This window comes from Chiloscyllium punctatum, chromosome 10 (genome assembly GCF_047496795.1).
Source record: "Chiloscyllium punctatum isolate Juve2018m chromosome 10, sChiPun1.3, whole genome shotgun sequence".
NCBI classification, from domain to species: Eukaryota; Metazoa; Chordata; class Chondrichthyes; order Orectolobiformes; family Hemiscylliidae; genus Chiloscyllium; species Chiloscyllium punctatum.
In genome coordinates, this window is record NC_092748.1 from 114,732,553 (window position 1) to 114,804,641 (window position 72,089).

Here is a 72,089-nt window from a genome sequence, read left to right on the forward strand (position 1 = left end):
AGCAGGCTCGATGGGCCGGATGGCCTACGCCTGCTCCTGGTTCTGATGTTCTTCTGGGGGAACCCCTGGAATAAGCCAAGCCAACGTACCCAGAATACGATGGGGGTCAAGACTGGCATTGTTTACAAAGTGCTTGGGTCTTGATGTTGGATGAGGGCACAATCGGGGGTCAATTTTGCCCCTAATCCCCAGCCCCATCCCCAATCTGTCCACCTCTGTCCCATCTCTGTGGTGGGTTTGTGAAAATGGCCGAATTTTACTTGTCACCTTTTCCCGCCCTTGAGGAGATGGCTGGGAGCCCCCACGTTGTTGAACTTTTGCCGTCCGTGTGGTGAGGGTGCTGTTCGGCGGTGGGGGCGGTGATCTTCTAAGGCTTTGTCCCAGAGATGATGAAAGGAACACTGACATCGTTCAAGAGAGGGATGAGAGGTTGAGAGGGAATCAGAGAAGGAGGGAAACTGCTCACTGGGCTGTCCCGGTTCTGCCATGAGGCCTCACAGTAAAGGCCTAGTCTGGGAGAGCTTGGTGTCACATTGTGTAGGGTTTGACTAATAATCGCTAACAATCCTCGCACAGAGAGAGAGAAAGACGGAGAGGGAGAGGGCAAAGGGATGGAGGAGAAATGGGGGCAGGGATCATAGACAACGGTGAGGGTGCATGCTGATTGTTCCAGTGCAGGAACGTCAGGAGATCCTGATCCTCTTAGGAGTAAAGATGTCGATAGATTTGAGGATTGTCACAGTTCTCTACAAGGATTGGCGCTGTAGCCAAGATGAATTGAGTAATTAATCAATCTCATTAATCTTTCAAAGGGAGTGCATTACGTTTGGCACAGGATAGTCCTGCAGAATACGCAATGTTGACTCTGAGGAAATGAGCTCTGGTGAGGGATGTCCTTCAGACAGGAATCCGTTTAATCCTGAAGATTGGACACAGGATCAGGAGGAGAACATTCAAATTCACCAATCCTTTCCACTGTCCCGTTCCATCAGAGCTCGCCTGTCTCTGAACTCCATCTATTCATGTAGACAGTGAGGACTGCAGATGCTGGAGATCAGAGCTGAAAATGTGTTGCTGGAAAAGCGCAGCAGGTCAGGCAGCATCCGAGGAGCATTGAAGAAGGGCTCATGCCCGAAACGTCGATCCTCCTGCTCCTTGGATGCTGCCTGACCTGCTGCGCTTTTCCAGCAACACATTTTCAGCTCCATTTATTCATGTCCAGGATTCTGTCATCCCGAGGCCCCTTCCCAAAACAATCAAGCTCAACTGGGAACCTTCCAACATGCCCCCAATCTCAACAGATTGTTTGCTTTTCTTGATGGAGGCTTCCAGATGTCAACTCCCCTCCCTGTGAACAGTGCGGCACTCCCTCAGCACTGACCCTCTGACAGTGCGGCACTCCCTCAGCACTGACCCTCCGACAGTGCGGCACTCCCTCAGCACTGACCCTCCGACAGTGCGGCACTCCCTCAGCACTGACCCTCTGACAGTGCGGCACTCCCTCAGCACTGACCCTCTGACAGTGCGGCACTCCCTCAGCACTGACCCTCCGACAGTGCGGCACTCCCTCAGCACTGACCCTCCGACAGTGCGGCACTCCCTCAGCACTGACCCTCTGACAGTGCGGCACTCCCTCAGTACTGACCCTTTGACATGCAGCACTCCCTCAGCACTGTTCCCTCGCATCACTCTGAACACCCAGAACACTTTCAGCTCCAAACCCGAAAACCGCATTCATCACAGAAACACATCATTAAGCAGAACTCCCTCAGCACTGACCCTCCGACAGTGCAGCACTCCCTCAGCACTGACCCTCCGACAGTGCGGCACTCCCTCAGCACTGACCCCTTGACAGTGCAGCACTCCCTCAGCACTCACCCTCCAACAGTGCGGCACTCCCTCAGTACTGACCCTTTGACAGAGTAGCACTCCCTCAGCACTGACCCTCTGACAGTGCGGCACTCCTTCAGCACTGACCCTCCAATAGTGCAGCATTCCCTCAGCACTGACCCTCTGACAGTGCAGCACTCCCTAAGCACTGACCCTCTGACAGTGCGGCACTCCCTCAGTACTGACCCTTGGACAGTGCAGCACTCCGTCAGCACTGACCCTCTGAGAGTGTGACACTCCCTCAGCACTGACCCTCCAATAGTGCAGCACTCCCTCAGCACTGACCCTCTGACAGTGCGGCACTCCCTCAGCACTGACCCTCTGACAGTGTGGCACTCCCTAAGCACTGACCTTCCGACAGTGTGGCACTCCCTCAGCACTGACCCTCCAATAGTGCAGCACTCCCTCAGCACTGACCCTCTGAGAGTGTGGCACTCCCTCAGCACTGACCCTCTGAGAGTGTGGCACTCCCTCAGCACTGACCCTCTGACAGTGTGCACTCCCTCAGCACTGACCCTCTGACAGTGTGCACTCCCTAAGCACTGACCCTCCGACAGTGTGCACTCCCTAAGCACTGACCCTCCGACAGTGTGCACTCCCTCAGCACTGACCCTCCGACAGTGTGGCACTCCCTCAGCACTGACCCTCTGACAGTGTTGCACTCCCTAAGCACTGACCCTCCGACAGTGCGGCACTCCCTCAGCACTGACCCTCTGACAGTGTGGCACTCCCTCAGTACTGACCCTCTGACAGTGCGGCACTCCCTCAGCACTGACCCTCTGACAGTGTGGCACTCCCTAAGCACTGACCCTCCGACAGTGCGGCACTCCCTCAGCACTGACCCTCCGACAGTGTGGCTCTCCCTAAGCACTGACCCTCTGACAGTGCGGCACTCCCTTAGTACTGACCCTCTGACAGTGTGGCACTCCCTCAGTACTGACCCTCTGACAGTGTGGCACTCCCTCAGCACTGATCCTCTGACAATGCAGCACTCCCTCAGCACTGACCCTCCAACAGTGCGGCACTCCCTCAGCACTGACCCTCTGAGAGTGTGGCACTCCCTCAGCACTGACCCTCTGACAGTGTGGCACTCCCTCAGCACTGACCTTCTGAAAGTGCGGCACTCCCTCAGCACTGACCCTCCAACAGTGTGGCACTCCCTCAGCACTGACCCTCTGACAGTGTGGCACTCCCTCAGCACTGACTCTCTGACAGTGTGGCACTCCCTCAGCACTGACTCTCTGACAGTGTGGTACTCCCTCAGCACTGACCCTCTGACAGTCCAGCACTCCCTCAGTATTGACCCTCCGACAGTGCGGCACTCCCTCAGCACTGACCCTCTGACAGTGTGGCACTCCCTCAGCACTGACTCTCTGACAGTGTGGCACTCCCTCAGCACTGACTCTCTGACAGTGTGGTACTCCCTCAGCACTGACCCTCTGACAGTCCAGCACTCCCTCAGTATTGACCCTCCGACAGTGCGGCACTCCCTCAGCACTGACCCTCTGACAGTGTGGCACTCCCTCAGTATTGACCCTCCGACAGTGTGGCACTCCCTCATATGTGGCATGGTTTACATCCATAATCGAGTGAGTTACAGACTGGAATCTAATCAAGGGGTTCAGAGTGGTTTATATATGGAATAACAGAAACCTGGGAGTGAGTTACAGACTGGAATCTAATTGAATAGATTTAGATGGTTTATATATCGAATAACAGAAGTGTTTATCACTGCTGTCATGTCGAAAACACAACAGCTGATTTATGTACAGCAAGCTCCCACAACCAGCAATGTGACAATGAGTGAATCATCTAATGTTAGTGATGTTGGAGGAAGGAGGGTGGGCTTAAACATTTGCCTGAGATTGATGTTCAGGAATGCCTGTGTGACTCACTGGGCACTAGGACCCAGGAACTGGAAGCAGTGCCACTCAGAGGAACATATTTATAGTGGGCTGGTTGGAGCTGCCGAGTTGTCAGATCAACCGCAGGCAGGGAGGTGAGCAGGGCGAGAACGAGAGGGATAAGAACACAAGGAAGTGAAGAAGATTTGAGACAGACGTCATGGCCTATAGCACCACCAGCACCAGCTCCTACAGGAGAACTTTCGGGGGTAGTGTCCTGGGCTCTCCCCATCTCTCCAGGGCATCCTACACCAGTGGGAGACTGGGCGGAGGGGCATCTAACCTCTCCTCCAGCGTTCACATTTCCAAATCCACCATGCTGCCCTCTTACTCCAGCTACCGGGTCAAGGCGCCATCCCGGGGCTATGAGGTGGTGGACTTCAGTCTGGCCGATGCCCTGAACCAGGAGTTTGTCCAGACGCGCACCAACGAGAAGGCCGAGATGCAGCACCTGAACGACCGCTTTGCCAGCTACATCGAGAAGGTACGCTTCCTAGAGCAGCAGAACAAGGTGCTGGTGGCCGAGGTGAACAGGCTGAAGGGCCAGGAACCCGGCAGGATCAACGATATCTACGAGCAGGAGATGAGGGAGCTCCGGCGCCAGATAGACGCACTGACCAACGAGAAGGTCCGAGTGGAGGTGGAGAGGGATAACCTGGCTGATGACCTGCAGAAGCTCAAACAGAGGTAGGATAGTGAAGTTATGGGGCAGGTAGGACTTGAACCCAGTCCAGAGGTAGGGATGCTCCCACCACATTGCGAGATCGCCCCCCCCCCCCCACCCCCCCATTCCCCTTGAGTAGCTGCTCCCAGCTTTATTCATAGCCAGGCACCTCACCTTTTGCCCTAAATCCAGCCACATCGAGTGCCAATCACCCCTTCCCCATATCCCATGTGACAGCACAGTGGCAGACACTCCGAGTTTGAAGATTGTTAGCTTAACACCAGAAAGGGGAGTGTCCTCTCCAGGCTGGCACTGTCAGAGCTGTGCCATCAGAGGCTGTTGCTATTCCACCCAGGCTACCCTCTCAGATAGACACAGAAATGAGCATGGATTGTCATGATTTTGAAGAGAGCTCTCTCTCTCTCTCCATTGTCCAGGGCAATGTTTACCCCTCATTCAGAAGCACAAAAACAGACCATTTGGTTATTGTCTCACCGTCATTTTGCAATTTGTGGGATCTTGCTGTGCACAAATTGCCTGCTGTCTTTCCTACTTCACAGCAGTGGCTACACTTCAGGGGCTGTGTACTAACTTGGGATATCCTCACCTTGAGAGTCATTTGAGAAGTTTCACTGGTGAGATGGAGAAGGTGTGAGCAACATTAATTCCCCATCCCTAATTGCCCTCCAACAGATTACCACTACCTTCTCAAGGGTAATTAAGGTTAGGAAATAAATACTGAGCGAGCCAGCAGTGTCCACATCCTATAGAATGGTTTTGAGGGGAGCTGTCTCTTGTATTGCTGTAGTCCTGGGAGTGTGGGTAGACTCACAATGCCATCAGGGAGGGAACCCCAGGGAATTCAGCCACACTGAAGGAACGGCGATATATTTCCAAGTCAAGATGGTGAGTGGCTTGGAGGGGAACTTGCAGGGGGGGGTGGGGTCCTCATGTATCTGCTGCCCTTGTCCTTCAAGAGGGTAGAGGTCATGGGTGTGGAAGGTGCTGTCTGAGGAGCCTTGACGCATCGCTGCTGTGTCTCTGATCGATGGTAGACACTGCTGTTACTGTGCACTGGATCGGAGTTCCGTTAAAATACAGGCGTTTCTGTACTTGTGCTGACTCCTGTATATTGAGGCTTTGATGAGCCACAGTGTCTTCAGAAGATTGATCGATGAGTTTTTACAATATTTCATCACAACTAACCCTGAGGCGTTGTGGTCTGACCGTGTCAGGTCACGAGCTGAGACTACACCTGGAAATGCATCATTAATCTCTCCAGGAGCACCCACCGATTCCCTCAGGGAATGGGAATCAGTCACTCAGACCGGGTTTGAAATGCATGACATGATCCACATGGTGGGAGGGAAACACGTCCATATTTATTGGAAAATGTCTGGCCCTTGATATGGAGAATGGACATAACTGAAGCCTCAGATCCGAGAGAGCTGCTCTGGGTTAGCGTGAGAGTCCAGTCTGTGAGGATTATGAACCGTTAGGAGCAGGGACTCGGATTCCGAGTGCGGGGGCGGGGGAATGGAAAAGTAGGAATGAGTTTCTTTGGGCCGGGAAAAAGGATGGGAAAGTACAGGGATCACCGAATGGCAAGAGAGAGAGAGAGAGAAAGAGAGAGATTGGGTGAAAGAGAGCGAGAAACTGGATGAGAGAGAGAGAGGGAGAGACTGGCCTAGTGAGAGAGAGATAGAGGGAGAGACTGAGCTAATGAGAGAGAGAGAGGGAGAGACTGGGCTAGTGAGAAAGAGAGAGAGGGAGTGAGACTGGGCGAGTGAGAGAGAGAGAGGGAGAGACTGGGCTAGTGAGAGGGAGATAGAGGGAGAGACTGAGCTAATGAGAGAGAGAGAGGGAGAGACTGGGCTAGTGAGAGAGAGAGAGAGGGAGTGAGACTGGGTGAGTGAGAGAGAGAGAGAGAGAGAGTCTGGTCTAGTGAGAGGGAGAGAGAGAGACTGGACTAGTAAGAGAGAGATGGAGAGAGACTGGGCTAGTGAGAGAGAGAGATGGAGAGAGACTGGGCTAGTGAGAGAGAGAGAGAGAGAGAGAGACTGGGCTAGTGAGAGAGAGAGAGAGAGAGAGAGAGAGAGACTGGGCTAGTGAGAGAGAGAAAGAGAAAGAGAGATATTGGGCCAGTGAGAGAGAGGAGAGACTGGGCTAATGAGAGAGAGAGAGGGAGAGACTGGGCTAGAGTGAGAGAGAGAGAGAGAGAGAGAGACTGGGCTAGTGAGAGAGAGAGAGAGAGAGACTGGGCTAGTGAGAGAGAGAGAGGGAGAGACTGGGCTAGCGAGAAAGAGAACGGGAGAGACTGGGCTAGAGTGAGAGAGAGAGGGAGAGAGAGAGAGAGACTGGGCTAGTGAGAGAGAGAGAGAGGGAGAGACTAGGCTAGTGAGAGAGAGAGAGAGAGAGACTGGGCTAGTGAGAGAGAGAGAGGGAGAGACTGGGCTAGCGAGAAAGAGAACGGGAGAGACTGGGCTAGAGTGAGAGAGAGAGGGAGAGAGAGAGAGAGACTGGGCTAGTGAGAGAGAGAGAGAGGGAGAGACTAGGCTAGTGAGAGAGAGAGAGAGAGGGAGAGACTGGGCTAGTGAGAGAGAGAGAGAGAGAGAGAGGGAGAGACTAGGCTAGTGTGAGAGAGAGAGAGAGAGAGAGAGAGACTGGGCTAGTGAGAGAGAGAGAGAGAGAGGGAGAGACTGGGCTAGTGAGAGAGAGAGAGGGAGAGAGGGAGAGACTGGGTTAGTGAGAGAGAGAGAGAGAGAGAGAGACTGGGCCAGAGTGAGAGAGAGAGAGGGAGAGACTGGGCTAGTGAGAGAGAGAGAGGGAGAGACTGGGCTAGAGTGAGAGAGAGAGAGGGAGAGACTGGGCTAGTGAGAGAGAGAAAGAGAGACTGAGCTTGTGAGAGAGAGAGAGGGAGAGACTGGGCTAGTGAGAGAGAGAGAGGAGAGACTGGGCTAGTGAGAGAGAGAGAGGAGAGACTGGATTTGTGAGAGAGAGAGGGAGTGACTGGACTAGAGTGAGAGAGAGAGAGGTAAAAACAATGACTGCAGATGCTGGAAACCAGATTCTGGATTAGTGGTGCTGGAAGAGCACAGCAATTCAGGCAGCATCCAAGTAGCTTCGAAATCAACGTTTCGGGCAAAAGCCCTTCATCAGGAATAAAGGCAGTGAGCCTGAAGCGTGGAGAGATAAGTTAGAGGATAGAGAGAGAGGGAGAGACTGGGCTAGTGAGAGAGAGAGAGACTGGGCTAGTGAGTGAGAGAGAGAGAGAGAGAGTCTGGGCTCGTGAGAGAGAGAGAGAGAGACTGTGCTATTGAGAGAGAGAGGACAGGGAGACACTGGGCTAGTGAGAGAGAGAGAGAGAGACTGGGCTAGTGAGAGAGAGGGAGAGGGAGAGACTGGGTTAGTGAGAGAGAGAGAGAGAGACTGAGAGTGACTGGGCTAGTGAGAGAGAGAAAGAGAGACTGGGCTAGCGAGAGAGAGAGAGACTGAGAGTGAGCCAGTGAGTGTGTGTGTGTGTGTGTGTGAGAGAGAGACTGAGTGAGCCAGTGAGTGTGTTTGTGTGTGAGAGAGACTGAGAGTGAGCCAGTGAGTGTGAGTCTGTGTGTGTGCATGTAAGAGAGAGAGAGTGAGCGTAAGCCAGTGAGTGTGAGTCTGTGTGTGTGCATGTGAGAGAGAGAGACTGAGAGTGACTGGGCTAGTGAGAGAGAGAAAGAGAGACTGGGCTAGTGAGAGAGAGAGAGAGACTGGGAGTGAGCCAGTGTGTGTGTGTGTGTGAGAGAGACTGAGAGTGAGCCAGTGAGTGTGAGTCTGTGTGTGTGCATGTGAGAGAGAGAGACTGAGCGTAAGCCAGTGAGTGTGAATCTGTGTGTGTGAAAGAGAGAGAGACTGAGAGTGAGCCAGTGAGTGTGAGTGTGAGAGAGACTGAGAGTGAGCCAGTGAGTGTGAGTGTGAGTGTGTGAGAGCGAGAGACTGAGAGTGAGCCAGTGAGTGTGTGTGTGAGAGAGACTGAGAGTGAGCCAGTGAGTGTGAGTGTGAGTGTGTGAGAGCGAGAGACTGAGAGTGAGCCAGTGAGTGTGTGTGAGTGTGTGTGTGAGAGAGACTGAGAGTGAGCCAGTGAGTGTGAGTGTGAGTGTGTGAGAGCGAGAGACTGAGAGTGAGCCTGTGAGTGTGTGTGTGAGAGAGAGACTGAGAGTGAGCCAGTGAGTGTGAGTCTGTGTGTGTGCATGTGAGAGAGAGAGACTGAGCGTAAGCCAGTGAGTGTGAATCTGTGTGTGTGAAAGAGAGAGAGACTGAGAGTGAGCCAGTGAGTGTGTGTGTGTGAGAGACTGAGAGTGAGCCAGTGAGTGTGAGTGTGTGAGAGCGAGAGACTGAGAGTGAGCCAGTGAGTGTGTGTGAGTGTGTGTGTGAGAGAGACTGAGAGTGAGCCAGTGAGTGTGAGTGTGAGTGTGTGAGAGCGAGAGACTGAGAGTGAGCCTGTGAGTGTGTGTGTGAGAGAGAGACTGAGAGTGAGCCAGTGAGAGTCAGTGTGAGTGTGAGTATGTGAGAGACTGAGAGTGAGCCTGTGAGAGTGAGTGTGAGTGTCAGTGTGTGAGAGACTGAGAGTGTGAGTGTGTGAGAGACTGAGAGTGAGCCAGTAAGTGTGAGTGTGTGAGAGACTGAGAGTGAGCCTGTGAGTGTGTGTGTGTGTGTGAGAGAGAGACTGAGAGTGAGCCTGTGAGTGTGAGTGTGTGAGAGAGAGACTGAGAGTGAGCCTGTGAGTGTGAGTGTGTGTGAGAGAGACTGAGAGTGAGCCTGTGAGTGTGTGTGAGAGAGACTGAGAGTGAGCCAGTGAGAGTGAGTGTGAGTGTGAGTATGTGAGAGACTGAGAGTGAGCCTGTGAGTGTGAGTGTGTGTGAGAGAGACTGAGAGTGAGCCAGTGAGAGTGAGTGTGAGTGTGATTGTGTGAGAGACTGAGTGTGAGCCTGTGAGTGTGTTTGATTGGAGATTGCGATCGGATCCAGTTTCTGACTGCAGCTGCTTTTTGCCACTGATCATTCGTTAAAAATAACCAGAGTAAATGTGAAAGATGTTGCTGTCACTGGAACCAAGTCAAACACTTGGCAGTAAGTCTCACTCTGTAATTTAATCAGTCTTTGATGTAGCGGCCGGTTAATTAAATTTCAGCTCGTTCCCACTGGGCACCCTGTTGCAGGTCTGACCTTGGCTGTGTGCATGTTAGACACAATGATCAGGTGGGGTCTCTCCGAAACACAGGGAAGGACCTGTGATTCCTGGGGCCTGAAACGGGCTCTACCGTGGAAGGCGAGAGAGGTCTTGTGGTTCAGTGGTAGGATCCCTACCTCTGAGTCTGGAGGCCTGGGTACAAGTCCACCAGCTCCAGAGGTATGTAATAACACAAGCGGTGAATTAGCTGAACTCCTTCCAATCCAACTCTCTTCGGAATCCCTGAGAAAGCGAGGACTGCAGATCGGAGTCCAAAAGTGTGGCACTGGAAAAGCACAGCTGGTCAGGCAGCATCTGAGGAGCAGGAGAGCCAGCGTTTTGGGCAGGAGCGCTTCATCAGGAATGTGGGGGATGGCCCAAGGGGGCTGAGAGATAAATAGGAGGGGGTGCGGCTGGGGGGAAGGTAAATGGGAATGTGATAGGTAGGTGAAGGTGAGGATAAAAGTGGATAAAGGAGGATAAATCTCCAATCAAACACACTCACTGGCTCATTCTCAATCTCTCTCTCACACACACACACTCCCTAACTCACTCTCAGTCTCTCTCTCACACACACACACTCCCTAACTCACTCTCAGTCTCTCTCACACACACACTCCCTAACTCACTCTCAGTCTCTCTCTCTCTCTCACACACACACACTCCCTAACTCACTCTCAGTCTCTCTCTCACACACACACACTCCCTAACTCACTCTCAGTCTCTCTCTCACACACACACACTCCCTAACTCACTCTCAGTCTCTCTCACACACACACTCCCTAACTCACTCTCAGTCTCTCTCACACACACACACACTCCCTAACTCACTCTCAGTCTCTCTCTCTCACACACACACACTCCCTAACTCGCTCTCAGTCTCTCTAACACACACACACTCCCTAACTCACTCTCAGTCTCTCTCACACACACACTCCCTAACTCACTCTCAGTCTCTCTCACACACACACACTCCCTAACTCACTCTCAGTCTCTCTCTCTCACACACACACACTCCCTAACTCGCTCTCAGTCTCTCACACACACACTCCCTAACTCACTCTCAGTCTCTCTCTCTCTCACACACACACTCCCTAACTCACTCTCAGTCTCTCTCACACACACACACACACTCCCTAACTCACTCTCAGTCTCTCACACACACACTCCCTAACTCACTCTCAGTCTCTCTCACACACACACACACTCCCTAACTCACTCTCAGTCTCTCTCACACACACACACACTCACTAACTCACTCTCAGTCTCTCACACACATACACTCCCTAACTCACTCTCAGTCTCTCACACACATACTCCCTAACTCACTCTCAGTCTCTCACACACACACACACTCACTAACTCACTCTCAGTCTCTCTCTCACACACACACACACTGGCTCTGACAGGTAGGACTGATCCTCTGAATTTAATCCCCTCCATTGTGAGCCAGACCCCCAGTTGCCTGCACCCCTGAGCTCTCGAATTTCCTGTTTTAACCTCTCTGCCTCTTCATTTCTCTCTCTCGACCTCAATTATCCCTCTCGCTCTCTCTCTCTCTTTCCTTCCCTCTCTTGTCCGTCAATGTGTTCCTATAAACCTAGCTCTGTAACTATCAATTTGTCTGAACGTCTTCTCCTGTAGCTTGGTATTAAATTTTGTCTGACAATCAATCGTTGCTTAAAAAACGCCTCGAGATATTTTACTGCCTCTAAATGCACAATGTTGTCGTGATCCAGTAAAAAGTCCTTCCTGGAGATTGCTCCCTAAGGATATTGTGGGTCGACCTATAGCACAGTTCAAGAAGGCAGCTCATCCCCCCCTTCTCAAGGGGCAACTAGGGACGGATAAATACTGGGCCCAACCATGTCCCAAAGGAGAGTTTAAAAACCAATATCTTGTGATTCTGAAACAGCCATGACGATACAATTCCCAGAGTTGGAATGCAACTCCTACCCCATGTATCCAGGGATCCTGGCTCACTGTTGGGATTGTCTCACCTCCCTGAGATCCTCACTCTGTGCCAGCTCTCCCCGCTCCCCCCCACTTCCCAAAGGCAAGACGGTGACAGCTGTGGGAACATCATTGCTTTAATAATCATGAGGCTAAGCTCCAGGGTCACGGATTTGAATCCCACTGCAGCAGCTGGATCACTCTGAAATAAACTCATCATACCAGGAATATGGAGCTAGCGTCAGTAATGATGACCATGGCAACCATCGGCGATTGTTGTGAAAAGCCCTATTTGGGTCATTAATGTCCTTGAGGGAAGGAAATCTCCCAGCCCAACCTGGTCTGGCCTACACGTGACTCCAGACCCACAGCTATGGTCTAGCTGCCTCTGAAATAGCCTCCCAGATGGGAAAACCAGTAGCAGTTGAGATTGACTGGTCTGACTCAGCCGTATACCTCAGGACAGTTTTTTTATTGCTTCTCTGATGCGCTGAGGGGGTGGTGGCTCACCTGTGGCTTCCAAAACTGGAATGGGAGCATTGCCTCCAGTGGAAACGTTGGCAGGGCTGTGGGGGAAGAGAGGGGCTTTACTCCATGCTGTCCCTATCCTGGGAGGGTTTGATGGGGACAGTGTAGAGGGAGCTTTACTCTGTATCTAACCCGTGCTGTCCCTAACCTGGGAGGGTTTGATGGGGACAGTGTAGAGGGAGCTTTACTCTGTATCTAACCCCGTGCTGTCCCTATCCTGGGAGTGTTTGATGGGGACAGTGTAGAGGAAGCTTTACTCTGTATCTAACCCCGTGCTGTCCCTATCCTGGGAGTGTTTGATGGGGACAGAGTAGAGGAGCTTTACTCTGTATCTAACCCCATGCTGTCCCTATCCTGGGAGTGTTTGATGGGGACAGTGTAGAGGGAGCTTGACTCTGTATCTAACCCCGTGCTGTCCCTGTCTTGGGACAGTTTGATGGGGACAGTGTAGAGAGAGCTTTACTCTGTATCTAACCCCGTGCTGTCCCTGTCTTGGGATAGTTTGATGGGGACAGTGTAGAGGGAGCTTGACTCTGTATCTAACCCCATGCTGTCCCTATCTTGGGAGTGTTTGATGGGGAGAGTGTAGAGAGAGCTTTACTCTGTATCTAACCCCATGCTGTCCCTGTCCTGGGACAGTTTAATGGGGACTGTAGTGAACGAACTTTACTTTCAGTTTAACAGAGTAGAGAGAGCACTGCTGCCAATGACAGTCCGTGTATCAGATGTGACTCCTGTAATTGTATCTGAGCAAGATAAAGCACTATCCCGAGGTGACAGCTCAGTGATGAAAGGGAATGTATTTTGTCTGATATCTGTCCACAAACGGATCTTCCTCCCCCCCTCTGCAGCACTTGTCCTTGGGAGAAAATGTGCGATTATTTTAAGTCAGGCCGTTTAAAGCTTTCCATACCATGTTGTTGACCATAAATGGAGAAATGGATGGAGCGAAGGAGGGGGGAGGGGGGAAAATGAGTGTCAAATGATTCCTTCAAGTAACTTGCAAACAATCCACCAGGCTGACTGACTAAGAAACAAAGCTGGAAGGGTAACAGATCCGGAGTTTATATTTCAGTTAATTTGGAGAATACCTACAATGTGAAAGTAGGCCATTTGGCCCATTGATTCCATACTATCCCTCCAAGGGGCTTCCCTCCCTATCTTTGTAACCCTCCACTCCCTACAGCCAACCCACACATCCTTGAACACTGTGGGCACTTTAGCACGGCCAATTCACCTGACCTGCACATCTTTGGATTGTGGGAGGAAACCGGAGCACCCGGAAGAAACCCACGCAGACACGGGGAGAACATGCAAACTCCACACAGTCAGTCGCCCGAGGCTGGAATCGAACCCAGTTCCCTGGTGCTGTGAGGCAGCAGTGCTAACCACTGACCAACCTTGTAAACCTTCAGCAGAAGCATGACTTTGGTATAATAATACTTCCCTTCCCTCTTGAGATCATTGTCCAGTATCAGTCTGGGGTGAGAGGTTAGGGGTTAGGGTCACGGGGGGTGTTGGGGGGTGGAGGAGGGGGGGAAATGACAATTTTGCCAATATTTAGTCAACACCGCAATTGTGTTGGTTGTATCTCAGGGAGAAGTGGAACCAGAAAGCTGTGTGTTTGAGTCACACTTTAGAGACCTGAAGGAGGTGACGCTGAGGGAGTGCTGTACTGGCAGCGAGATATTAAACCGAGGCCCCTTGTCCCTCTGCTGTAAGTTTCCCATTGACACCATTTTGGGGGAGAATCGAGGATTTCACTTTAGACCAGAACAGCACGGTCCCCCGATCAATACCAACCAATACAAACAGCTCCACACTGTGGGATCTTGCTGTGTGAAAAATGGCTGCTACATTCCCTACATTGAGGACACTTGAGGAGAGTGGGAGCACATACAGGGTAGGAGCTCATTAACTGTAATGTGGTTCCGGGGATATCCTCCTCACTCTGTGCAGGATGCTATGTAAATGCAAGTTGTATCACAGGAAGTTGATAAACTTTTGCACCCCCCCCCCCCCAACACTTGAGGTGGGAGTAGGGCCACTCATGGTGGTCTCAATAGTAATTCCCAATGTTGCGTCAGCCCCTAAGCCACTTTCACCCCATGGGGAGGGTCTGGAGGTGACCGTGATGGGTGGGTGGGTTACAAAGACCAGAGGATTCCGCCATTTTGCATTGGGGATTGGGAGTGGGAAGGCTGGGTGGGTGCAGGGATTGGGGGCAGTGGGTGCAGGGGTTTGTGGGGGATATGTATAATTTGACTGTTTGTCCAAATATCAGGCAGGAATTCCCAACTGGATCAGGGTGAGTGTGGGTCGACCAGGCTTCCTCCTCTTGAATGGTAGAGCAGGCTTGAAGGGCCAAACGGCCTACTCGTAGCTTCTCTGTGTCTTGTGAGATGAGTTGAGGCTGAGGTTGCTTTCTCTGGTGCTCAGATGTTTGGAAGAATCGGGTCTGCTCCCGGTCTGGGAGTAACCGGGCCGACAGTATATCACGCTGATGACTGCATGACCCAAAATGGTCCAGGAACTGGTTCCTGGAGAGCAGCTCTGTAAAACAATATCAGGCCTGTCTGCATTACTGCCTCATCTGCTTCCTTAGCAACAGATACAATTACAACAGCTTACGTTTCTGGAACGAGAGCTGGGTTGGGCCTTGCGGCCCCAGAAGCCTCCTCTATCGCCCATTCAGATCATTGCCAACCTCTCCATCTCCACCCCTCACTTTTCCCATCCTCTCCATTCCCTCTTTGCCCACCCTCTCCATTCCCTCCCCTTTTCCCACCCTCTCCATCGCCTCCCCTCATTCCCTTCGGTTCTCTCAGGTAACAAAAACCCCTCGACCACACAATTCCAAACGGACAGGCTGGGACAATGTGAATGGTTGAATTTTGACACTAGGTCATATTAAGAGATAATAGGACAGGCGAGCTAAAACTGGGTCAAAGCAGTCAGAGTCATAGAGATGTACAGCACAGAAACAGACCCTTCGGTCCAACTCATCCATACCAACCAGATATCCCAGTCCAATCTAGTCCCACCTGCCAGCACCCGGCCCATATCCCTCCAAACCCTTCCTATTCATATACCCATCCAAATGCCTCTTAAATGTTGCAATTGTACCAGCCTCCACCACTTCCTCTGGCAGCTCATTCCATACACGCACCACCCTCTGTGTGAAAACTTTGCCCCTTAGATCTCTTTTATATCTTTCCCCTCTCACCCTAAACCTATGCCCTCTAGTTCAGGATTCCCCAACCCCAGGGAAAAGACCTTGTCTATTTACCGTATCCATGACCCTCTTAATTTTGTAAACCTCTATAAGGTCACCCCTCAGCCTGCAACGCTCCAGGGAAAACAGCCCCAGCCTGTTCAGCCTCTCCCTATAGCTCAAACCCTCCAACCCTGGCAACATCCTTGTAAACCTTTTCTGAACCCTTTCAAGTTTCACAACATCTTTCCGATAGGAAGGAGACCAGAATTGTACGCAATACTCCAACAGTGGCCTAACCAATGTCCTGTAGAGCTGTAAGAACGATAAAGATGTGAAGAGGTGGGAGCACCGAGTCCCAGAGATCAGGCACCAACCAGTGAGAGACTCAGCAGCTAATGGTGGAGTTATTAACATCAGGAATGGACACAGGGCCATCAGGAATGGACACAGGGCCATCAGGAATGGACACAGGGCCATCAGGAATAGACACAGGGCCATCAGGAATGGACACAGGGCCATTAGGAATGGACACAGGGCCATCAGGAATGAACACAGGGCCACATAGGGAGGAGATTTCAGTTCAATTCTTCTGTCACCGTTGCTCCCTGCGCCCCTGTTTCCACATTTTCTTTAAAGTGATGCACTAATGAGGCAAGGGCAATCAGAGAAAGTGATTCTCATCCAGTGAGTAGTTAGGGTCTGGAATGTTCTATTTGGGGTGTGGGGGAGGTAGCTTCCATGAGGGAGGTCGAAGAGGGTTTGTTTCGCTCTCTTTGGACTGGCTTCTTCTCTGGGAGGATTGTGAGTCTTCGGAACTCCCTGTTCCAGAGAGGAGAGGGGTCAGAGTCCTTGTGTACATTTAGCAGTGTGCAAGGATATGACAAAAAGGCAGGAGATAGGCACTCAATAATGAAGCAGTGTCGGAATGATGGGCCAAATGGCCTCCTCCAGTATCGGAATGATTCTGTGATTCTGACTCTGTGAATCCGAGTCTCTGTTCTCACACTTCCTAACTCACAAGCAGGTCTCTAACCCCTTCAACTGTTGTGTTCACTGATTACACTGGGGCCCAGTCCCTGTTACACGGCCGTAGTCCTGGACGGTGGGAATCAATTCCCAGTGAACTTATGCATTTCAATCGCAGCTGCTGGGTTGCATATAGACTGTCAGATTGTCCTGCCACATGTCTGAAGGTGACTGAGTTGAGCTCAGAAGCAGACAGGAGCCATCGTTTTATTATTAGCACCACTGAGTACAAAAATAAAGAAGTTGTTTCGAAACATTTACAAGTGCCTGCTGATGGATTATTGTTTAAATCTGGATGCCAAACTTCAGGCAGTAGATGTCCAGATCTTGGTGAGGGAACAGAGGAGATGATTGGGAGGCTCTACAATGGAGAGGGAGGTCAGTAGATGGGGAGCTGGAAAAGTACAGCGGGTCAGACAGCAGCCGAGGAGCAGGAGAGTCAGAATCAAGGGCTTTGTCCTGAAACGTTGACTTTCCTGCCACACGGACGCTGCCTGACCTGCTGTGCTTTTCCAGCTCCACATCCACTGACTCTGGCTTCCAGCATCTGCTGTCTCCAGAATATAAAATGGGAACCGTGCTGAGGGAACTCAGATGTGCAGAGTTGTCTCAGAGTAAAGGGGGCGCCCATTTAAAATGGAGTGGAGGAAGAATTTCTTCTCTCAGAGGATTGGGAGTCTCTGATACGGAGCTCTGTGGGGGCAGAGTCCTTGTGTATATTTAAGGCTGAGATCGATAGATTTTCAATCAGTCGGGGAATCGAGGGTTACAGGGAAAGGGCAGGAATGTCAGATCAGACATGATCCTATTGAAGGATGGAGCAGGCCGGAGGAGCTGAATGGTCTACTCCCGATCCTATTTCTCACGGATGGGGAAGGTGACGCTGATCTTCCTGGAGCAGGGAAGGTGAAGGGGAGATTAAGCAGAGGGGTTTTGATGGATGGAGGAAGTGGATTCCATGAGGGAAGACAATCAGCAGAATGAAGAGAAATCGGAATGCGCTGCTGAGACAGGGCGGTGGAAGCATATTCAACAGGAAAGTTCCAAAGGGATTTGGATAAATAGATGAAGGAGAAGATTTTGCAGAAACCGTGTTTGGGAATGAGCAGGGGAGTGGGACTCTCTTACACACAATGGTTGTGTAAAACTGATGCCTCTTACCCACCTCCTGCTTTGCTCAGTTCCCCCTCTGTTTAGGAGCCAGGGTTGATGTGGGATCAAAATCTCACCTCGGAATTAGACACACGCAGAATTCTGCATCCTGTCTGTCATAGAGTCAGAGATGTACAGCATGGAAACAGACCCTTTGGTCCAACCCGTCCATACCAACCAGATATAGTTCCCTGACTGCAGATATGAGGAAAAGCAGGGAAATTCTCCTCATGTCCGAACAATATTTATCCCATTATCACTTCACTGCGCCATGTGACAGCTCATTCACTCTTTGCAGGAACTTTTCAATGTCTTTTTTATTCATTTGTGGGCATCGCTGGCTGGGCCCAGTATTTATTGCCCGTCCCTAGTTGCCCCTTGAGAAGGTGGGACTGAGCTGCCTTCTTGCACCGCTGCAGTTCATGTGCTGTAGGTTGACCCACAATGCCTTCAGGGAGGGAATTCCAGGATTCTGACCCAGTGACAGTGAAGGAACAGCGATATATTTCCAAGTCAGGATGGTGACTGGCTTGGGGGGGGGGGGTTCTTGCTAGGGTTGGTGTTCCCATGTGTCTGCTGTCCCTGTCCTTCAGGGTGGAAGTGACCATGGGTTTGGAGGGTGCTGTCTGAGGATCTTTCTGCAGTGGGTCTTGTAGATAGCGCACACTGATGCCACTGTGCATCAGTGGTGGAGGGAGTGGGTGTTTGTGGATGTGGTGCCAATCAAGCGGCTGCTTTGTCCTGGATGGTGTTGAGCTTCTTGAGTGTTGTTGGAGCTGTCCCCATCCAGGGCAAGTGGGGAGTATTCCATCACACTCCTGACTTGTGCCTTATAGATGGTTAGCAGGGATGATCCAGGTAATTATAGACCGGTCAGCCTGGTTGTCAGAGGTAGGGAAGCTGCTGGAGAAGATACTAAAGGATAATATCTATTCCCATTTGGAAGAAAATGGGCTTCTCAGTGATAAGCAACATGGATTAGTGCAGGGAAGGTCATGTCTTACCCACTTAATAGAATTCTTTGAGGAAATGACAAAGTTGATTGATGAGGGAAGGGCTGTAGATGTCTTTTACATGGACTTCAGTAAGGCATTTGATAAGGTTCCCCATGGTAGGCTGATGGAGAATGTGAAGTCACATGGGGTCCAGAGTGTACGAGCTAGATGGATAGAGAACTGGCTGGGCAATAGGAGACAGAGAGTAGTCGTAGAAGGGAGCTTCTCAAAATGGAGACCTGTGACCAGTGGTGTTCCACAGGGATCTATGTTGGGGGACACTGTTGTTTGTGATATTAGATTAGATTACTTTACAGTGTGGAAACAGGCCCTTTGGCCCAACAAGTCCACACCGACCCGCCAAAGCGCAACCCACCCATTCCCCTACATTTACCCCTTTACCTAACACTACGGGCAATTTAGCATGGCCAATTCACCTGGCCCGTACATCTTTGGACCGTGGGAGGAAACCAGAGCACCCGAAGGAAACCCACACAGACACGGGGAGAATGTGCAAACTCCACACAGACAGTCGCCTGAGTCAGGAATTGAACCCGGGTCTCTGGCGCTGGGAGGCAGCAGTGCTAACCACTGTGCCACCGTGCCACATAAATAAACCTGGAGGAAGGTAGAGGTGGTCTGATTAGCAATTTTTGCAGATGACACTAAAATTGATGGAGTAGCAGATAGTGAAGGGGATTGTTAGAGAATGCAGCAGAATATAGATAGATTGGAGAGTTAGGCAGAGAAAAGGCAGATGGAGTTCACTCCAGGCAAATGCGAGGTGATGCATTTTGGAAGATCCAATTCAAGAGCGAACTATACAGTAAATGGAAAAGCCATGAGGGGGAACCTGACTGAGGTCTACAAAATCATGAGAGGTATAGACATGGTGGATAACAAGAAGCTTTTTCCCAGAATGGGGGATTCAGTTACGAGGGGTCATGTGTTCAAGGAGAGAGGGGAAAAGTTTAAGGGAAATATGTGTGTAAAGTTCTTTATGCAGAGGGTGGTGGGTGGCTGGAACATGTTGCCAGCGGAGATGGTAGAGGTGGGCATGATGGCGTCATTGAAGATGTATCTAGACAGATACATGAATGGGCAGGGAGCAGAGGGATACAGATCCTTGGAAAATAGGAACCAGGTTTAGAAAGAGGATCTGGATCGGCGCAGGGCCTCTTCCTGTGCTGTAATGTTCTTTGCTCTTTGAATTATTATCTCTCGCAGTATTAAGTCGAACACAGAAGCTCTCACAAACAGTAAGAGGAATATCCGACTAATTTGGTTCAGAGATTTTAATGAAAGGATGAGAAAAAAACAGGGAGAGCTCCCCTTGCCTTTGTTTAAAAACATGCCACAGGAACTTTCAAAACTGGAGAAAGAATCTGACCCTTATGGTGGGGCTGGGGGAGTGGGGGGGGCATCTCTGACAGATCAGCACTCCTTCAGTACTGCTCAGGAATGATCCAGTTCGACGTGTCACAGTCTCGGGAATCGGATCATTTACGACTGAGATAGGAGAGGACGCTGCCCATTGATCCAGGGCTGACTAGCTGAGGAGACTGGAAAAAATGGAGGGTTCCACCAACTGGGCCTATAGTTAGAAAGACGAATCTATGTCAGAGACCTCAAGCAGCTGGGGCGAGAGCAAATTTAGTGCGAGAACAGCTGAGAACAAACGTAAAAATAGCAGCAACGTCAAGGGCATGCAGGACTTAAAATAACAAATTCCAATTGCAAGAGGAGGTTAGCAAATGGATGCTCACCAAAAATAACTGCACATGGCCGCCTCAAGGATCAGGGGTTGGGTAGGACCTCCAGCAAAGAGTAGGATGGGGCCTAGTAGGGTGACCCTATAAAAGGATAAAGTGAGGCCCAGGACAAAGGCAGATGACTAGAGGAGGTTAAGGTAGAGGGTGAGGCCTGGGTCAAGCAGGTCAAGTGAGGCCTGGCATAAAGGAAGGAAAAACTGAAACAAAGGCATAAGTTGAGGCCGACTGTTAAGGTAAGGCCTAATGCAAAAGATAGGGTGAGACCTAGTATGGAAAGGCCTGTAGTACATGAGGGATAGAGTGACCCCAAGGGTAAGGGGTATGCTGAGGCCTAGAGGCTATTTGGCAGTGGAGTGAGGCCTGGGATAAGGGGCAGGGATTTGAGGCCTGGGAGGTTGAGGCCTAGGGCAAGGGAGATGGTGATGCTGTGGACAATCAAGAGGAATAGTGGGGGCAAGGGATAGGGTTGAGTTTTGGATGATGAGGCCAGTTGGAGAAGGGAAGGAGACCTATAGAGTGATACCCAAGGGATAGGTCAAGGATCAGGAAAATATCGAGTGAGATTTAAGACAAGCGGATAAGCTAGATCTCGAACAAGATGAAAAAGGAGCAATTCTTGGTGAAGTAACTCCAACAGGCCGGTATCCCATCACCAAATCACCCTTAATTTACACGGGGAGACTGATCCTTTTTCCTCAGGGCCAGCTCTCAGAGTGAACTGAACCTCTGACCCTCCTGTTTATATCTGTCAGCCAGGGCTCCCTAATTGGGCCAGGTTAACAGCCCCAATCAGGGAACTCACATTCTGTGACAATAGACAATAGACAATAGATGTAGGAGTAGGCCATTCTGCCCTTTGAGCCAGCACCACCATTCATTATGATCATGGTTGATCATCCACAATCAGTATCCTGTTCCTGCCTTATCCCCATAACCCTTGATTCCACTATCTCTAAGAGCTCTATCCAACTCTTTCTTGAAAGTATCCAGAGACTTGGCCTCCACTGCCCTCTGGGGCAGAGCATTCCATACACCCACCACTCTCTGGGTGAAAAGGTTTCTTCTCAACTCTGTCCTAAATGGCCGACCCCTTATTTTTAAACTGTCCACTTGGCTGACCTCATTACAATCACTGCACTTGGTCAGATTATTGTGCTCAGGACAGTGTGGGAGACTCGGTTGAGTTGATCACTCACCCAGATTAACACCAAAGACGGGAGGAAAGCCATTCGAAAGAAACAATGTGTAAAGTCAACATATGATTGAGATGGAGATCAATGAGCTTTACCCTTTCCTCACAGGTTACAAGATGAAATCCAACTGAAGGAGGAAGCTGAAAATAATCTGGCTGCTTTCCGACATGTAAGTCCTGTATTCTGATCACAGAATAATCCCAGAAGGAGGTTAACAAAAAGGAGTTTTTTAGAACTTACTTCAAACTCTTCAGCTTACTGATTGTTAAGTAGTTTCAGCAATGGGGAGAAAAGAGATTTGGACTGTCACAGAATCACCCAGTCAGGTACTGAAGAGACTGCTCTTTTTCTGATTGGCTGCTGGGGGGAGGCAAGGAAGCACCAATGGCAGGGAATGTTGGGACATGGTGGGTAACCATTCCAGGGACCTTGTGGTATTATTGACCCTGGCAACGTTCTGGAATCTGTCAGACGGTGAAGTTTGAATTCAAAGTGAAAAGAAATCTGGGGCCAAGAGATCAATAATGGCCATGATACCATTGTTGTCAAAAACCCATCTGGTTCACACCTTTAGATTAGATTCCCTACAGTGTGGAAACAGGCCCTTCAGCCCAACAAGTCCACACTGACCCTCCGAAGAGTAACCCACCCAGACCCATTTCCCTACAATTACCTCTGACTAATGCAGCTAACACTATGGGCAATTTCCCACGGCCAATCCACCCTGACCTGCACACCTTTGGACTGTGGGAGTAAACCAGAACACCCGGAGGAAACCCACGCAGACACGGGGAGAATGTGCAAACTCCACACAGATAGTCGTGTGAGACTGGAATCGAATCCAGGTCTCTGGCGTGGTAAGGCAACAGTATTAACCACAGAGCCACCATGCTGCCCTTTGTGGCATTGACTGAGGAACAGTCACAACTGAGGTTCCCAGCTAAAAGCTCTCATTCCAATCCCAAACAGGTGGCAAATAAATTCAGTTCATAAATCTGGAATTTTCGTTTACGAGGAAGAATTTGTTATAGTCCTTAGGGCTAAAGGGATTAAAGAATACAGGGAGAAAGCAGGAACAGGGAACTGAGTTGGATGTTCGGACATGATCATATTGATAAAAGTTCACAAATATTTTGTTAGGCCACATTTCGAATATTGTGTTTTGGGAAGGATGTAGAGGATTTGGAGAGGGTGCAGAAGAGGTTTCCCAGGATGCTGCCTGGATTGGAGGGTATTAGCTACAAGGAAAGGGTGGATAAACACGGATTGTCTTCACTAGAGCTTGGAAACTGAGGGGCATCCTGATAGAAGTCTGTAACATTATGAGAGGCCCAGGTAGGGCGGAGAGTCAGAGTCTTTTTCCCAGGGTGGGAATGTCAAATACTTGGGGACGTAGGTTTAAGGTGAGAGGGGAAAGGTTTAAGGGGGATGTGTGAGGCAAGTGTTTTTATACAGAGGGTGGTAGGTGTCTGGAACTTAGGGGAGGTGGGCGAAGCAAATACAATAGCAACGGTCAAGAAACATTATACAGATGCAGGAACAGGCGGGGAATAGAGGGATACGGACCATGTGCAAGAAGCTGGGATTAGTTTGGAATGGCATCATTGTTTGCACAGACGTGGCCTGTTCCTGTGCTGTACTGTTCTATGAATGGCAGAGCAGGTTTGAAGGGCTGAATGGCCTCCTCCTATCCTCTATGTTTGTGTGAATTGAAAGTAAGTACTTCTCTAAAGGGATGCCATGGTGGCTCAGTGGTTAGCACTGCTGCCTCACAGCACTAGGGTCCCAAGTTCAACTCCAGCCTTGGACAACTGTCTGTGTGGAGTTTGCACATTCTCCCCGCGTCTGTGTGGGTTGCCTCTGGGTGGTCTGGTTTCCTCCCACAGTCCAAAGATGTGCAAGTTAGGTGAATTGGCCATGGGCAATTGTCCATAGTGTTAGGTGCATTAGTCAGAGGGGAATGGGTCTGGGTGGGTTACTCTTCGGAGGGCTAGTGTGGACTTGTTGGGCCGAAGGGCCTGTTTCCACACTGTAGAGAACCTAATCTAAACCCTGGGCTCTGTTGCAGTGGGGGAGCTGCATTCTTGACAAAATGTAGCAAAGAAAGGTTTTGGAAGATGGATTTTGTTGCATAACACTCAGTCTGGTGAGGATAAAGCAAGGCAGCACCTCTCTGAGCCGTCTGCGCCCTCCTCTAATTCCCGGCACAGAGCATCCTAATTTAAGGATCCTCCCACTTTCCTGTGTTATATTTGGAAGTCAACATTCTAAATTAAACTCCATCTGCCACTCCTTGGCCCATCTGGTCCAGATCCTGTTGTAATCTGAGGTGACCCTCTTCGCTGTCCACTACACCTCCAATTTTGGTGTCATCTGCAAACTTGCTAACTGTACCTCTTATGCTCACATCCAAATCATTTGTGTAAGTGATGAAAAGCAGTGGACCCAGCACCGATCCTTGTGGCACTCCACTGGTCACAGACCTCCAGTCTGAAAAACAACCCTCCACCACCACCCTCTGTCTTCTACCTTTGAGCCAGTTCTGTATCCAAATGGCTAGTTCTCCCTGTATTCCATGAGATCTAACCTTGCTAATCAGTCTCCCATGGGGAACCTTGTTGAACGCCTTACTGAAGTCCATATAGATCACATCTACTGCTCTGCCCTCATCAATCCTCTTTGTTACTTCTTCAAAAATTTTTGCCAGGTTAGTGAGACATGATTTCCCACGCACAAAGCCATGTTGACTATAGATAGGATAGTGAAGAAGGCGTTTGGTATGCTTTCCTTTATTGGTCAGAGTATTGAGTACAGGAGTTGGGAGGTCATGTTGCGGCTGTACAGGACATTGGTTATGGAATACTGTGTGCATTACTGGTCTCCCTCTTATAGGAAGGATGTTGTGAAATCTGAAAGGGTTCAGAAAACATTTGTAAGGTTGTTGCCAGGGTTGGAGGGTTTGAGCTACAGGGAGAGGCTGAACAGGCTGGGGCTGTTTTCCCTGGAGCATCGGAGGCTGAGGGGTGACCTTATAGAGGTTTATAAAATTATGAGGGGCATGGATAAGATAAATAGACAAAGTCTTTTCCCTGGGGTCAGGGAGTCCAGAACTAGAGGGCATAAGTTTAGGGTGAGAGGGAAAAGATATTAAAGGGACCTAAGGGGCAACTTTTTCACGCAGAGGGTGGTACATGTATGGAATGAGCTGCCAGAGGATGTGCTGGAGGCTGGTACAATTGCAACATTTAAGAGACATTTGGATGGGTATATGAATAGGAAGGGTTTAGAGGGATATGGGCCGGGTGCTGGCAGGTGGGACGAGATTGGGTTGGGATATCTGGTCAGCATGGACGGGTTGGACCGAAGGATCTGTTTCTGTGCTCTACATCTCTATGACCCCATCAGGGCAGTCGGGATAATCTCACTGTGTAAGGGACCAGTTGGAAAACCTCACGGCCACAGCAGCTTTTCTTTCTGCTTCTAGGACGTCGATGCAGCCACCCTCGCTCGCCTGGATCTCGAGCGAAGGATTGAGGCCCTCCAGGAGGAGATTGCATTCCTCAAGAAAGTCCATGAGGAGGTGAGTCACCGGCAAAGCCCCTTCCTCAAACACATCTCCTCCATTCTCCAACCGGCTTCCCAGATACAAAGCAAAGTTCCCATCAAACCCTCCCAGGACAGGGACTACACGGGGTTAGATACAGAGTAAAGATCCCTCTACACTGTCCCCCATCAAACACTCCCAGGACAGTGACAGCACAGGGTTAGATATAGAGTAAAGATCCCTCTACACTGTCCCCCATCAAACACTCCCAGGACAGGGACAGCACGGGGTTAGATACAGAGTAAAGATCCCTCTACACTGTCCCCCATCAAACACTCCCAGGACAGTGACAGCACAGGGTTAGATATAGAGTAAAGATCCCTCTACACTGTCCCCCATCAAACACTCCCAGGACAGTGACAGCACAGGGTTAGATATAGAGTAAAGATCCCTCTACACTGTCCCCCATCAAACACTCCCAGGACAGTGACAGCACAGGGTTAGATATAGAGTAAAGATCCCTCTACACTGTCCCCCATCAAACACTCCCAGGACAGGGACAGCACGGGGTTAGATACAGAGTAAAGCTCCCCCTACACTCTCCCCATCAAACACTCCCAGGGCAGGGACAGCATGGGATTAGATACAGAGTAAAGCTCACTCTACACTGTCCCCATCAAACACTCCCAGGACATGGACAGCTCGGGGTTAGATACAGAGTAAAGATCCCTCTACACTGACCCCCATCAAACACTCCCAGGACAGGGACAGCACAGGGTTAGATACAGAGTAAAGATCCCTCTACTCTGTCCCCCATCAAACACTCCCAGCACAGGAACAGCACGGGGTTGGATACAGAGTAAAGATCCCTCTACACTGTCCCCATCAAACACTCCCAGGGCAGGGACAGCATGGGATTAGATACAGAGTAAAGCTCACTCTACACTGTCCCCATCAAACACTCCCAGCACAGGAACAGCACGGGTTTGGATACAGTGTAAAGATCCCTCTACACTGTCCCCATCAAACACTCCCAGGACAGGGACAGCACAGGGTTAGATACAGAGTAAAGCTCCCTCTACACTCTCCCCATCAAACACTCCCAGGACAGGGACAGCACGGGGTTAGATACAGAGTAAAGCTCTCTCTACACTGTCCCCATCAAACACTCCCAGGACAGGGACAGCACAGGGTTAGATACAGAGTAAAGACTCCTCTACACTGTCCCCCATCAAACACTCCCAGGACAGGGACAGTGGTTTAGAGTTTGACTTTAAGGGGTTTGTGTTGTGTTTGCTTGTTGGGAGGTGAAAGATAATTAATCTCCAGGTCTGCTGGAAGGGTCTCCTCTCTCTTTTGAAAATGACACTGCCCATAAAGATGTTGTGCATTTTGACCTGTGTGACACTATGACCCTTTAACTGTGTCAATGGGAACACTGGGGCTTGGCACGGCATTCAGAGCCCTCTCCCTCCCTTCTGGGGCGACTACAAATTGTTTCCACTTGAACTGAGCAATGCCACGGGTGGCCCAATGATGATTTACTCCATTTGTTTGTAGGAACTGCGGGAGCTGCAGGCTCAGCTCCAGGAACAACACGTCCAGGTTGAAATGGATCTGTCGAAACCTGACCTCACCGCTGCCCTGCGCGATATCAGGGCACAGTACGAGTCCATCTCAGCCAAGAATGTCCAGGAGGCGGAGGAGTGGTACAAGTCTAAGGTTGGTGCTGGGCGGTTCCCCCCATTACCCACCGAGCGACCGGGGTGCTGGGGCCTCTGGGTACCATGTGGGGAGGGGCGTGTTTGGACCTAACATCCAAATGGAGTGGAAATGCTAGCTCAAAGGATGCTGCGCCCACTTGGCATATGGGATGGATGCCAACAATTTTGTGTTTACTAACTCGACGAGCAGAGCATTAGATTTTATTTGAGAATGCAGGCTTTGCAACGTTCTTCCTGTGCAGTGGTAATGTCTCTATCTCTAGAGCCATAGTCATAGAGACAGTCCAACCCATCCATGCCGACCAGATATCCCAACCCAATCTAGTCCCACCTGCCAGCACCCAGCCCATATCCCTCCAAACCCTTCCTATTCATACACCCATCCAAATGCCCCTTAAATGTTGCAATTGTACCAGCCTCCACCACTTCCTCTGGCAGCTCATTCCATACACGTACCACCCTCTGCGTGAAAAAGTTGCTCCTTAGGTCCCTTTTATATCTTTCCCCACTCACCCTAAACCGACTAGTTCTGGATTCCCCCACCCCAGGGAAAAACCTTTGCCTATTTACCCTATCTATGCCCCTCAGAATTTTGTAAATCTCTATTAGGTCACCCCTCAGCCTTTGACGCTCCAGGGAAAACAGCCCCAGCCTGTTCAACCTGTCCCTGTAGCTCATATCCTCCAACCCTGGCAACATCCTTGTAAATCTTTTCTGAACCCTTTCAAGTTTCACAACATCCTTCCGATAGGAAAGAGACCAGAATTGCACATAATATTCCAAAACTGTGTAACCAACATCCTGTACAGCCACAACATGACCTCCCAACAACTCCCACCTGCTCCAGAGGCATATTATAATCTGTTAGAGGATTCTCAGGAGATCTGACAGGGTAGACACAGAGAGTAGATGGTATAATTGAGAGTGTGGCGCTGGAAAAGCATAGCAGTATCTGAGAAGCAGCAGAATCAATGTTCCGAGCATAAGCTCTTCATCAGGAATGTCTCCTGCTCCTCGGATGCTGCCTGACCGGCTGTGCTTTTCCAGCACCACACTCTCAACTCTGATCTCCAGCCCCCACTTTCTCCCTCTATAATCTCAGCTATTACATAACTAGGAACTAGCCATTAAGTAATACGTAATTAACCTATTTACTGTTCATCAAGTTCAACCTAATATTTAGAGTGGGCACCCTTCTCTAATCAGATTGATCAAGTTCACCATAATCTTACCAGATGATCGGGCTGCTCTGTTTTTAGAGTGAGATGGCTGGTGGTAGTTTAAACTGAGGGTCACGGCATCTCAGGCAAGGGGGAAGAGGTTTAGAAGGAGAGCCCTTCATGGTGCCCTCAGCTGCTGTGGGAATTGAACCCACACCGTTAGCGCCACTACCTCATAACCAAGCCATCCAGCCAACTGAGCTAACTGACCCTACTTCCTCCTGATCCAAATCATCCCAGTGACTGGCAACTGTGAATCTACTGGAGCTATCCCAGATCATTTCCCTGAAGACGGGGAAGCGGTGGCTGAGTGGTATTGTTGCTGGACTGTTCATCCAGAGACCCAGGTAATATTCTGGGGGACCTGGGGTCAGATCCTGCCATTTGAATTCAATAAGAGGAGAAATTTGGAATTAAGAGTCTAATGATGACTATGAATCCATTGTTGGAAAAGCCCACCTGGGTCACTAATGTCCTTTAGGGAAGGAAGCTGCCATCCTCACCTGGTCTGACCTACATGTGACTCCAGACCCACAGCAATGTGGTTGACTCTTAACTGCCCTCTGGGTAATTAGGGATGGGCAATAAATGCTGGCCTGGCCATTGACGTTGCTCATTCTATGAATGAATAAAGAATTATAGCAGTGAGTTCTGGATGATTACAAACACCAATGACATAACTGCTTACGCACACGCTCAATAGAGTAAAGGTACAGTTAACCCGTTAATCCACATGGATGACCCCTGACCTCCTTCTCTTCCAGGTCATGGATTTGAATCAGAGTGCAGTCAAAAACAATGATGCCTTGCGACAGGCCAAGCAGGAAGTGATGGAGTACCGTCACCAGATTCAGAGCTACACCTGTGAGATTGATGCTCTCAAAGGAACCGTGAGTGTTTGTGGGTCTCTGGGATGTACCCCCCCCCCCCCCCCCCCCCCCCCACCTGGCGATGTCAAGGAAAGCAAGTGTTTGCATTTCGATAGCACCTTTTATGACATCAGGGCTTCACAAAGCAGTTTAGAGCCAGTGAGCTCCCTTTATCTATATCCGTGTAGTCGCTGTGGTAATGTTGGAAACGTAGCAGCACGGCCCAGTGAAGAGAAACAAACAAAAAACAGGAATAGCTGGAAAAGCTCAGCAGGTCTGGCAACATCCGTAGAGAGAAGGCAGAGTTAATATTTTACATTCGGAAACCCTTCCTCGGTGGAGAGACCAGGGCCTGAGGGCTCATCCTTGGAATAAAGGGATGACCTTTTAGAATAGAGATAAGGGAGAAACATCTTCAGCCAGAATGTGGGGAATCTGTGGAATTCATTGTCACAGAAGGCTGTTGGGGGCCAGGTCATTGAGTATATTTAAGACTGAGATAGATAGGGTCTTGAGTATCAGGGGGATCAAGGATTTTGGGGAGAAAGTGGGAGAATGGAGTTGAGAAACGTATCAGCCATGATTGAATGGCGGAGCAGACTCAATGGGCTGAGCGGCCTAATTTCTGCTCCTGTGTTTCATGGTTTTACAATGGTTTGTTTTTTATACAGAAGATGAGAGTGGGGGGGATCGGGGTAAGGAGATTGGACAGGCTAGGACTGTTTTCATTGGAGCAGGGAAGATTGAGTGGTAGTTGGGAGGGGGGTCATAATTGGGCATAGATAGGGTGGGCAGGGAGAAACCATTTCCTGGGTGAAGGGGTCAATGACCGGGGGGTGGGGTGGGAGGGCAATACATTTAAGGCAAGGGGCCGAGGGTTTCGAGGGGATGTTAGGGAAGTTGTTTCACCCAGAGGGTGGTGAGAATCTGGAACACACTGCCTGGAAGGGTGGGTGGGGCAGAAAGTCTCATAATATTGTGATGCGCACTTGTGATGCTAAAGGCATACAAGGCTATGGACCGAGTACTGGGAAATGGGAATAGAATGGTTAGGTCATAGAATCTCTACAGTGTGCAGACAGGCCCTTCGGCCCAACAAGTTTACACCGGTCCTCCAAAAAACAACCCACCCAGACCCATTCCCCTACATTTCCCCTGACTAATGCACCTAACCTACACATCCCTAGACACTGGGGCAATTTAGATTAGATTCCCTACAGTGTGGAAACAGGCCCTTCGGCCCAACAAGACCACACCGACCTTCCAAAGGGCAACCCACCCAGACTCATTCCTCTACATTTACCCCTGATTAATGCACCTAACACTATGGGCAATTTAGCATGGCCAATTCACCTAACCTGCACATCATTGGCCTGTGGGAGGAAACCAAAGGAAACCCAGGCAGACACAAGGAGATCGTGCAAACTCCACACAAACAGTCGCCCGAGGCTGGAATCGAACCAGGTCCCTGGCGCTGTGAGGCAGCAGTGCTAACCACCGTGCCACCCCCTCACAGGTGGTTGTTTTTTGACCATCATAGACACGTTGGACCGAAGGGCGGTTCTCTGTGCTGTGTAGACCTTTGCGACTTTAAACCCTCACAAACAAAACGTGTCATCAAGCTGGCAGCCTGCCTTTGGTGGGCCTGATCACTGGAGCAGCCATTGTTAGTGAGGTCACTGGGGAGAGCTCATGTGTTCCTCTACCAACCTGTGCCATCCCAGCACACGGCTTTGGCATAATGTCCTATCTAAAAGATGATGATGACACTGGCAGTGTAGCACCCCCGCACTGGTACTCGCTCTGAATTATAAACCCTGGGTCTGCACAGCCTCCACACTCTGAGGTGACAGTGCGACCCAATGAGGCATCAATAAAGGGTTAAGGACCCCCCCCCCCCCCGTGATAACTTTCTCAGCGGAAATCACAAAACCACGTGGGGCTTTTGGATCACTTTCTGCTTCCCGTATTTCCACACGGTCCCTGGGAAAGGTACAAAACCATTGACAAGAATAATAGCAGGACTGGCAGACGGCATCGCTCAGGAAGTCCGACAGACAGGGCAGGTGACCCCATGTACATCTTTAATATGATTTTAAAATGGGGCTGTTTGGGGAGGGGTACAGACCCTGTTTCCACTTGCTGCGTCATTATATTCTGAAGTAGGCTTCCCCACGGTACACTCATTCAGAAAGTTAGGGAGACAGGGAGATTTGACTGTCTGGATACAGAATTGGCTGGCCAAGTGAGTGGATGGAAAGTATTCCGTCTGGAGGTCGGTGACAAGTGGTGTCCCGCAGGGGATGTGTTCTTGGGCCTCTGCTCTTTGCAGTTTTTAATAAATGACTTGGATGAGGAAGTGGAAGGGTGGGTTAGTAAGTTGCCGATGACACAAAAGTCAGTGGTGTTGTAGATAGTGTCAAGGGCTGTTGCAGACTACAACAAGGCACTGACAAGATAAGACGCAGAGCTGGGCTGAGAAGTGGCAGATGGAGTTCAGCCTGGATAAATGCAAAATGATTCATTTTGGAAGGTCGAATTTGAATGTTGGATACAGGGTCAAAGGCAGGATTCTTGGCATTGTGGAGGAACAGCAAGATTTTGAGGTCCACATACATAGATCCCTGAAAGTTGCCACCCAAGTTGAAAGGGTTGTTAAGGTGTATGGTGTTTTGGCTTTCATTAACAGGGAGGTTGAGTTTAAGAGCTGCGAAGTTATGCTGCAGCTCTATAAAGTCCTGGTTAGACCACCCTTGGACTATTGTGTCCAGTTCTGGTCACCTCAGAGTAGGAAGGAGGTAGATGTTTTAAAGAGGATGTAGAGGAGATTTACCAAGATGCTTCCTGGACTGGAGGGATGTCTTCTGAAGAAAGGTTGAGTGAGCTCAGGCTATTCATGCGGAAGGGGGAAGAGAGGTGACTTGATAGAGGTGTACATGGTCATGAGAGGCAGAGACAGAGTAGATAACCAGAGACTTTTCCCCAGAAAATGGCTGTCATGAGGGGTCATAATACTAAGGTAATTGGAGGAAGGTATCGGAGAGGTCAGTTCTTTATGCAGAGAGTGATGGGAGTGTGGAATGTACTGCCAGCGGGGGTGGGCGAGTCAGAGACATTAGGGACATTTAAGCGACTACTAGACAAGCGCACTAATGGCAATAAATTGAGGGGTATGTAGGTTAGGTTGATCTTAGATTAAGATAAAGGCTCGGCACATCATTGCGTGCCAAAGGGCCTGTACTGTGCTGGACTGTTCTATGTTGTAAGTGGAATTCACCTCCATGGGACGTGCTGGGAATAAGCAGCTTCGGTGCATTTAAAACGAAAGTTAAATGCATGCTGCATCATTCATGAGGGGAAAGGAAAAATTAAGGAGAAAGAGTAGAATCATTGCTGTCGAAACACAGCATAGACTAGATGGACCAAATGGCCTCTTTCCATGCTATAGATGTTACATCCCAGGGCTTAATGGAATGACACACCTTACACCATGTAGAACATTGTAGAACTCTGAACTTAAAGGATAGAACTGGAGCCAATCTTTACACATTTGCTAAGTTTTCTTTAACCAGACCCGTTTCAATTGTAACACTGTTGTACCAGACTTTGTTGGAAACTGGGAATTTGTAATGGACCAATGAGGGCAGTAGGGCTGCCAGGACATCAGTGACTATTGAGAGACCAGTCTGCCCCTTTATCAATGAGAATAAAGGATGGAGCAATAGATAAGAACCAAGAATACAAGTAGATTAGAATCTAATCAGGTACAGATGGAGGTAAAACAGAGAGAGAGAGAGAGAGAGACATGGGTTGAATTAAAGGAGTGAGACGAAAGAGACAAATTGTAACATTAAGAATTCATGGTTATGACTTTTTTTTTCTGAAATCTCCTCAAACAATTGACAACCTGAAGGAATGACGTTCTACTTTATTAATTGTTCACTTTCTGGGCTGGAGAGATTGATGAACAGTTAACAATTTTAAGATTGTTATAAGGCAACTTGCATTGTCAGTTATTAAACGAGTTCCTGGATCCAATGTAATGAGCAAAATCAATGAGGAATGCAGCAGCTTCATAAAATTCCCAGGGCTACCTCTTCATAAAGCTCTCCAAATTACTGACTAACCTGGGACACGACATAGCTCACTGACTGTGGTCACTTCAGAAACACTGGGCAGGTGAGTTGTGTGAGGGCCTGGATCAGTTAGGACTAGATTCGCTGGAATTCAGAAAAATGAGGGATCTCATAGGAACCTATCAAACTCTAACAGGACTACACAGGGATAAACACAGGAAGGATGTTCCTGATGACCAGGGAGTCCCGAATCAGGGGGTCACAGTGGGAGGAAACGGGGTAGGCCCTTTCGGACTGAGCTGAGGAGAAATGTCTTCCCCCAGAGAGTGGGAAGCCTGGAGAATTCTCTGTCACAGAGAGTGGTCAAGGCCAAAACATTGAAGGTTTTCAAGAAGGAGTTAGTTGTGGTTCTTAGAGATAAAGGGGTCAAAGGTTACAGGGAGGATGAGGGAACTGATTTTGATCTGATCACATGAACAAGGCGCAATAGTAGGCCATTCGGCCCTTCGAGTCTGTCTCCCCCCCGCCCCCTCCCATTCAATATGATCGTGGCTGATGAGATTTTAACCTCGACTTGACATTCCTACACACTCCCGATAATCTTCCATCCCCCTCAGTCATCCATTATCTATCTTCACCTGCATTAAAAATATCTAAAGACTCTGCATCCACTTTTGAGGATGGGAACTCCAAAGACTCAAATCCCACTGAGAGGGAAAAGTGTTCCCTCATCTCTGTCTTAAATGAGCGAATCCTTATTTTTAAACCGCGATCCTAGTTCTAGATTCTCCCACAAAAGGAAACCTCCTTTCCACATCCCCTCAGGAGCTGATCTGTTTCAACTCAGTCACCACTGACTCTGCTAAACTTCAGAGGAGGAAGTGGGTACTGCAGATGCTGGAGATTAGAGTCAAGATCGGAGTGGTGCTGGAAAAGCACAGCAGGTCAGGCAGCATCCGAGGAGCAGGAGAATCAATGTTTCCGGCAAAAGCCCTTCATCAGGAATGACCTGCTGTGCTTTTCTGGCACCAGTAAGCTCCAGAGGATACAAGTCCAGCCTGTGTAGCCTTTCCTCAAAAGACAATCCCCTCATTCCAGGGATTAGTCCACTGAAACTTCTCTGGATTGTTTTCAATGTATTGTGATCCCTTTGTCAGTACACCAAACAGCTCTATACATAGCACAGCGAGTTCTGCTCTAACATGTAGGAAATCTAATCTAATGACTTTTGTTAACACAAATTGGCCGTAACGCGATCAGTGAATAGGGAACATCGTTTCCAAAACATGAACTTGTAAAATGTGCGTTCGCTACAATGGGATTAGATCGCCAACACTTCCAGTGTTATTTGTGTAGCGTGGGATGGCACAGGAACAGACTAAAGGCACTACAGAAGAAATGACCGTACTCTGGGTTCACTCTCACCCATACACCATATAGCTGAAGCATAACCTCCCTACTCACGAATTCAGTTCCCCCCACAATAAAACACAACTTTTGATGACCTTTCCTGATTACTTGCTGTACCTGCAGACTCCCCTTTTGTCCCACCAGGAAGCCCAGATCCCTCTGCATGTGTGCACCATTTAGAAAGCATACTTCTTTCTTTTTGGTCTTTTTGCAAAGATGGACAATTTCTCACATTGCACGTCATTTTCCAGATCATTACCCATTCACTCTCTATAACCCATGGATGATCGTACTGAATTAGAGCAGTCTCGAAGTGCCGAATGGCCTATTCCTGCTCCTATTGTTGAGGTGGTTGGCTTTAGTAATGCCGGTGGGATGGGCAGGGGGGGTTTGGTGTTAGAGCCCATTATTTACCCGGTTGGACTGTGGGTCAAGCCCGATTCACTGCAGGGTCACCTGGGAGGGGGTAGGGGAGACCTCGCCTCAGGTGTCGCTGAGCTCTCACCCGGAGCTCTCTCGGCAGAACGAGTCCCTGATGCGGCAGATGCGGGAGATGGAGGAGAGGTTTGCTGGGGAGGCGGCCGGTTACACCGACAGCATCGCCCGCTTGGAGGACGAGATCCGCCATCTGAAGGACGAGATGGCGCGACACCTGCGGGAATATCAGGAGCTGCTCAACGTCAAGATGGCCTTGGATGTGGAGATCGCCACCTACAGGAAGCTGCTGGAAGGTGAAGAGAGCAGGTATGTCCCCCCTCCCGTCTTCACCCCATAGAATTGAATCCCCACAGTGTGGAAACAGGCCATTTGGCCCAGCAAGTCCTCACCGACCCTCCGAAGAGTAACCCACCCAGATCCATTCCCCTGTATTTACCCCTGACTAATGCACCTAACACTATGGGCAATATAGCATGGCCTATCCACCCTGACCTACACAGACACGGGGAGAATGTGCAAACTCCACACAGACAGTCGCCCGAGGTTGGAACCGAACCTGGGACCCTGGTGCTGTGAGTCAACAATGCTAGCCACTGAGCCACCATGCTGCTCTCCATCTCTGTCTGTCCTCACTGTTGCCCTGGCCTGGGGGGGTGGGAGGTATGAAATAACTCCGCAATGGCCAGTATCCCGTCACCAAGTCACCCTTTATATACATGGGAAGAGTCCCTGACACTGTTCCTTTTTCCTCAGGGCCAACTTTCAGAGTGAGCAGAACCTCTGACCCCCCCTGTTTATATCTGTCAGCCAGGGCTCCCTGATTGGACCAGGTTAATAGCCCCAATCAGGGACCTCACATTCTATGAGGTCCACCTGGCTGACCCCATTACCATCAGCACAGAGGGGGACAGCTGTCAGTTTATAGATGACCCTCTCAGTCCCTCACAAAGATAGTCGATAACCTCAAATGCTCGTGCCAATTTGAACAGTTTCATTACTCTGTCTTCAGAGAATGCGGCACTCCCTCAGCACTGAACCTCCAATAAGGCGGCACTCCCTCAGTACTGACCCTCTGACAGTGCGGCACTCCCTCAGTACTGACCCTCTGACAGTGCGGCACTCCCTCAGCACTGACTCTCTGACAGTGCGGCACTCCCTCAGTACTGACTGTCCGACAGTGCGACACTCCCTCAGCACTGATCCTCTGACAGTGCGGCACTCCCTCAGTACTGACTGTCCGACAGTGCGGCACTCCCTCAGTGCTGACCCTCTGACGGTGCAACACTCCCTCAGCACTGACCCTCTGACAGTGCAGCACTCCCTCAGTACTGACTGTCCGACAGTGCGGCACTCCCTCAGCACTGACTCTCTGACAGTGCGACACTCCCTCAGCACTGATCCTCTGACAGTGCGGCACTCCCTCAGTGCTGACCCTCTGACAGTGCGACACTCCCTCAGCACTGACCCTCTGACAGTGCGACACTCCCTCAGCACTGACCCTCTGACAGTGCGACACTCCCTCAGCACTGACCCTCTGACAGTGCCGCACTCCCTCAGCACTGACTCTCTGACAGTGCGACACTCCCTCAGCACTGACCCTCTGACAGTGCCGCACTCCCTCAGCACTGACCCTCTGACAGTGCGGCACTCCCTCAGCACTGACCCTCTGACAGTGTGGCACTCCCTCAGCAATGACCCTCCCACAGTGCGTCACTCCCTCAGCACTGACCCTCTGACAGTGCGACACTCCCTCAGCACTGACCCTCTGACAGTGCCGCACTCCCTCAGTACTGACTGTCCGACAGTGCAGCACTCCCTCAGCACTGACTCTCTGACAGTGCGGCACTCCCTCAGCACTGACCCTCTGACAGTGTGGCACTCCCTCAGCACTGACCCTCTGACAGTGCGACACTCCCTCAGCACTGACCCTCTGACAGTGTGGCACTCCCTCAGCACTGACCCTCCCACAGTGCGGCACTCCCTCAGTGCTGACCCTCTGACAGTGCGACACTCCCTCAGCACTGACCCTCTGACAGTGCGGCACTCCCTCAGTACTGACTGTCCGACAGTGCGGCACTCCCTCAGCACTGATCCTCCCACAGTGCAGCACTCCCTCAGTACTGACCCTCTGACAGTGTGGCACTCCCTCAGCACTGATCCTCCCACAGTGCAGCACTCCCTCAGCACTGACCCTCTGACAGTGCAGCACTCCCTCAGCACTGACCCTCTGACAGTGCAGCACTCCCTCAGTACTGACCCTCTGACAGTGTGGCACTCCCTCAGCACTGATCCTCCCACAGTGCAGCACTCCCTCAGTACTGACCCTCTGACAGTGTGGCACTCCCTCAGCACTGAGTTAGTATTTATGTTTTTGTTGAGTTGTCTCTGGTTTGACTTGAGCCCATCGCATTCCACACGGTTCCCAATATTCATCTGAGACAAAACACTTACATTTATATAACACCATTTCATGATATTGGGAAGTCCTGAAGCACTGACAGCCAATCGCTATCATGTTTCTAAAATTGGAAATGCTGTGGCACAGCAAGATCCCACAAGCTGGGATTGACTGTAAAAATATTATCAGTGCTGTTAATTGAATATTTTCTCTGAGACACTGGGGAATAATTACTCAATGGAATTTCACAATATTGGCCATGGGATCTCTATATTCCTCCTGGCAGATCCGGCAGGGTCTGGGCTGGGCTGTAATGGATTCCACGTGGCTGTGGAGAGATCTTTGATCAACACTGATCACATTGTACAAAGTGACCTGTTCCCTGCTGTGAAGGCATCGTCTCAACAGCAAGTAGGGTCATAGAGATGTACAGCACAGAGACAGACCCTTTGGTCCAACTCGTCCATGCCGACCAGGTCTCCCAATCCAATCTCGCCAGCACCCGGCCCATATCCCTCTAAACCCTTCCTATTCACAGACCCATCCAAATGCCTCTTAAATGTTGCAATTGTACCAGCCTCCACCACATCCTCTGGCAGCTCATTCCATCCACATACCACCCTCTGTGTGAAAAAGTTGCCCCTTAGGTCCCTTTTATATCTTTCCCCTCTCACCCTAAACCTATGCCCTCTAGTTCTGGACTCCCCAACCCCAGGGAAAAGACTTTGTCTATTTATCCTATCCATGCCCCACATAATTTTGTAAACCTCTATAAGGTCACCCCTCAGCCTCCGACGCTCCAGGGAAAACAGCCCCAGCCTGTTCAGCCTCTCCCTATAGCTCAGACCCTCCAACCCTGGCAACATCCTTGTAAATTGAAGGGGCTCAGGCTAAAGTGAGATGAAAAGACTTTTTAAACTTCCTGAAGTTGACAGGGTGAACGCTGTCTCAGTGTTGAGCAAGAAGTAATGACGGTTTCTGATTTATTTTTTGTCCAGGATCGTTTTGCCGGTCCAGACATTCTCGACTCTGAGTTTGAGAGGTAGGTGAATCGTCTCCCTCCCCAGGCGGGGAGATTCCGTTCCCAATATTCCCACCTCCACCCCACCCCCGCATTCGGAATGTGGGAGTTACTGAACTCTCCGCTGTCTTCCTTCCAGAGACCAGCCCGGATCAAGGTCGGCACGCGGAGGTCCACACCAAAAAATCCGTCACCATCAAGACGTACGAAACCAGGGATGGAGAGGTGAGAGACAGAGAGAGAGAAAGGGAGGGGGGAGACAGAGAGAGAGAAAGGGAGGGGGGGAGACAGAGAGAGAGAGAGGGGGGGAGACAGAGAGAGAGAAAGGGAGGGGGAGACAGAGAGAGAGAAAGGGAGGGGGAGGGGAGAAACAGAGAGAGAAAGGGGGGGAGGGGGGAGACAGAGAGAGAGAAAGGGAGGGGGGAGACAGAGAGAGAGAGAGAGAAAGGGAGGGGGGAGACAGAGAGAGAGAGAAAGGGAGGGGGGAGACAGAGAGAGAAAGGGAGGGGGAGACAGAGAGAGAAAGGGAGGGGGAGACAGAGAGAGAGAGAAAGGGAGGGGGGAGACAGAGAGAGAAAGGGAGGGGGGAGACAGAGAGAGAGAGAAAGGGAGGGGGGAGACAGAGAGAGAAAGGGAGGGGGGAGACAGAGAGAGAAAGGGAGGGGGAGACAGAGAGAGAGAGAAAGGGAGGGGGGAGACAGAGAGAGAAAGGGAGGGGGAGACAGAGAGAGAGAGAAAGGGAGGGGGGAGACAGAGAGAGAAAGGGAGGGGGGAGACAGAGAGAGAGAGAAAGGGAGGGGGGAGACAGAGAGAGAGAAAGGGGGGGAGACAGAGAGAGAGAAAGGGAGGGGGGAGACAGAGAGAGAAAAAGGGGGGGAGACAGAGAGAGAGAAAGGGGGGGAGAACGAGAGAGAGAAAGGGAGGGGGGAGACAGAGAGAGAGAAAGGGGGGGGAGACAGAGAGAGAGAAAGGGAGGGGGAGGGTGGAGACAGAGAGAGAAAAAGGGAGGGGGGAGACAGAGAGAGAGAGAAAGGGAGGGGGAGGGGGAGACAGAGAGAGAGAAAGGGAGGGGGAGACAGAGAGAGAGAAAGGGAGGGGGAGAGGGAGACAGAGAGAGAGAAAGAGAGGGGGAGACAGAGAGAGAGAAAGGGAGGGGGAGGGGAGAGAGAGAAAGGGAGGGGGAGGGGGAGACAGAGAGAGAGAAAGGGAGGGGGAGGGGAGAGACAGAGAGAGAGAAAGAGAGGGGGAGACAGAAAGAGAGAAAGGGGGACTTGGGCAGACAGAGAGAGAGAAAAGGAGGGGGAGACAGAGAGAGAAAAGGAGGGGGAGGAAGGTGACAGAGAGAGAAAGGGAGGGGGAGGGGAGAGACAGAGAGAGAAAGGGAGGGGGAGGGGGCGGGGTATGGAAGACAGAGTGAACTGGGAAGGAAGGGAGAGAGAGAGGGAGAGAGACGGGAGGATGTAAGAGAGAGGGACGGAAAGGGGTGTTGAGGAAAGAGAGAGGAAGAGAAGTGGGGAGGAAGATAAAGGGGGAGATGGGGAAGTGGGATAGAGAGAGTGAGTACATGAGAGAGAGGGAGGGAGAGAAGGGAGGAGAGAGATTGGGGAAAAGAGAGAGGGGAAGTGAGAGAGCAAGGGAAGTGGGGGAAGAAAGAGGGGAAAGAGAGAGACAGAAAAACAGAGAGGAGGGGGCAGGAGAGAGTGGGGAAGAGAAAGAAAGAGCAAGGGAAAAGGAGAGGGGCAAGAGGGAGAGAGAGAGAAGCAAGGACAGGGAACAATGGAGGGTCAGAGAGAGAGAGGAATAAGGAGCAGGAAAGAGAAGGACAAGAAAAGTGGGGGAGGGGAGAGAGGGACAGAGAAGGAATCACAAGAGTGGAGAGAGAGAGAAGAATAGAGAAGTGGGAGAGATAGATAGCGAGGGATTGAGAGAAGGGGGAGAGACGGACACAGAAAGAAAGAGGTGTGAACAGAGGGTTCAGGGAAAGAGAGAGAGAGAGAATGAGAAAGACCAGACAGATAGAGAGAGAGGGACAGAGAATAGAGAGAGAGAGTGAGAGGGAAAGTGAGGGAAGAAGGATAGAGGGCGGGAGGACAGATTGGGATGTGTGTGGGGGTGTGAAGGGACATGTGAGCTAGGGTGGGGACAATTCTGTTGCACGTGGGCAGGTGGTGGGATAGTGTTAATGTCCTGGGTCAGTAATCCTGAATCACCGGCCAGTGGTTCAAATCCCTCCATTGAGAGTGAAATTTGATTTTAATTCATAAATCTGGAATTAAGAATCAGTCTAAAGGACTTTCATTGTTGTAAATAAACCCATCTGTTTCCCTCGGGAAGGAAGCTGCCATCCTTACATGGTCCGGCCTACATGTGACTCCAGACCCACAGCAAGGTGGGTGACTCTCACTGCCCTCTGACCCAGTTCAGGGGCAGTTAGGGATGGGCCTTCAATGCTCACCCAGTCAGCAATGTCCACATTTGGTGAAAGAAGACTTTAATAAGAACCTGAATGAGAGAAAGGGCCCTGCATTTCTCTAGCACCAGGTTCAGATGGTCTCGGTGCTTTTTAACCAATGTAAGTGTTTCCCCTGGACCTGGGGCTCACTGTCAGGAACATAGGAAACCCTGCAGCCATTTTGTGTACAGTAAGATCCCACGGATGAGGTGGTTGATAGAGGGATACACAAATGTGGAAGCGATAGAGGGGAGAGCACTTTGGAATAATGGGCTGTAGCCCCACCCAGAAGCTCAGATAGGGTGGGGAGGAGGGGTGGGGGGGGGAGGAGGGGAGGTTGCGGTGTGGTGTTGAGATTAATGTCTTTGCTGTGAATGAGGGGTGAGGGTCTTCCTCACTCAAAGATCACCCTGAGTGGAGGGAGACTGCGAGTGAGGGTCAGCGCACCAGGGAGAGGGAGGGCATCGCAAGGTCAGTGTTTGCTGGGGGGAGAGGCGGGCTGGGGTCCGAGTGAGGAGCAGGGTCCCACTGAGCGCTGGCTGCTATTTGGAATGAGAGGCGTGCCTTTAGATAGCGCCTGTCACAGCCTGAAGGCTTCCCCAGAGATCCGATGCTGAGTCAGTAAAATGTGGAGGTGTGGTCACTATTGGAACATGTCCTAAGTTAAAAACCACACAACACCAGGTTATAGTCCAACAGGTTTATTTGGAAGCACTAGCTTTCGGAGCGCTGCTCCTTCATCAGGTGGTTGTGGAGGTTAAGATCATAAGACACAGAATGTACAGCAAAAGATCACAGTTTCATGCAACTGAAATGATCTATTGAACAAATCTGGATTGTTGTTAGGTCTTCCATCTTTTAGAATGGGTTACAGGTTTCAGTTCATTAATATATAAATCCCAGAACTTCTTTTAAGTCACATTCTCGAGGTAATGAACCGAAACCTGCAACCCATTCTAAAAGATGGAAGACCTAACAATGATCTCCCAGATTAACAAGTTCAACACGCGGTGTGACATTGAACAATTCTTCCGCCGCCTTCACCTCCGTGCCTACTTCTTCAACCAGGATTCTCGCCCACCCTCTGATGACCCCTTCTCCCGCCTCCAACACACCCCATCCACCTGGACACCCCGTGCTGGCCTCTTGCCTGCCCTCGATCTCTTCATAGCCAACTGCCGCCGCGACATTAACCGCCTCAACTTCTCCGTCCCTCTCACCCACTCCAACCTCTCGCCCTCGGAACGTGCAGCCCTCCACTCCCTCCGCTCCAACCCCAACCTCACTATCAAACCAGCAGACGAGGGAGGCGCGGTAGTAGTTTGGCGCACCGACCTTTTACACCGCTGAGGCTAAACGCCAGCTCGCAGACACCTCCTCCTACTGCCCCGTTGACCATGACCCCACCTCCCACCACCAAACCATCATCTCCCAGACCATCCATAACCTCATCACCTCAGGGGATCTCCCATCCACCACCTCCAACCTCATAGTCCCACAACCCCACACAGCCAGTTTCTACCTCCTGCCCAAAATCCACAAACCTGACTGCCCCGGCCGACCCATTGCCTCAGCCTGCTCCTGCCGCACCGAACTCATCTCTGCATACCTCGACACGGTCCTGTCCCCCTTAGTCCAAGAACTCCCCACCTCCGTTCGGGACACCACCCACGCCCTCCACCTCCTCCATGATTTTCGCTTCCCCGGTCCCCAACACCTTATCTTCACCATGGACATCCAGTTCCTGTACACCTCCATCCCCCATCACGAAGGACTCAAAGCCCTCCGCTTCTTCCTTTCCCGCCGTACCAACCAGTACCCTTCCACTGACACCCTCCTTCGACTGACTGAACTGGTCCTCACTCTGAACAACTTCTCTTTCCAATCCTCCCACTTCCTCCAAACCAAAGGAGTAGCCATGGGCACCCACATGGGCCCCAGCTATGCCTGTCTCTTCGTAGGATATGTGGAACGGTCCATCTTCCGCAGCTACACTGGCACCACCCCCCACCTTTTCCTCCGCTACATCGATGACTGTATCGGCGCTGCCTCGTGCTCCCACGAGGAGGTTAAACAGTTCATCCACTTTACCAACACTTTCCACCCCGACCTCAAATTTACCTGGACTGTCTCAGACTCCTCCCTCCCCTTCCTAGACCTCTCCATTTCAATCTCAGGCGACCGAATCAACACGGACATTTATTATAAACCGACCGACTCCCACAGCTACCTAGACTACACCTCCTCCCACCCTGCACCCTGTAAAAATGCCATCCCATATTCCCAATTCCTTCATCTCCGCCGCATCTGCTCCCAGGAGGACCAATTCCAAAACCGAACAACCCAGATGGCCTCCTTCTTCAAAGACCACAATTTCCCCTCCGACGTGATTGACGATGCCCTCCACCGCATCTCCTCCACTTCCCGCTCCTCTGCCCTTGAACCCTGCCCCTCCAATCGCCACCAGGACAGAACCCCACTGGTCCTCACCTACCACCCCACCAACCTCCAGATACATCGTATCATCCGTCGTCATTTCCACCACCTCCAAACAGACCGCACCACCAAGGATATATTTCCGTCCCCTCCCCTATCAGCATTCCGGAAAGACCACTCCCTCCGTGACTCCCTCGTCAGGTCCACACCCCCCACCAACCCAACCTCCACTCCCGGCACCTTCCCCTGCAACCGCAAGAAATGCAAAACTTGCGCCCACACCTCCCCCCTCACTTCCCTCCAAGGCCCCAAGGGATCCTTCCATATACATCACAAATTCACCTGCACCTCCACACACATCATTTACTGTATCCGCAGCACCGGATGTGACCTCCTCTATATTGGGGAGACAGGCCGCCTACTTGTGGAACGTTTCAGAGAACACCTCTGGGACACCCGGACCAACCAACCCAACCACCCCGTGGCTCAACACTTCAACTCCCCCTCCCACTCCACCAAGGACATGCAGGTCCTTGGCCTCCTCCATTGCCAGACCATGGCAACACGACACCTGGTGAAAGAGCGCCTCATCTTCCGCCTAGGAACCCTCCAACCACAAGGGATGAATGCAGGTTTCTCCAGCTTCCTCATTTCCCCTCCCCTCACCTTGTCTCAGTCCCAACCTTCGGACTCAGCACCGCCTTCTTGACCTGCAATCTTCTTCCTGACCTCTCCACCCCCACCCCCTCTCCGGCCTATCACCCTCACCTTAACCTCCTTCCACCTATCGCATTCCCAACGCCCCTCCCCCAAGTCCCTCCTCCCTTGGCACACCCTCCTCATTCCTGAAGAAGGGCTTATGCCCAAAACGTCGATTCTCCTGTTCCTTGGATGCTGCCTGACCTGCTGCGCTTTTCCAGCGACACATTTCCAGCTCTGATCTCCAGCGTCTGCAGTCCTCACTTTCTCCTCCTTAACAACAATCTAGGTTTGTTCAATAGATCATTTCAGTTTCATGACTTTAATCTTTAGCTGTAAATTCTGTGTCCTGTGATCCTGCTCCACAATCACCTGATGAAGGAGCAGCATTCCGAAAGCTCGTGCTTCCAAATAAACCTGTTGGACTATAACCTGGTGTTGTGTGATTTTTAACTTTGATCACCTCAAACCAACACTGGCATCTCCATGTCATAGCAATGTGTCCTGGCTGACTCAGGGAGACCGTGTTTAGATTAGATTACTTACAGCATGGAAACAGGCCCTTTGGGCCAGCAAGTCCACACCGACCCGCCGAAGCATAACCCACCCAGACCCATTCCCCTACATTTACCCCTTTTACCTAACACTGCAGGCAATTTAGCGTGGCCAATTCACCTAGCCTGCACATCTTTGGACTGTGGGAGGAAACCGGAGCACCCGGAGGAAACCCACGCAGACACGGGGAGAACGTGCAAACTCCACACAGTCAGTCGCCTGAGGCAGGAATTGAACCCGGGTCTCTGGCGCTGTGAGGCAGCAGTGCTAATCACTGTGCCACCGTGCCACTGTGTTGCTCTGGGAATGCGGCTTTTACCTGCATGTTGTAGCCTAGAGCTACACACACTGTGGTATCCCCATGTCTTACTATCAAACCCTATCCCTCACCTCCACCTGTCATTAATGAGTTTTGGAAGGATTTCGCTTGTGATGAACACACCTTCCTTTCTGATCAATTTCTGGAGTGTAGCTTGAACCTAGAGCCTGTGAGACAGAGATAGGGACACTACCCAATGTGCCTTGCGACCTCCGATGCAGAAGGAGTGATATTGGAGGCTGAATTGGCCGTGTTCATGGGTAAGACAAAAACATCTCTCTGCTTTTCCTGCCAGGTCATCAGTGAATCATCACAGCACCAACAGGAGATTGCTTAGGACTTCGGGGGAGACAGGTAGAGAGCAACGCCCGACCTGACAGTGAGATTCGGTCAGCTCTCCCTCTGTTCTGCAACTGCCCAGTGACCGGATTAACTGAGACAACATGTGCACCAGGAACAAAGTGCCTTCGGAACCCAGCAACCAGGAGATTCCATGCAAAGAATCTGAAGAAGGAAGTCAGCAGGATCTCCAAAGAGAGCTTGCATCCTCTTGGGATTGCCCCTTTGCACCATTACAGATGTACTGTCTCATTATTTGGGATTGTTTTTGGCATGTGTTACTCTCTCACTGTGTGCTACTTTACACATAGAATCAGAATGTGCACGTGGATAGATTAGCAAATGTAACCTCCATATTCAAGTCCAAGTTATTGCTGTTTCTCATCTGTGTGGTGGGACCTGGGAGTGATTGTGTGCAAGATGACAAATCAATCATCCAGGGTATAGAGGCAATGCCATTCTCCAACTGGCGTAGGAATCCAGAGGCTGAGTTTAATCCCCTGGAAGGCATGAGTTCAAATTCCATTTGAAACCTTGAATTAAATTGAATGAATGGATTAATGGGAACAGCTTGTCTCAGCAATTGTACCATGAAGGTCTCATTGATGGCATTAAAAACGCATTTTAATTCACTGATGTCCTTTCTGGAAAGCTAATTTGCTGAGTTCAAATAAAAACCGAAAGAGCCGCGGATGCTGTAAATCAGAAACAAAACCAGAAATAGCTGGAAAGGGCTTGGCAGCATCCGTGGAGAGAAATCTGTTAACGTTTCGGGTCGAGGGACTTAGACCTCCTGCAGAGTTACACTTGTTTACCCACTCTCCTAACCTGTCTCTATCCCCTGTGCCGACTCTCTACCTCCAGCGGCACGGTGGCACAGTGGTTAGTGCTGCTGCCTCACAACACCAGAGACCCGGGTTCAATTCCTGCCTCAGGCAACTGTCTGTGTGGAGTTTGCACATTCTCCCCGTGTTTGCGTGGGTTTGCCTCCGGTTTCCTCCCACAGTCCAAAGACGTGCAGGTTAGGTGAACTGGCCATGTTAAATTGCCTGTAGTGTTAGGAGAAGGGGTAAATGTAGGGGTGGGTTGCACTTCGGTGGGGCAGTGTGGACTTGTTGGGCCAAAGGGCCTGTTTCCACACTGTAAGTAATCTAATCTAATCTCCCCCTGACAACACACCTTCCTCTCTATCTTGGTGTAACTGGCAAATTAAGCTTCAAGCTTCATCAACGTCATTGATATCAACAAAGTAATTGGGACCCAGATGCTGATCTCTGGGCCATCGCTGTGTCGATATGTCCGTCCCCACACCAGCTACACCACCAGCAGTAAGCTTTGAAAGTGGCATCTCCTCAAATGTTTGATTTTGCTTCCTCTGCTGTTTCAGGCGACACATTCCAAACTGTACAATTCATCACGTGGGGGACAGAGAAGCCTCAAATGAAATGTAGAACTGCTGAAGTAAACCAAATAGTTGGAGAAACTCAGTGTCTATGAAGAGGGAAACATTTCGGATGTGGTGCCCCTTCTTCAGAACTCTTTCGGTTTTCGGTTCTGAAGAGCAGTCACTTGGGAATCCAAATACTAACTGTATGTTTCTCTCAACACAGACACTGCCAGACCTGCTGAGTTTCTCCAGTGTTTTCTGTGTTTGTTTCAGATTTCCAGTACCTGCTGTACTATAGTTTTATTCAGGGCTGACGCGCCTTGGGACACACCATTAGGATTAGACCATTCAGCCCATTGAATGCGTCCTGCAAATCAGCAAAAACCATGGCTGACCTTTCACCTCATCGCCACTTTCCCGCGTCCCTGAGCCCAAAACTCTTCTGCCCCTTATCTCAAAAGATGCTCAGTTGTGGTGGACGCAGCTTCTCTGAGGCAGAGAACTATAAATTATTCCGAAATCTACCATTCTTATCTGGTGTGGCCTACATGTGACTCCAGACCCAATGGGATGATAGAGTCATAGAGTCACAGAGATGTACAGCACGGAAACATACCCTTCAGTCCAACCTGTCCATGCCGACCAGACATCCCAACCCAATCTAGTCCCACCTGCCAGCGCCCAGCCCATATTCCTCCAAACCCTTCCTAGTCATATATCCATCCATTCTTACGTGGCCTCAGTTAGTGTTGAATAATAAATATTGCCCTGGCTAGCAATGCCCACATTCTAGGAATGAATTTTAAAAAAACTCCTAACAGCTGTCAAACAAAAACAAATACAGTAAGCAATGTTTCTAGTTTGAACTGGGTTGTATTATTGAGAAAGGGTTGAGAGTTCCTGGGATTGATGGAAGTGCAGTTCAGATCTTTACCAGGAGAGGGAGACAATACCCAGCAAACCGATGATGGGACCAACTGGGAGACAGAATGAAGGGAACTCTCAAGGCTCTAGGTTCATGAACAAGATGAACATCTCCTACTGTCCAGCCCAACACCATTCCCACAACACAACCCTACAGGATGGGCACAGCAGCAAAGGCCTGACTTTTGCCTCTGGTTCAGTAACGCTGGTTAGGGAAGGAAACTGACCTCCTTACATGGTAAGGCCCATAAGAAATTGGAACAGGTGTAGGCCATTCTGCCCCTTGAGCCTGCTCCCCCCCTTCAATAGGATCACGGCTGATCCAACATTCCTCACATCCACTTTCCTGTCCTTTCCTGAGAGAGATTCACGAATCTCTCTCAGCCTTGAATGTACACAAGGACTCTGCCCCCACAGCTCCCTGAGGCAAGGGGTTCCAAAGACGCTCAACCCCCTGAACGAAGGCATTCCTAATCATCTCAGTCTTAAATTGGTGCCTCTTTATCCTGAGACTGTACCCTCTGGTCCTAGACTCTCCCATGAGGGGGATCATCCTCTCAGCATTGACCCTGTCAAGCCCCTGAAGTATCTGATATGTTTTAGAACATAGAACATAGACCATTACAGCGCAGTACAGGCCCTTCGGCCATCGATGTTGTGCCGACCTGTCATACTAATCTGAAGCCCATCCCACCTACACTATTCCATGTACGTCCATTTGCCTGTCCAATGACGACTTAAATGCACTTAAACTTGGCGAATCTACTACCGTTGCAGGCAAAGCATTCCATACCCTTACTACTCTCTGAGTAAAGAAACTACCTCTGACGTCTGTCTTATACCTATCTCCCCTCACTTTAAAGTTGTGTTCCCTCGTGTTTGCCGTTCCCATACTTGGAAAAAGGCTCTCTCTGTCCACCCTATCTATGTTCTATGGAAGTCTATAACATTATGAGAGGCATGGACAGGGTGGATAGTTGGAGCCTTTTCCCCAGGGCAGAAATGTCAAATACGAGGGGGCAAAGGTTTAAGGTCAGAGGTTAAAGTTTAAGGGAGATATGTGAGGCAGGGTGTTTTACCCAGAGGGTGGTAGGTGCCTGGAATGCACTGCCAAGGAAAGATGATAGAGGCAGTTCTATTTAAGCGGGGTTTAGACAGGCATGTGAACAGGCAGACGATATAGGGATTGGGACTACGTGCAGGCAGATGGGAATCAGAATGGAATCATGGTCGGCACAGACATGGTGGGCTGAATGGCCTGTTCCAGTGCTGTTGGGTTCAACGTTCTGTGTTTCATTTCTCTTTTCTTTTTTTTTATTCTTCGTTTTTTTTTACTAACCCCCACACTACCGCCTAACTGTGGTAGTGCTTATTTTTTCCCCCAGCACCCATGGTGTGTGTGTGTGCAGGTGTGAGACACAGTGAAAGACACAAGGTGCACGAATCTTTATTCAATTTCCACCACCAGGAAGATAGGAAACACCCGAGTGGCCAGTGACAAGTACTGCCCTTCACACCACAGGGCTATGCTGTGTGATCAAAACAGTGAAGGGGAGGGTAGGGACTAAATCAAAATAGAGTTGGAGGGGGAAATAATACACTCCACTCCCTGCGGCGCCCACCTCTCCCTGAACAACTCCAGGGTGTCGGTGGACACTGCGTGCTCCTTCTCCAAGGACACCCGGGCTCTAACGTAACCCCGGAAGAGGGGCAGGCAGTCGGCCCTAACGACCCCCTCCATGGCCCGCTGCCTGGACCTGTTGATGGCCAGTTTGGCCAGGCCCAGGAGCAGACCCACGAGGAGGTCCTTGGACCTGCCCTCCCTCCTCCGTACCGGGTGCCCGAAGATCAGGAGCGTGGGCGTTCTGTGATTCATTCTGTAAGGTCCCAGCCTACATGTGACTCCAGACAGTCAGCAATGTGATTGACCCTTAATTAAAGGTTGGGCAGTAAATGCCGCCAGCAATGCTGTCGTCCTGTGAATGAACTTTTAAAATGATTGGGTAAGAAAGAGGTGTGAGAGCAGGCCATTCAGCCCCTGGAACCTGCTGCTCCATTCGATAAGGTCATGGCTGACCTTAACTCCTCTTTCTGGCATTACCTTTGACCTGTCTACCTCAGCTCAATCTTGGAACAGCACAGCAGGTCAGACAGCATCCGATGAGCAGGAAAGTCAGCGTTTCACTCCAAAACCTTTAGTCCTGACTCTCCTGCTCCTCAGACGCTGTCTGACCATCTGTGCTTTTCCAGCGCCACACTTTTCGACTCCCCTGGATATTAGCTGAGTCACTGGATTAATAGGGCGGCATGGTGGCACAGTGATTAGCACTGCTGTCTCACAGCACCAGGGACCCGGGTTCAATTCCCGCCTCGGGTAAGAAAGGACCTCCTAGAATTAATGCATTCGGACGATCGGGACAGTCCAGAACGTTCAAGAAGGCCAGCTCAAAGGAGCTTCAGTAACCAATTGTGCCACGGCATCTACAATCCCTTGAGCCTACAGTGGCACAGTGGTTAGCACTGCTGCCTCTCAGCGCCAGAGACCCGGGTTCAATTCCCGCCTCAGACGACCGACTGTGTGGAGTTTGCACGTTCTCCCTGTATCTGCGTGGGTTTCCTCCGGGTGCTCCGGTTTCCTCCCACAGTCCAAAGATGTGCAGGTCAGGTGAATTGGCCATGCTAAATTGCCCGTAGTGTTAGGTGAAGGGGTAAATGTAGGGGAATGGGTCTGGGTGGGTTGCTCTTCGGTGGGTCGGTGTGGACTTGTTGGGCCGAAGGGCCTGTTTCCACACTGTGGGGAATCTAATCTAATAGTCTAGCGATAAGACCACAAGGTCATTGCTCCGATGGAAGACAGCTGTGTTTCTGAAGAGACCATGTTCAGTCAATCTAGTTCAAAATGCAGTGCTCCATCACTGAGTAAATGGAGGCAATTCAACAGTGATTGCCTCTCCTTGTACCATAATCAGAGTTGAGATAAGATTCATAAGACAAAGGAGCAGAACTTAGGCCCATCCAGTCTGCTCCACCATTCAATATAATATGGCTGATACGTTTCTCAACCCCTTTCTCCCGCTTTCTCCCTGTAACCCTTGATCCCCTTTACAATCATGAACCTATCTACCTCCATCTTAAATATACCCAATGACCTCATGGATCAAAGTGGACACCAGAAGACGATTAGCTGGGTCGGTCAGTGTCCCCAGGACTGTACCACCCCATAATAGACAAAGAACATGTTTGGGGAGGATTAAACACCTCTGCTCACTCACATTTAGACAGCCTTATGTTCTGTCCACAATTTAGGAAACTTGGGAAAGAGGGTTATGACATTGACTGGAAGATTTGGACCTAATAATTTCACAATATTTTGAAAGCAGAGCATGGAAGGACAGATTCAAACTGGTGACACTGAGGCTCCTTGGAAACACAAAACTGCTGCAATATGGCAGAAGGCCATTCGACCCCATCCTGGCTCCCTCGGCGCAAACGTCGATTCTCCTGCTCCTCAGGTGCTGCCTAACCTGCTGTGCTTTTCCAGCACCACATTTTTCCGACTCCATCTCCAGCTCAGTCTTTGTGGATCAGCTTGGACCTACCGGTCTGAGCGAGTCATGGAACTGACAGATTGGGCAACTGAGAGGCTGGGGAGGGGAGGGGAGGGGAGGTGGGTGTCTGTGCTAAATGTCATTACATCCCCAAATACACAGCGTAACACTCATTCCCCCTCACTGGGGTAGGGCTCGGGGAATTCTCGGAGCTGTGACAAACACCGAGGATTTTATAAACGTGCACAGAGTCCCAGAGTGACCCATCTTTTTGATCAAGAGAACGTGGATCCGTACTGAGCAAGAATAACCATGTGTTACCAATAAATAGAATCCAGCTGGGGATAAACAATTAAGAACCATCAGTGTAAATTTCCAGGGAGAGATGGGCACCGCAGGGAGTTGAGTGTATTATTTCCCCCTCCAACTCTATTTTGATTTAACCTCTGCCCTCCCCTTCACTGTTTGATCCCACAGCATTGCCCTCTGAGAAGGGCGCTGCTTGTCACTGACCACTCGGGTGATGGAACATCAATAAAGATTTACACATTTGTTGTCCTTCACTGTGTGCAGTATATAACTGAACTCTAACTCCTGTATTAAACTCCACACACTCACAGACAGACACAGAATAAAATAGGTGGGTGATGTGGACGGAGGGAAGGACTGGGAAGGGTGTTCATTGGTCACTGTCCACAGGGTTTACTGAGACAGCTTCTTTTGGCTTGTCCTGATCTCCCACCTCCAGGTCCCCGCGTGAGGCACAGAGCGACTGGCCCCCAACTTGAGAATCTCGGACTGATTGATGAACCGATGAGGGAAAGGTATCCCACCTTCCTCCAGGGTGATTTTACTGCAGAGGAATAGACAGCCCTTCCCTTTGTAGAGATCTGACCAAGTACTCACTCCCCTCCCCTACCCCTACCACCACCACCACCCCCTCCAAACAGGTCAGCTAGCTGAGAACCAATCACATTACTGTTGGCGGGCAGAATGCCATTGTCATCGGCAACTGGTCACCATTCCACAGACCAATCAGTTACTTGTTACTGGCCGAATCGTCCATTGTACATAGCCCCTGGTTCATCTGTAGTTACCTCCTCATGCTGCTCACACCAGCAGCTGTGTAAATAACACTTACAATGAGCGTCAGGTCTCTAGTTTTTATAAAGTACAGGGATCCATCAACAATTCTTAGCTTTTGAAACACTTCTTTACCCTTTTCAGTCTGGATTACAGGAAAGAAATGTTTTATCCTCAAGTACTTTCTGTGACAGGGAATTCCCTAGGATCCCCACTCTCTGGGGGAAGATATTTCTCCTCAGCTCAGTCCCAAATGGTCTACTCTGTACTTTTAGACTGTGACCCCCTGGTTCTGAACTTTCTGATCACCGGGAACATCCTTCCTGGGTTTATCCTGTTAGAATGTTGTAGGTTTCTATGAAAAACCCCTCGTTTGTCTAAACCCCAGTGAGTTTGAACCGAAATGATCCAGTCTCTGCTCAAACGTCAGTCCTTTTATTATCATGTCATAGAGTCCTCCAGCATTGAAACAGGCCCTTTGGCCCGCCATGTCTATGCCAACCAGTAAACACTAAGCTACATTAATCCCATTTACCTGCACTCAGTCTATAGACTACCATGTCCTGGCATTTTAAGCACTTATCTAGGTACTTCTCAAAGGTTGTAAGAGTATCTGTTTCCACCCTCCTCTCAGGCAGCACGTTCCACATGTCTATCACCCTCTGGCTGATAAAAGTTCTCTTTACTCAGATCCCTTGCCTACTCCTCACCTCACACCTATGCCCCTTGGCCTCAGACCCATCTGACATGGGGCAAAGATTCTCACGATCTCCTCTGTCTATGCCTCTCAATTTTGTATACCTCAATAAGGTCACCCCTCCACAGCCTCCCCTGCTCCAGGGAAAACAAACCCAGCCCGTCCAGTCTCTCCTCATAACTGAGACTTTCCATCCCCAGGCAACATCCTGGTGAACCTCTTCTCCAGTGCAATCACATCCTCCCGATAGCACGGCGGCCAGGAATGCACACAGTATTCCATCGGTGGTCTCAACAACATCCCATAAAATTGCAGCAGGATTTCCTTGCTCCAGGATTCCATGCCCTGTCTAATGAAGACAAGGACACCTTATGCCTTGCTCACCACCCAGTCTACCTGTCATGACACCTTTAGGGATCTATAGACTTGTCCATCAATGTACCTTTACTCCTCAGTACTCCCTCCCTAGGGACCTAATACTCATTGTTTCCCTTAATAGAACTCCCAAAGTGCATCAACTTACTCTTGTCAGGATTGAATTCCATCTGCCATTGTTCTGCCCAATTTACTAGCTGGTCAATATCAGATGGGTAGCCTGAGACCATCCTGCCCCTCCATCCCATGCTATCCCAGGAGCTGTGACTGTATGAGGCTGACAATAAAATAGGTTCAGGCAATTGGCCTAAAGCTGTCTACTGCTCCTGATTTATGTGTCAGGAATAACAGACAGGAAAACGTGCACCATAAAAAAAAACCTTTACTTTCATCCTTTAAAGAGGATGTAGCAGCTTTTTCAGTTCACTACTCTTCTCAGAGTTTCTTATTTGCAATGAATATTTTATCATTAATTGGCATTTAGGAATGCTGCCATACCTCTCCAGTATTTCTGACGCCTACTTTTTAGAATCTCACAGCACAAGGACTTGCAAACAGGATTAGGGAGAACCCTAAAATATTTTATGCATGCATTAAAAGGAAAAAGGTTAACCAGGGAAAGAGTAGGGGTCATTGGGACAAACTCTGTGTGTGAAGCTGCAGGAATTTGGAAGGGTGTTGAATGAATATTTCTGTTCGATCATCACTCTGGACAAAGAGAACGTAGGTACTGAATCCAGGAAAGGGGACGGTGAGGAGCTTGCACAGTTTTCCCTAGGGAATGGGGAGGTATTGGAGGGTCTGTCGGGCTTAGAAACAGACAAATCCCCAGGCCCAGATGAGTTGTACCCGAGGCTGCGGTGGGAGGTGAGGCAGGAAATTGCAGGGGCTCCGACAGAAATGTGTAATTCCTCTCTGACCACAGAGGGAAGGTGCCAGAGGACTGGAGGATGGCTCCAATTTTCAAGAAAGGTGGTAGCAATGAACCAGGAAATTACAGATGGTGAGTCACACATCAGCGGTAGGGAAGCCATTGGAGAAAATTCGGAAGGAGTGAATTTGGAAAGGCGTGGGTGAATTAAGGATAGTCAGCATGGCTTTGTCAGAGGGAGGTCATGTCCAACAAATTTTATGAAAATTTTTTGAAAAGCGTGTGGGTGAGGGGAGTTCACTTAGTGTAGTTTATGTGGATTTTAGCAAATCTTTTGACAAGAGTCCCAAATGGGAGACTGATCGAGAGGATTAAAGCTCATAGAATTGAGGGAAACATGGTGAGATGGATCAGAAACTGGTTTAGGAGTAGGACACAAAGGATAGTGGGAGGCTGCTTGAGTGACTGGAGGCCGGTGTACGACCACAAGAGTCAGTACTGGGACCTTTATTGTTTATTATATACATAAGCGATATAGATGAAAATGTGTGGGAATGTTAATCAAATTTGTAGATGATGTCACGAATGATTAATAATGAAGAAGATGGCTGTAGGTTACAGGAAGATATAGATGGGTTAGTCAGAGGGGCAGAGCAATGGCAGATGGTCTTTAACCTTGATAAGTACAAGGTGACGCACTTTGGGAGAGGAAACAAGAGATGGGAATATTTAATGAAAGGCAGGACACAGAATCGCTTAGAGGAACAGAGAGGATCTTGGGGTAATTATTTCATGGATCCCTGAAGTCAGCAAAGCATGTGAGCAGGATTGTTAAGAAGGCATGTGGGACACTTGCTTTCATCAGTGTGGCACAGAGTATAAGAGCAAGGAGGTAATGTTGGAGTTGTACAGAGAGTTTGTCAGACCCCAGCTGCAGTACTGTGTGCAGTTCTAGACACCTCATTACGGGAGGGATGTGATAGCACTGGAGGGGATACAGAGGAAGTTCACGAGGATGTTGAACTGAATTGAATTGAATTTATTGTCATGTGTACCGAGGCACAGTGAAAAACTTTGTCTTGCGAGCAATGCAGGCAGAATCTAATCTAATCTAATCTAATCACAGAGTTAAGTAGCATAGATAGTAAATAATAGATAAATAGCAGCAAAAACACAGGTACAGGCGAATGTTAAGAGTTTGTGAGTCCATTCAGTATTCTAACTACAGTAGAGTAGGAACTGTTGTGAAACCGACTGGTGCGTGTGTTCAGGCTTCTGTACCTTCTCCCCGATGGTAGAGGTTGTAGAAAAACATTACCAGGGTGGGATGGATCTTTCAGAATGCTGGTGGCCTTTCTTTGACAGTGGACCTGGGAGATGGATTCTATGGAACATAGAACATAGAAAAGTACAGCACAGAACAGGCCCTTTGGCCCACAATGTTGTGCCAAGATTTCATCCTAATGTTAAATATAGTAACTTAACCTACGCACCCCTCAACTCACTGCTATCCATGTGCATGTCCAGCAGTCGCTTCAATGTCCCCAATGACTCTGCTTCCACCACCACCGCTGGGAACGCATTCCATACATTCACAACTCTCTGCGTAGTTTGGGATTACGTTCAACATAGACCGGTTGGACTGACAGCGTCGTTTCTGTGCTGTATGACCCTATGGCCTTTTCCGCCAGCATTTTGGCCCCGCAGTGTGATTCTGCCAATGGACAGAGTTAATGATCCCTTTTACACTGGGAGCTGGTCTTTCATGGATTGTCCCACGTTCTGAGGTAAACGGTGGGTGAGGTTAGCCAGACGGACGGTCACCTTCTGAAAAGTGACATTCACTTGGCTGGCTTGGAATCTGAAGGATGTGTTTGGGATCGTGTAGCTCGTCTTCTTGCTGTGATGCTGCCACATCTGGTTGCCTCGCCTGCGTTTTGCTCTGGGGTCTGGCTGGGCCTTTAGGCAGTTTCCAGTGCCCCTCGCTACCACACGTTTCTCAGCTGTGGAGAAACTCCAGCCAGTTTTCGGGGGTGTTGTGACACACTGCCGGCTTTTTGTCGGTTGCTGCGTTTTGCTGACTCTTAGTAATCCTCTTGTCTGGGTCCACAGCCTGACACTGTGGCTTCATAATCACGTCCATCCTCATCAGTGGCATAGTCCGTCGGGCTGATGCCCGAAACGTCGACTCTCCTGCTCCTTGGATGCTGCCTGACCTGCTGCGCTTTTCCAGCAACACATTTTCAGCTCTGATCTCCAGCATCTGCAGTCCTCACTTTCTCCTCCTGTTCCGTCCTCTTGCCCAGAAGAGGCTTTAATTGGGGTAAAGGTCAGAAGTCACACGACACCAGGTTATAGTCCAACGGGTTTATCTGAAATCACAGGCTTTCAGAGCATCGCTCCTTCACCCCAACAGATAAACCTGTTGGACTATAACCTGGCAGGCAAAAGTGAGGACTGCAGATGCTGGAAATCAGAGTCAAGATTAGAGTGGTGCTGAAAAAGTCCAGCAGGTCAGGCAGCGTCCGAGGAGCGGGAATATCCACGTTACAGCCCTTCCTGATGAAGGGCTCCTTCCTGAAACATCAGTTTTCCTGCTCCTCGGATACTGCCTGACTTGCTGTGCTTTTCCAGGACTATAACCTGGCGTCATGTGAATTCTGACCTTGTCCACCCCAGTCCAACACTGGCACCTCCACATCCTGGTGTAAAGGTGATTACTAATTTGATGAGACTCTGTGAGAAATGGCGTCTGGAGAGACCCCTTCCATGAGACATTCCCTGACAAACCCAGCCAGTAGACTAGATTAGATTCCTTACAGTGTGGAAACAGGCCCTTCGGCCCAACAAGTCCACACCGACTCGCCGAAGAGCAACCCACCCAGACCCATTCCCCTACATTTACCCCTTCACCTAACACTGTGGGCAATTTCCCATGGCCAATTCACCTAATCTGCGCATTTTTGGATTGTGGGAGGAAACCGGAGCACCCGGAGGAAACCCACGCAGACGCAGGGAGAATGTGCAGACTCCACACAGATAGTTGCCCGAGGCAGGAATTGAATCCAGGTCCCTGGCGCTGTGAGGCAGCAGTGCCAACCACTGTGTCACCGGAGGCTCAAGGGATTACAGACTCCGTGGCACGATTGGTTTCTGATGCCCCTGAAGCTCCTACCTTCTTTGAGCTGGCCTTCTTGATCCTCCTGGACTTTGTCTGGATTGCCCCGATCGTCCGAATGCGTTAATTCTGGGAGGTCCTTCCTTGCTGATGGCAAGCTGGAGTTTTACTGCTCTGGCTCTTGAGATCGTGTAGCGAGCACTCTGTAAAATACCACTGCACACGTTTACTCGAACAGTTGCAATCCCACGAAGGAATTTGTGACCCAGTCCACAATGTGAGAAATTCTTGTTGAAGAGAATTTGTTTCTATTTATGGGAAGTTGGGCGCAGTGTTGCTTTATTTACATCACTTCTTTTGTTTCCATTTTATTTTTCCCTATTCTGCTTCTGTTTATTGTTCACTGTTATAATTCCTTTCCTCATCAGGTCCCCTTCAGAATGTTGCATTGAGAAACACCGATTTGTTGTAAGGACATTGTCACGCTTGCAGTTGCAGCTTTCAGCCACTGGGTGGTATTCGTGTCAAATAGCAAAGGATGATGGACGAAGAGACATGGACAGGACGACGTTCCAGACAGTTTCGAAGAGTGAGGGGAGGGTGTTCCTGATGACCAGGGAGTCCCGAACCAGGGGGGGGTCACAGTCTGAGGAAACAGGGTGGGTCCTTGCGGGCTGAGATGAGGAGAAATGTCTTCACCCAGAGAGTGGGGAACCTGTGGGGATTCTCGGTCACAGAGAGCAGATGAGGCCAAAACATTGAACGTTTTGAAGAAGGAGTTATTGAAAAGAGGAGATACAGTTCTCGGGGCTAAAAGGATCAAAGGGTATGGGGGAGAATGAGGCACCAGGGGGCTGATGTTGGATGATCAGCCGAGAACGTATTGCAATGAGGGCGTCACTGGCTGGGCCAGCATTTATTACCCAGAGGGCAGTTCAGAGTCAACCATGTTGCTGTGGGTCTGGAGTCACATGGAGGCCAGACCAGGTAAGGAGGGCGGATTTTTTCCCTAAAGTACCCCAGTAAATTCAGACATTCCCCACTCCACGCCTTCCCACCAACAATCAGCAATGATTCCATGATCCCCCTACATGCTCCCCATCAAACACTCCCAGGACAGGGACAGCACAGGGTTAGATACAGTGTAAAGCTCTCTCTACACTCTCCCCATCAAACACTCCCAGGACAGGGACAGCATCGGGTTAGATACAGAGTAAAGCTCTCTCTACACTCTCCCCATCCAACACTCCCAGGACAGAGCCAGCATGGGGTTAGATACAGAGTAAAGCTCTCTCTACTCTGTCCCCCCCATCAAACATTCCCAGGACAGGGACAGCAGAGGGTTACAAACAGAGTAAAGCTCTCTCTACACTCTCCCCATCAAACACTCCCAGGACAGGGACAGCATCGGGTTAGATACAGAGTAAAGCTCTCTCTACACTCTCCCCATCAAACACTCCCAGGACAGGGACAGCACAGGGTTAGATACAGAGTAAAGCTCTCTCTACACTCTCCCCATCAAACACTCCCAGGACAGGGATAGCACAGGGTTAGATACAGAGTAAAGCTTCCTCTACATACTCCCCATCAAACACTCCCAGGACAGGGACAGCACAGGGTTACATACAGAGTAAAGCTCCCTCTACACTCTCCCCATCAAACACTCCCAGGACAGGGACAGCACAGGGTTACATACAGAGTAAAGCTTCCTCTACATACTCCCCATCAAACACTCCCAGGACAGGGACAGCACAGGGTTAGATACAGAGTAAAGCTCTCTCTACACTCTCCCCATCAAACACTCCCAGGACAGGGACAGCACAGGGTTACATACAGAGTAAAGCTTCCTCTACATACTCCCCATCAAACACTCCCAGGACAGGGACAGCACAGGGTTAGATACAGAGTAAAGCTTCCTCTACACTCTCCCCATCAAACACTCCCAGGACAGGGACAGCACAGGGTTACATACAGAGTAAAGCTTCCTCTACACTCTCCCCATCAAACACTCCCAGGACAGGGACAGCACAGGGTTACATACAGAGTAAAGCTTTCTCTACATACTCCCCATCAAACACTCCCAGGACAGGGACAGCACAGGGTTACATACAGAGTAAAGCTTCCTCTACATACTCCCCATCAAACACTCCCAGGACAGGGACAGCATGGGGTTACATACAGAGTAAAGCTCTCTCTACACTGTCCCCCCATCAAACACTCCCAGGACAGGGACAGCACGGGGTTAGATACAGAATAAAGCTCCCTCTACACTCTCCCCATCAAACACTCCCAGGACAGGGACAGCACGGGGTTAGATACAGAGTAAAGCTCCCTCTACACTGTCCTCCATCAAACACTCCCAGGACAGGGACAGCATGGGGTTAGATACAGTGTAAAGCTCCCTCTACAATCTCCCCATCAAACACTCCCAAGACAGGGACAGCACGGGTTTGGATACAGAGTAAAGCTCCCTCGACACTCTCCCCATCCAACACTCCCAGGACAGAGCCAGCATGGGGTTAGATACAGAGTAAAGCTCTCTCTACTCTGTCCCCCCCATCAAACATTCCCAGGACAGGGACAGCAGAGGGTTACAAACAGAGTAAAGCTCACTCTACACTCTCCCCATCAAACACTCCCAGGACAGGGACAGCACGGGGGTTGATACAGTGTAAAGCTTCCTCTACACTGTCCCCATCAAACACGCCCAGGACAGGGACAGCACGGGGTTAGATACGGAGTAAAGCTCTCTCTACACTCTCCCCTTCAAACACTACCAGGATAGGGACAGCATGGGGTTAGATACAGCACAAAGCTCTCTCTACACTGTCCCCAGCAAACACTCCCAGGACAGTGACAGCATGGGGTTAGATAATGAATAAAGCTCTCTCTACACTCTCCCCATCAAACACTCCCAGGACAGGGACTACACGGGGTTAGATACAGAGCAAAGCTCCCTCTACACTCTCCCCCCATCAAACATTCCCAGGATAGGGACAGCACGGGGTTAGATACAGAGCAAAGCTCCCTCGACACTCTCCCCATCAAACACTCCCAGGACAGGGACAGCACGGGGTTAGATACAGAGCAAAGCTCCCTCTACACTCTCCCCCCATCAAACACTCCCAGGACAGGGACAGCACGGGGTTAGATACAGAGCAAAGCTCCCTCTACACTCTCCCCCCATCAAACACTCCCAGGACAGGGACAGCACGGGGTTAGATACAGAGCAAAGCTCCCTCTACACTCTCCCCCCTTCAAACATTCCCAGGACAGGGACTACACGGGGTTAGATACAGAGCAAAGCTCCCTCTACACTCTCCCCCCATCAAACACTCCCAGGACAGGGACTACACGGGGTTAGATACAGAGCAAAGCTCCCTCTACACTCTCCCCCCTTCAAACATTCCCAGGACAGGGACAGCATGGGTTTAGATACAGAGTAAAGCTCCCTCTACACTCTCCCCATCAAACATTCCTAGGACAAGGAGAGCACAGGGTTACATACAGAGTAAAGCTCCCTCTACACTCTCCCCATCAAACACTCCCAGGACAGAAACAGCACAGGGTTAGATACAGAATAAAGCTCCCTCTACATTCTCCACATCAAACACTCCCCGGACAGGGACAGCACGTGGGTAGATACAGAGTAAAGCTCCCTCTACACTGTCCCCATCAAACACTCCCAGGACAGGGTCAGCACGGGGTTAGATACAGAGTAAAACTTTCTCTACGCTGTCCCCATCAAACACTCCCAGGACAGGGACAGCATGGGGTTAGATACAGAGTAAAGCTCTCTCTACACTCTCCCCATCAAACACTCCCAAGACAGGGACAGCACAGGGTTAGATACAGAGTAAAGCTCCCCCTACACTCTCCCCATCAAACACTACCAGGACAGGGACACCACGGGGTTACATACAGCGTAAAGCTCTCTCTACACTGTCCCCCCATTCAAATACTCCCAGGACAGGGACAGCACAGGGTTAGATACAGAATAAAGCTCTCTCTCTGTGCTCTCCCCATCAAACACTCTCAGGACAGGGACAGCACGGTGTTAGATACAGAGTAAAGCTGCCTCTACACTCTTTCCATCAAACACTCCCAGCACAGGGACAGCACGGTGTTAGATACAGAGTAAAGCTGCCTCTACACTCTTTCCATCAAACACTCCCAGCACAGGGACAGCACGGGGTTAGATACAGAGTAAAGCTCTCTCTACACTCTGCCCATCAAACACTCCCAGCACAGGGACAGCAGGGGGTTAGATACAGAGTAAAGCTCCCTCTACACTCTCCCCATCCAAGGGCTTTTGCCCAAAACATCGATTTCGAAGCTCCTTGGATGCTGCCTGAACTGCTGTGCTCTTCCAGCACCACTAATCCAGAATCTGGTTTCCAGCATCTGCAGTCATTGTTTTTACCTCACCAAAATTGGAGGTGAAGTCGACAGCGAAGAGGTTTACCTCAGATTACAACAGGATCTTGACCAGATGGGCCAATGGGCTGAGAAGTGGCAGATGGAGTTTAATTCAGATAAATGTGAGGTGCTACAATTTGGGAAAGCAAATCTTAGCAGGACTTATACACTTAATGGTAAGGTCCTAGGAAGTGTTGCTGAACAAAAAGACCTTGGAGTGCAGGTTCATAGCTCCTTGAAAGTGGAGTCGCAGGTAGATAGGATAGTGAAGAAGGCATTTGGTATGTTTTCCTTCATTGGTCAGAGTATTGAGTCCAGGAGTTGGGAGGTCATGTTGCGGCTGTACATGACATTGGTTAGGCCACTGTTGGAATATTGCATGCAATTCTGGTCTCCTTCCTATCGGAAAGATGTTGTAAGACTTGAAAGGGTTCAGAAAAGATTTACAAGGATGTTGCCATGGTTGGAGGATTTGAGCTACAGGGAGAGGCTGAACAGGCTGGGGCTGTTTTCCCTGGAGCGTCGGAGGCTGAGGGGTGACCTTATAGATGTTTACAAAATTATGAGGGGCATGGATAGGGTAAATAGACAAAGTTTTTTCCTGGGGTCAGGGTGTCCAGAACAAGAGGGCATTGGTTTAGGGTGAGAGGGGAAAGATATAAAAGAGACCTAAGGGGCAACTTTTTCACACAGAGGGTGGTGTGTGTATGGAATGAGCTGCCAGAGGAAGTGGTGGAGGCTGGTACAATTGCAACATTTAAAGGGCATTTGGGTGGGTATATGAATAGGAAGGGTTTAGAGGGATAAGGGCCGGGTGCTGGCAGGTGGGGCTAGATTGGGTTGGGATATCTGGTCGGCATGGACAGGTTGGACTAAAGGGTCTGTTTCCGTGCTGTACATCTCTATGACTCTATGACTACACTGTGCCCACCAAACACTCCTAGGCATAGGGACAGGGACAGCACGGGGTTAGATACAGAGTAAAGCTCCCTCTGCACTGTCCCCCATCAAACCAGTCCAGGACAGGGACAGCACAGGGTTAGATACAGAGTAAAGCTCCCTCTACTCTGTCCCCCCCATCAAACACTCCCAGGACAGGGACAGCACGGGGTTAGATACAGAGTAAAGCTCCCTCTACACTGTCCCCATCAAACACTCCCTGGACAGGGACAGCACGGGGTTAGATACAGAGTAAAGCTCCCTCTACACTGTCCCCCATCAAACAAGTCCAGGACAGGGACAGCACGGGGTTAGATACAGAGTAAACCTCCCTCTACACTCTCCCAATCAAACACTCCCAGGACAGGGACAGCACGGGGTTAGATACAGAGTAAAGCTCCCTCTACATTGTCCCCAGCAAACACTCCCAGGACAGTGACAGCACAGTGTTAGATACAGCGTAAAGCTCTCTCTACACTTTCCCCCCATCAAAGACTCCCAGGACATGGACAGCACGGGGTTAGATACAGAGTAAAGCTCTCTCTACATTGTCCCCAGCAAACACTCCCAGGACAGTGACGGCACAGTGTTAGATACAGCGTAAAGCTCTCTCTACACTGTCCCCCCATCAAAACCCCCAGGACAGGGACAGTGCAGGGTTAGATACAGAGTAAAGCTTCCTCTACATTGTCCCCATCAACACTCCCAGGACAGGGACAGCACGGGATTAGATACAGAGTAAAGATTCTGTACACTGTTCCCCATCAAACACTCCCAGGACAGGGACAGCACGGGGGTAGATACAGAGTAAAGCTCCCTCTACACTCGGCCCATCAAGCACTCCCAGGACAGGGACAGCACATGGTTAGATACAGAGTAAAGCTTCCTCTACACTGTCCTCCATCAAACACTCCCAGGACAGGGACAGCACGGGGTTAGATACAGAGTAAAGCTCCCTCTACTCTGTCCCCCCCATCAAACACTCCCAGGACAGGGACAGCACGGGGTTAGATACAGTTTAAACTTTCTATACACTGTCCCTCATCAAACACTCCCAGGATACGGACAGCAAAGGGTTAGATACAGAGTAAAACTCTCTCTACATTGTCCCCATCAAACACTCCCAGGACAGGGACAGCACGGGGTTAGATACAGAGTAAAGCTTCCTCTACACTTCCCCCATCAAACACTCCCAGGACAGTGACAGCATAGGGTTATATGCAGAGTAAAGCTTCCTCTACACTATCTACATCAAATACTCCCAGGCCAGGTACAGCACGGGGTTAGATACAGTTTAAACTTTCTCTACACTGTCCCCCATCAAACACTCCCAGGACAGGGACAGCAAAGTGTTAGATACAGTGTAAAGCTCTCGCTACACTTTCCCCCCATCAAAAACTCCCAGGACAGGGACAGCACAGGGTTACATACAGAGTAAATCTATCTCTACATCTCCCCATCAAAAATTCCCAGGACAGGGACAGCACAGGGTTAGATACACAATAAAGCTCCCTCTACATTGTCCCCATCAAACACTCCCAGGACAGGGACAGCACGGGGTTAGATACAGTTTAAAGCTCCCTCTACACTGTCCCCATCAAACACTCCCAGGACAGGGACAGGAATAGGGTTACATACAGCGTAAAGCTTCCTCTACATTGTACCCATCTAACACTCCCAGGATAGGGATAGCACGGCGTTAGATACAGAGTAAACCCACTCTACACCATCCGCATCAAACACTCCCAGGACAAGGACAGCACGGGGTTAGATACAGAATAAAGCTCCCTCTACACTCTCCCCATCAAACACTCCCAGGACAGGGACAGCACGGGGTTAGATACAGAGTAAAGCTGCCTCTACATTGTCCCCATCAAACACTCCCAGGACAGGGACAGCACGGGGTTAGATACAGAGTAAAGCTGCCTCTACATTGTCCCCATCAAACACTCCCAGGACAGGGATAACATGGGGTTAGATACAGTTTAATGGTTTCTCTACACTGTCCCCCATCAAATACTCCCAGGACAGGGACAGCACAGGGTTAGATACAGAGTTAAACGCTCTCTACAATGTCCCCATCAGACACTCCCAGGACAGCGACAGCACGGGGTTAGGTATAGAGTAAAGCTCCCTCTACACTGTCCCCCCATTAAACGCTCCCAGGACAGGGACAGCACAGGGTTAGATACAGTTTAACACTTTCTCTACACTCTCCCCATCACGCACCCCCAGGACAGGGACAGCACGGGGTTAGATACAGATAAAGCTCCCTCTGTACAGAACTGGCTCAAAGGTAGAAGGCAGAGGGTGGTGGTGGAGGGTTGTTTTTCAGACTGGAGGCCTGTGACCAGTGGAGTGCTACAAGGATCGGTGCTGGGCCCTCTACTTTTTGTCATTTACATAAATGATTTGGATGTGAGCGTAAGAGGTACAGCTAGTAAGTTTGCAGATGACACCAAAATTGGAGCAAAAGCAAAAGCTTTTGCCCAAAACGTCGATTTCGAAGCTACTTGGATGCTGCCTGAACTGCTGTGCTCTTCCAGCACCACTAATCCAGAATCTGGTTTCCAGCATCTGCAGTCATTGTTTTTATCTCACCAAAATTGGAGGTGTAGTCGACAGCGAAGAGGTTTACCTCAGATTACAACAGGATCTTGACCAGATGGGCCAATGGGCTGAGAATTGGCAGATGGAGTTTAATTCAGATAAATGCGAGGTGCTGCATTTTGGGAAAGCAAATCTTAGCAGGACTTATACACCTAATGGTAAGGTCCTAGGGAGTGTTGCTGTATAAAGAGACCTTGGAGTGCAGGTTCATAGCTCCTTGAAAGTGGAGTCGCAGGTAGATAGGATAGTGAAGAAGGTGTTTGGTATGTTTTCCATTATTGGTCAGAGTATTGAGTACAGGAGTTGGGAGGTCATGTTGTGGCTGTACAGGACATTGGTCAGGCCACTGTTGGAATATTGCATGCAATTCTGGTCTCCTTCCTATCGGAAAGATGTTGTGAGACTTGAAAGGGTTCCAAAAAAATTTACAAGGATGTTGCCAGGGTTGGAGGGTTTGAGCTACAGGGAGAGGCTGAACAGGCTGGGGCTGTTTTCCCTGGAGCGTCGGAGGCTGAGGGGTAACCTTATAGAGGTTTACAAAATTATGAGGGGCATGGATAGGGTAAATAGGCAAAGTTTTTTCCCTGGAGTCGGGGAGTCCAGAATAAGAAGGCATAAGTTTAGGGTGAGAGGGGTAAGATATAAAAGAGACCTAAGGGGCAACTTTTTCACACAGAGGGTGGTACGTGTTTGGAATGAGCTGCCAGAGGATGTGGTGGAGGCTGGTACAATTGCAACATTTAAAGGGCATTTGGATGGGTATATGAATAGGAAGGGTTTGGAGGGATACGGGCTGGGTGTTGGTCGGTGGGGCTAGATTAGGTTGGGATAACTGGTCGGCATGGATGGGTTGGACTAAAGGGTCTGTTTCCACGCTGTACATCTCTATGACTCTATGACTACACTGTGCCCACCAAACACTCCTAGGCGCAGGGACAGGGACAGCACAGGGTTAGATACAGAGTAAAGCTCTCTCAACACTGCCCCCACCAAACACTCCCAGGGGGTGTAGTTAAACATTGACTAAAGTGTCAGTTGTGATTGGGTGTGTAATGGCCATCCCTGTGAGTCAGTGCGCTGGTCACCTTAACCACTGCTCCTGCTCCGAACGCTGCCCTGAGGAAGGCCTGCCTGGTCATTGATATCATCGATCCACTGAGGCAGGCTGTGGGGGCCTGAGGCCTACCTCTCTCTGGTGCAGGGAAACAATCTGATGCTTCGATTGAAAAACCGAGGTGAGGGATTGAGCGTCTCATCCGTGACCAGTGTTCCCGACCCTCATTAAGGCATTACAGATGAGCAGGCCATGACCTTGTTGCTGTCTGTGGGGTCTCGCTGTGACCTTCCCTCATGACCACACTCACACGAGCCGTAAAGCTCTTTGGAGCATTCTTCCAAATGAGATGTTGACCCAAGGTCCCTCAGGTGAACAGGGAAGGACCCACTAACGGTATTTTGAAGACTAGCCAAGGAAGGGGGTATCCTGTCTTTCTGGTCATCCCTATCCCAATACCAGGTGGACCATCCATGTGAAAACTATCTGCACCATTAGGTCAGACCACAGCTGGAACACTGGGAACAGTTTTGGAGTCCGTATCTAAGGGATGATAGGCAGTCCGGCAGGTTCACTCAACTGATCCCAGGTATGGAGGGACTGTGGTATGAGGAGAGATTGAGCACGTTGGACTCATTGGAGTTTAGTGAAACAAGAGGTGACCTTAAAGAAATATCTAAAATTCTTAGGGGACTTTTCAGGGGAGATGTGAAGAGTTTGTTTCCCCTTGTGGGAACGTCTAGGACCAGAGGACATCATCTCAGAATGAGGGGTCGCCCATTTAAGACAGAGATGAGGAGGAATTTCTTCTCTCAGAGGGGAGTGGATCAGTGGAATATTTCTCCTTAGGCAGCTGTCAAGACTGGGTCGTTAAGTATATTCACGGCTGGAATAGATTTTCAATCAGGAGAGGAAGCGAGGGTCATGGGGAAGAGGCAGGAAAGCATGGAAAACATTCTATCCGAGTGCATTACACCTTGGTATGTCAACTGCTCTGCCTAGGACCGTAAGAAACTACAGAGAGTTGTGAATACAGGATTAGTGGTGCTGGAAGAGCACAGCAGTTCAGGCAGCATCCAACGAGCAGCGAAATCGACGTTTCGGGCAAAAGCTCTTCACCAGGAATAAAGGCAGTGAGCCTGAAGCGTGGAGAGATAAGCTAGAGGAGGGTGGGGGTGGGGAGAAAGTAGCATAGAGTACAATGGGTGAGTGGGGGTGGAGATGAAGGTGATAGGTCAAGGAGGAGAGGGTGGAGTGGATAGGTGGAAAAGAAGATAGGCAGGTCGGACAAGTCCGGACAAGTCAAGGAGACAGTGCTGAGCTGGAAGTTTGAAACTAGGATGAGGTGGGGGAAGGGGAAATGAGGAAGCTGTTGAAGTCCACATTGATGCCCTGGGGTTGAAGTGTTCCGAGGCAGAAGATGAGGCATTCTTCAAGGGAGCGGCGGTGAAGGAGGCCCAGGACCTCCATGTCCTCGGCAGAGTGGGAGGGGGAGTTGAAATGTTGGGCCACGGGGCGGTGTGGTTGATTGGTGCGGGTGTCTCAGTTCATCACACAAACCAGCCTTCCTTCCATTGGCTCCATCTGCACTCCTCACTGCCTCAGGACATAATCAAAGACACTCCCCCCCACACCCCATCATATCACCCTCCCCCCCCCCCCAAATTATACTCTCTTCTGTCAGGCAGAAGATACAAAAGCTCAAACACACGCACCGACAGATTCAAGATCAGCTTCTATGCGGCTGTTATCAGACTGCTGAATGGACCTCTCAAATTTCAAACTTAATATTGATCTCGTTGTCTCTGCACGCTGTCTTCGCATCTGTAACATTGCATTCCTCGCTCATTATCCTAATACCCTTTCTACAGTATGATCTGCCCGTACTGCATAAAAAATGGAATGTTTCACTGTACCTAGGTACGTGACAATAATGAATCAAATCAAATCAAATTCAAGAAAGCCTGAGGATGATATGATTGGTTAACTCAACAGGCCGAATGGCCTCCTCCTGTTCCTGATTTCATTGGTGTTTTCCCAGGCCGTCCGACACCAACTTGACCCTGGCCCCAATCCAGACCCTAACCCTTCCTGAAGCCTAACTCTAACACTGACCCTGACTCTAACCCTAACATTTACCCTAACCCTAACCCTGAGCCCAAATCTATTTTATTCTGACAGGATAGAGTTGAGCAGAGGGTGCGGACGATGGAGGTGGGAAAGACTACCCTGTGTTAAAAAGCCAGATGGAAACTTCCAGCCTCAGGGATAAACGAAGAGGAAGCTCAGACGAATCCAGCCTCCGGGAAGCAGGGACTCCCACTGAGAGATCTTCAATCTCAGCAAATAAATCAAACCAACACCAAAGAGATGTCTGACTGCTTCCTGTAGCAGGAACAGCTGCTTCCCTCTGCTCTCACCTCTCATTAAAACAGCAACAGCACAGAAGATGTTCAATATTTGAAAGTTTTGGGCTCTTTGATCATGAACTGTAACACAAAAGCAGATTCAATGGGATAAACATACACTCTCATCTGAACACCATCCACAACACGGCAGTCCCCATCCAGATAGAGTTACCACCTTCAGGTGAATACCCTTCACATTTCGGACATTCATTTACCCCAGTAAGATCAGTTGGCATGTTCTGCTCAGGCCTCTGGGCAAGGCTGGGGGAGACTGAGCATGGGATCTGACTGAGGAGGAGCATCGATAGGGAACAGAAGAGAAAACATTTCCTCTTCATCTAGGGATCAGTAAAGAGAGGTCATCAATGGAAAGAAAGTAAGGAGCAGGAGGATTAGGGGGGATTTGAGGGAATGTTTTCACCCAGACGGTTAGGGTCAGGGTCAAGGTCAGGGTCAGGGTTAAAGTGAGGGTTAGGGTCAGAGTCAGAGTCAGGGTCAGGGTCAGTGTTTCAAGTTAGGGTTCAGGTCAGGTTCAGGGACAGTGTTAGGGTCAGAGTCAGGGTTAAAGTTAGGTTTAGGGTCAGGATCAGGGTTGGGGCAGGATTAGAATCAAAGTCAGGGTGAAATTTAGGGTTGGGGTTAGGGTCAGGGTCAGGGTTAGGGTTATAGTTGGGGTCAGGGTTAGGGACAGTGTTAGGGTCAGAGTCAGGGTTAAAGTTAGGTTTAGGGTCAGGGTCAGGGTCAGGGTTAGATTCAGGGTTAGGGTTAGGGTCAGAGTCAGGGTTAAAGTTAAGGTTAGGGTCACGGTTAGGATCAGGGTAAGATTTGGGTTCAGGGCTAAGGTTAGGGTAAATGTTAGGGTCAGGGTCAGGGAGAGTGTTAGGGGCAGGATTAGGGCCAGGGTCAGGGTTGGGGCAGGATTAGAATCAAAGTCAGGGTTAAATTTAGGGTTGAGGTGAGGGTCAGGGTTAGGGTCAGAATTAGGGTCAAGGTTAGGGTCAGGGTTAAGGTCAGGTTCAAGGTTAGCGTCAGGGTCAAGGTTAGATTTGGGCTTAGGGTTAGGGTAAATGTTAGGGTTAGAGTCAGGGTCAGTGTTAGAGTTAGGCTTCAGGAAGGGTTAGGGTCTGGATTGGGGCCAGGGTCAAGTTGGTGTTAAGGTTAGGGTAAAGACTAGGTTAGGTTAGTGTTAGGGTAAGGGTTAGGGTTGATGTCAGGTTAAGGTTAGGGTTAGGGTTAAGATTAAGTCAAGTTAGGGTTAGGGTCGGGTTAGTGTTAGGGTTAGCATCAGGTTGGGTTAGGTTTAGGGTCAGGTTGGGTCAAGCTAGTGTTAGGACTAGGGTGAGGGTTAGTGTTAGTGTTAGGGCTAGGGTTAAGGTTAAAGTTAGGATTAAAGTTAGGTTTAGGTTTATGGGTTAGCGCTATGGTTAGGGTTACGTTTAGGTTTACGGGTTAGGGTTAGAGTTAGGGTTAGGTTTATGGGTTAAGATTAGGGTTAGGGTTATGGTTATGGTTAGGGTTAGGGTTAGGGGTACGGTTAAGGTTAGGGTTACGGTTAGGATTGGCTTAGATGCCTGAATGAGTGGTATAGGCAGGTGCCATTGCAACATTGGCAAGCTATTTAAATGTGCACTTGTCGCACCAAGTGAATGGGCCAGGGTCTGGAATCTAACATTGGTCGAGATAGATGGTTGATGATCGGTATGGATGCGATGAGCCAAAGGTCCTCTTTCGTGTTGTAAATACTCACTGACTGACTGACTCTGTGACCCCTCACAGTGTAGATGAGGGTTGGGGGTGACTGGAATGGACTGCCAATGGTTTTAATGGTGACTGATCAGTTGTTCATGTGCAGAGAGTTAAACTGCGCTGTCACTTAAACATATTAAATTCCTGCCTCGGCCCTTAAAATGTGGATTGGGGGTGACACTGATTATGATTTTACTGCAGCAATTAAAATCCCAAAGCAAGGATCACAAAGAAAAGTAGTGATTAATCCTTCAATTCAGTGAAATGTTAAATTACTATTCCTGTGGTATAGAGATGGACAGCGCTGAAACAGAACTGTGATCCATACCGACCTGATATCCGAAATTAATGTAGTCCCATTTGCCAGCACTTGACCCATATCCCTTCCTATCATATACCCATCCTGATGCCCTTTAAATGTTGTAATTAGATTAGATTACTTACAGTGTGAAAACAGGCCCTTCGGCCCAACAAGTCCACACCGCCCCGCCGAAGCGTAACCCACCCATACCCCTACATCTACGTTTACATTTACCCCTTACCTAACACTATGGGCAATTTAGCATGGCCAATTCACCTGACCTGCACATCTTTGGGAGGAAACCGGAGCACCCGGAGGAAACCCACACAGACACGGGGAGAACGTGCAAACTCCACACAGTCAGTCGCCTGAGGCGGGAATTGAACCCGGGTCTCAGGCGCTGTGAGGCAGCAGTGCTAACCACTGTGCCACCGTGCCGCCCACAAATTGTAATTGTAATTGTACCAGCCTCCATCACTTGCTTTTCTCCATCTACTACACCTCCAATTTTGCACCATCTGCTGCAAACATACTAACTATACCTCCTACATTCACATCCAAATCATTTATACAAATGATAAAAAGCAATGGGCCCAGCACCGATCCTTGTGGCACTCCACTGGTCACAGGCCTCCAGTCTGAGAAACAACCCTCCACCACCAACCTCTGTCTTCTACCTTTGAGCCAGTTCTGTATCCAAATGGCTAGTTCTCCCTGTATTCCATGTGATCTAACCTTGTTAAATAGTCTACCATGACGATCATTGTTGAACACCTTATTGAAGTCCATATATATATCCACCGCTCTGCCCTCATCAATCTTCCTTGGTAGCTCTTCAAAAAACTCAATCTAGTTTAAGAGACATGATTTCCCACGCACAAAGCCATGTTGACTATCCCGAATCAGTCCTTGCCTTTCCAAATACATGTACATCTTGTCCCTCAGGATTCCCTCCAACAACTTGCCCACCACCGACATCAGGCTCACTGGTCTATAGTTCCCTGGCTTGTCCTTACCGCCCTTCTTAAACAGTGGCACCACGTTTGCCAACCTCCAGTCTTCCGGCACCTCACCTGTGACTATCGATGATACAAATATCTCAGCAAGAGGCCCAGGAATCACTTCCCTAGCTCCCCACAGAGTTCTGGGATACACATAGTGTCCCTGCAAGGTGAGGGTAGATCTCAGTGAGTTGGGAGAGGTAAAGATCACCTGGGCTTGGAAAATATTGGATATTGATTGAGCTGAGGATCACTGCATAAGACATCAGTTCTGAGGAAGGGTCACAGTATCTGAAACGTTTACCCCACTTTCTCTCCACAGATGCTGCCAGAGCTGCTGAGTTTTCCCAGCAATTTCTGTTTTTGTTTGAAAATAATCAGATCATCCATGATCTCATTGAATGTTGGAGCAGACTCGATGGAGCAAATGGCCTTACTGCTCTTACATCTTATGGGTTGAGATCCCACCATAGCAGCCATTGGGATTAAAGGGTGGCACGGTGGCTCAGTGGTTAGCACTGCTGCCTCACAGCACCAGGGTCCCAGGTTCGATCCCAGTCTCAGGTGACTGTCTGTGTGGAGTTTGCACATTCTCCCCGTGTCTGC

At 49.9% G+C, this 72,089-nt stretch overlaps 1 protein-coding gene across 1 annotated transcript; it reads left to right on the plus strand.

Annotated features, from left to right (window-relative positions):
- Positions 1 to 3,834: 3,834 nt before the first annotated feature.
- Positions 3,835 to 45,634, plus strand: desmb (desmin b). Its single transcript, XM_072579980.1, has 9 exons — positions 3,835 to 4,481; positions 21,611 to 21,671; positions 24,987 to 25,082; positions 26,607 to 26,768; positions 28,755 to 28,880; positions 34,869 to 35,089; positions 38,180 to 38,223; positions 38,342 to 38,427; positions 44,959 to 45,634. Exons 1-9 carry the CDS (start codon positions 3,955 to 3,957, stop codon positions 44,998 to 45,000), a joined length of 1,365 nt encoding a protein of 454 aa, XP_072436081.1. The 5' UTR covers positions 3,835 to 3,954; the 3' UTR covers positions 45,001 to 45,634.
- Positions 45,635 to 72,089: the final 26,455 nt, after the last annotated feature.

Bases quoted from the DNA above. Each gene is read 5' to 3' on its own strand.
- desmb (XM_072579980.1), top strand. From the start codon at position 3,955: ATGGCCTATAGCACCACCAGCACCAGCTCCTACAGGAGAACTTTCGGG. The intron at 26,769-28,754 runs GTTGGTGCTGGG...CTTCTCTTCCAG, and splicing joins AGGAGTGGTACAAGTCTAAG to GTCATGGATTTGAATCAGAG. The intron at 38,428-44,958 runs GTGAGAGACAGA...TTTTCCTGCCAG, and splicing joins ACGAAACCAGGGATGGAGAG to GTCATCAGTGAATCATCACA.